Consider the following 72,089-nt stretch of genomic DNA (forward strand, 5'->3'; position numbering starts at 1 on the left):
TCTACAGTAACAGCACATTAATAAAACAGCAAAGAAAATGTAGACTCAATGTGCCATTTGCAAGAGTTTCTGAAAATGTGTCCCTGCTTATCCCCACAACAGAGCAAGACCTTCAAGTGCACGCAACTGAAGATGCAGTAACTGGCTATACAGAAGGGTAAGTTTCATTTTGCACCTCTTAAACAGAAAATCTGTATAAAAATGGATCAGATGCTGGTAATCCTTACTTTAACTGACAGGCTTTCAAATCATAAAAAGTGTCCAAAAGCAGGTTCAGGGTATCTGACAGTTTAAAGATACATTTTCTAGCCTTCCAAGTGGTTCAGTCAGCTAAGGTGCTCATTCCAGGTCCAGCCATGTCATTAGCCAACAATAACCACAACTGAGGAACACGTTGGCTTTGTTCAGCCAAGGTAGTGTTGTCTCACTGCTTCCAGGCTGAGATGACATCAGTGGAGAAGGACCCATCCTCCAACCAGTGTTCACTTCACCGTGGTGTACTGTGGGACTTGTAGTGTGAAAAGTAGTCTCTGCACATACAGTAGTAAGTATACTGGAGGACTGCAATTATTATCTCCAGTGTTCCTGCATGAGTGCCGAGGTTGTCACACTGTTAGGGGAAGCAGTGAAGTGTGGTAAGGAGCAGGGTTTGTAACCGGAAGGTTGCTGGATTGATTCCCCACTAGGGCACTTTTGCTCTACCCTTGGGTCAGGTACTTAACCCAGAATTGCCTTATTAAATATCCAGCTATATAAATGCCATAACATGTAAAATTTGTAACCAATGTAAGTCCCTCTGGATAAGAGCCTCTGCTCTCTTAATTTCCATAATGAGCAGAAAAAGATGGGGAAAAGCATAAAAAAAACAACAAAAAAAGATAAGATTATCTGCCTCACCTATTCCTTGCTTATGGACCGCTACTGGTTTGACCTGGTTGCAGAGGGCACCTAGAGATTGGTTCCTGTCTAAGGGGATGTGTCAAGAGAGCTTTTCTCTTTGCTGCTGGCAACTGCTTCTCTCTGTGTCTTTGTGCTGCCATTCATTATGTTTTATTCCATTTCTTTCTGATGGGTAATTGTGATCTGTTAACCCATCTCACCCCTTGGTTTCATCTATGTCGAATACTGTATATGTATGTATATGTATGTGTGTGTGTGTGTGTGTGTGTGTGTGTGTGTGTGCTCAAGTAAATGTATATGCATATGTGTGTATGTATTTTCTTTTCCAAGACGTGTCATACTCTGGTGTCATTTGGAGGCCAGCTATTTAAAGAAAAGCAAGCCTGTCTCATAAGTCACGCTCGAGAGAGAAGTCAGCGTAATTCCCCTCCTCTCTGCAGTTAAATAGGATCTTTCAGTCTGTGGCACGGTAAATCCTAATGCTTTGAAGTCTGCCAGCTTCACAGGGATAGGAAAATGAGCGGGCAGGAGAAAGGGGAAGATAAGGCGGGGGGGGGGGGGGGGGGGGGGGGGGTTGGGGCACTGTGTGGGCATCGTGGCCTGACTCTGCCCTCCATGCAAAGGCCTTTTGCTGCATCTTAAGGACTTGACGGACACCTGGCTGGGGCCACGGTGTGGAGCAGCAGTCAAGAGGAAGGATCGTAACCGGTAAGGTGGGGCATTGCAGTTGTACTTAACCCATACTGCTGCAGTAATTACTCAGGTCTGTAAATGGTTGATGTGTAAATTATTTAAGATATTCTGGAGAAGAGCATCTGCTAAGCAGCTAATATATCGGAGACACTTCAATTGCTGGTCTATACCAATAATAGACTTGCACGCAAGGGGGATTTATTCCTGCATTAAAAAATGCATTTAATGCAATGCAATAATCCAACGAGCAAGTGATTAATTAATATGTGTATTTATGCAACAACAGCGGTGGCAAATCCATTACTTTCAGTACTTTCTGGGCTATCAAAAACTCAATTATGGTAGCCCAGGACAATATCTGATAGCCCACAGATTTTTTTTTTAAATAGAATGAAGTTAAAGGATTACATTCAAAACAGGAAAACTGTAAAGGTTCAGTATTTTCAGATGCTCAAGAACTGCAAAAGGAAATGGGGCAACAACCAGCTTATAAGAAATAATAAGTAAGCAGCTGAGTTTTCGGTTTAGGATATGCCCACACATCCAGACACAGTCCCACACACATGATGTCTCAGCATTCGCTGCATGTAAAAATGAAGCTGGGTGAAAACCACAAGCCACAAATCCAAAAACAGACTGTAATGTAAAAACATAAAATTCTAAGCACTGATAGTCACCAAATATCTCATCTCTCCCAAGGGAATAACACTGTCTGCCTTTTCCAAGGTTCCATCAGTGGATACTCTGATGGCATTTTTAACCACCTGAGACTGTAGCATGGTGTGACTTGTGTCATTGGCCTGATCAAAAACACCTAGGAAAAATCACCTAGTATTTTGGTATGTTTCACAGCCTGGAAATGATTGCATCCCTAACAGAATATTTCCATCCACCCACTCCAAGTTTAAATTAGGCAGGCCAGGACATGATTTAAAAAGCGTTTTTTTACTTTTTCTCCCACAATCCTCTTATGAAACCGTGTCTGTGGTTTCTCTACTTACCTCTTGCAATCTGACACTAATTACTTGAATAAACATCTCTATGAGGAAAAATTCAATGACCACTTTGCAGTTCAAAGAGAAGACCAATATACAGTATAGCAAAACTGGCATGCAGAAAAAATAATGCTGCTTTGTTTTAAATAAAATTTGTCAGATTTATCTAATATTTGCTAATGTGTGTTCATTCTCTTTTAATTAATGCTTTAAGAAAGTGCATTTAAGATTTGAATCAGAAAGCTTGGAAGCAGTCAGTTCTGATTAAGTTGCACCCTTTGTATGAAAAGGCATGCATGAAAACTAGAAAGGGCATTCTGTTTTTATTACCCATTTTACTTCATCTTTTTAAAAACATACCAGTGTGTACACTGTGTTGATAATCTCTGATTATAAATGCAATGACCTTTGTCTGATTATAAACATTGCAGTACATCATTCAGACAAATACCAGTATTGCACTGTGCAAATACTGTTTCCCAAAAGAACATGAATGTGATGGTGTGGTACTTTAAAAAAATGAGCAAAGATTCACCAACAAATTCTTTCATCATGATAGTTTTCTTGAACCTCAGTTAAAAAAAAAAAACTTAAAGTACTGTTATTTCAGATGTAGCAACTAATTAAAAGAGATATGAATGAAACTTTAAAGTGCTGGAGGAATTTTCAAGTTTCATGCCAACACGCATACTTGATTTTGAAACATCAATATTCCCACCAGTTCAGACAACTGTGCATTCATCATCTTTCATAAATAAATCAATACGTACTGCTTTGAAGTCTCATTCAGTGTTTTTTTCTTCAACCAATAATTTCACAGATGACAGAGGGAGTTAAGGCTGTTGAACCATTAAGGATGAGGATGATGATTTGGCTAATGAGCATAGATACTGATGGTAGTTAAAACATTTTTTCATCTTGACCATAGCTTGAGAGAAATTATATGTAAAATGTAATGTGTGAGTCTATAGGCGATTTTATGCTTCAATGGCAAGCTGGTAGTAAAACAGCAAGTCCAGAATTTTCAAGAAAATATTGACTTTTTAAAAAAAAAACATTAGACTCTTAATTTGGCAACAGTTGGCAGTTGACAACAGTTTAACCTCCAAGTCAAAGTGGTATATATACAATTTTCAAAGACATGTTACTAGATATTTACTAACTGCTTATTATCTCCTGACTATTTTTTATTATAAACAAAGTATTTTTACATATTTTCTTTCACATCTACAGGGAACAACTTTATGCCAGACCACAGTGCGATGTACACATTTGCATTAAATAAGAGAGGCAATAACTCCTCCTTGAAGTATCAAAAAACTGGAAGTAGAAAATGATTGCATAAAAATAAATGAAAAGACACTTGAAGCTAAATGGAACCTTTCTCGCTCTTCTTCGTTTTCCTTGTTTACCCAGCAAAGGGCAAGGATCAGTTGTTAGCTATAGGCAGAACTATAACCTTGGCCTTTGTGCCAACTTTACATACCACATTTTTGACACTTCATGTACCGTACATGACCAGATTAGATAAATTCCCAGAATTCAGTGCGGCCCCAGGGATTATTACTCATCTGGTCGACCCCATTGACACATCGTGGAGAGAGCATCAGGAATGCCTCTTACATATCTTCCAGGTCAGAAGTCAAGCTGAAGGAGAAACAGGAATGCAGACAGATAATATTTGTGGTGACATAGATTAGCCATGACCAAGAAAAAAAATGTAACATCACCAACAGTACCAAATGTAACCAATTGCTTCATGGATGAGGGACTAAGTAAGAAAAGATCTGAATTACACAGCTACCTGGAAAATACAAGAACACATTGGCTGCTTGACTGATCTCTGAGTTTGGCAGGCCATAGTATAGATTTGCAGAAATTAACACTACCCCTCACAGTAGGCTAGTTACTTTATTTTTATAACCTACTTTCCAGCAGCATTTGAAACCATGCTCTGTTTTAGTCGTACATGGATATACACTGATGTGGGAGCCCATCGGTGAATTGATATTGGTCTCTTTGGTCTCTTCTATTGAATCCACACATTGTAAGCTCCAGGATGGTGTCAGTATGCAAAGGATTGTTTTTGGCTTAAAAGGTTAAATGGCCCACTTGTTGTTAAATATATAATTTCCATATTTGCATAATTTAGCAAATATTCCACCAGCTATCCATCATGTCAATTTGTTCTACCACAGGGAGCAACCGGAACTTGGATCCACACCTGCTGTCTGCTAGGTGTAGGATTTGTGCCCAGGTGTAACAGAGAAAGAGCATATGACCAGGTGGCGTAACAGGTGTAAATGTGAATGTCGGACTTAACGCTACAATGTAAAACAGAGCGTTAAAGCAGGTGCGTGCCCAGCCGGTGCGGTCGGCCACCGTGTCCTCCAACCCGAAGGATTTGAATAAGCTCGTGAAGGGATCTGATTCACTCACTTCCTCTTCCTGGCAAGCTTTGCGAGAACAGAAGGAGGCTGGTAGGCAGCATGTGGCTTTAAGCATTTGGAATAAACATTTATATTTCAGCAGAGATGCAGAGCAAAGAACAGAGACGGCATCCTATCAATTTGGTATGCGAATCGGAGCAGCATATTTAGATGCAGCAAATAATATATTCAGATCTTTTTTCTTCTGTTCTTCTGGTTTACATTAGCCTCTGAGATAAACAAAGGCAGTTGTCTAATGTCTAACATAGGCACTAAGGCATCTCTTCAGAAAGGGAAATAAAATAGTGCAAAATCACAACTCCGACTAAAATTGCTGGAATTGCCAGCGGGCAAATTAAACCCTGTTGTAGGATATGTACAGTCATTTGCACTGGGAAAAAGTAGCTGTTATTTCAAGGAGAATGGTACCATAGGCTCGTTTTCTGTTTTTAGTCAAGAGGGTGTCACAGCTGAGAGGAAATGGGTCATTTTAGCAGTGTCAGATATCCAACATCATGACTCGGCTTTGAGCTGCCCCATATTCTAATCAATGATGTGACGGCACACTTGCTGAGATTGCTGAGATTAACTGATGCGTGCAAATCCCACATTGCATCCACACCTCCCGATGCCATTGGGAACAAACATGCTGGCTGCCAGTGGTCCTACAGTGTTGCCTGTGTGCATTATTCATTTTTTTAGAATTAGCCTTTTATCTGTGGCGATACACTAAGCTTTCGTGTAGCCCAGTGATACAGCAGGGTATTCAGTGAAACCTCAGAGCCTTGAGGCAGGACTACGCCTGGGATTTCAACCAGCAACCTTCAGGTTACAAGTCTATCTCCCTAACCCTACGCCTCAGTGCAGTCAGGCAAATAATGGAAGGTTGGGTTGTAAGTGTATACATTTGGCCTCTCCCTCGCCCCGTCTTTATCACTTTTGGTTGCAAAGCTTATCCTGTCTGAGGTCTTGCCTTCATTCTAGGCAATGCCGTGAGACTCCATTTCGAGGGGATTAATTAGACATCTAAATTCCACTCATATATACATTTAATAGACTGCAAGCTTAGATGGAGGGCTGTATTAAATCCTTTAGAGAAAGCAGTCTCTGAATTGCTTTTAATTCAGGTTGGAAAAAAGAACAGAGATTGAGAAACCCAGACTGACAGCATCAGGCACCTCACTGTGAATCACTGAACCAGAAACACCCACGCCATTAAGAGAGTTTACACTTATTGATGACACTGACCAAGAAAATAAAGATGACTTGAGCAAAAGGTTTTTTTTTTTTGAAAAGCACACCTCATCAAGTACCGATTAGCACTTTTCTTGACGGGGACTTATCCAGGCCAATATAATTCCTTATAAGCACTATATACCAGCATTCAAAAACATTAATGGTCACCTTTTACAGCTGAGAAAGTTCATAAAGCATGCAAAGCCACATGATGCATCATGTTCTAAAAGTATATGTTGGTTATAAGGTCATTAATGTCATGGATCTTAATGAGTAGTTTGATTACAGTATAATATGTCATATATTGCACATCCTGCCTTTTCGCTTGCTGATGTAGACTCATCCACTTGTATTTATGTCACTGAGAATGACTGTAAGACTAATTAAGCTGGCTAGAAGCCCTTCAAACTTTGACAACTTTAATGTAAATTTCCTTTTAGCTCTGGGCCCTGAGACATGTAGTTTATGTATATATCTTCACCGGTTGTCAACTGATTTCAAAATTTCAAGCCAACATGACATAACCTGTCAGCCAAGAAAACTTAGCCCATGAGATTACATTTATTACATATTTATTCATTAATTTGTTTATTTTCTTTCTCCAAATAGGAAGTTGTCTGTTCAAGATTTAGAGATTTAGAGTGTCCTGGCCAGAAAACTGTACATATAGCTACACATACAATTTGCAATGGCACAGGACAATCAACAACAATTAAACAATGAACAGGACATGGCTAGATTAAAGGCAAACTCACAACAACCAGCTGGATTCTTACAACACACTGAACACAAAGGAAATCAGACTTTCTGTGCAGTAAAGAGTCCATCTTGCTGATGTATCTGCAAGTGCATGTTGTGATGTGATGTGATTTAAAAAGAAAAAATAAACATTACTCCAGCTTGCATTTAAATCCCATAAGTCAGTGACCGTGGCTGAAAAAGCCAAAGCTGGAGACCTGGTATTATATTATAGGAGCAAAGTCCAGTCTCAACCACGGAAACAGTCTATCCAGCCTTTCTTCTGGGCGGCAACATTAAATGAAGTCTGCCGCAACTCCCTTTACTCCCGATTTCCTCCTGTTTTCATGCTTCAACATCTGGACTATGTAGGAGCTAATTGGTCAGGTGAATGATGTTTTCCAAGTGGCTTCCGGGAAGTCAAGCTCTATTCTGGCAGCCATTTCCCTCTCCAGAAGCCAGTGTGTAGTAACAACATCACAAACTCCAGAGCAGTATGATGAAATATGCTCACTGCTCACTGAAATCAAAAGTTTCCATTAATAATTGTCACAGTACATTTGTTTCAGAAAAAAAATAACAATACTTAATATTTTACTTAAATAAGGTAACCTTCTCTACTCTAAGGTAACCCACTTTTTATGGACGCTTTCAAAAATTACATCAGATTCTCACTCTCATTTGAAAATAGCGACTATGCTGGAATGGGAAGCACAGTAATCTAAACCAACTGTGTAGCAATGGTTCACACAGGGCACAATGAGTTCCCGCCTGTTCCTGATACAGACACGTTGAGATTGTTTGAGCAATGTAAATGAGGGGCGAATGTTGAATTCGATTTCGACTTAAAATGTGAGGGAGGGAGATCTGCCGAGAGAGGGTACACAGCCCCACATGCGATGCTCTGAAATGGAAATAGCTTCTCATTTGCAAATTGAGATGTAGAAAAAATATTTCTGACAGTATAACCAGTTGCTTGTTTAAAAAAAAAAAAAAGAGGTCTAACGTTCTCAGAGGAACTGTAATAATCTCTCTCTGCCTGCTGGCAGCTTAAAGGGGGATTTAATAAATATGCAAACTAAAAGCCCACATAAATTGAAAAATTCAAACATCCGTTCCTCTTCTGACACCACATCTCAACGGGAAATTAACCCTTATTAACTGTGAAATTTTAAATAAGTTATTACTATTATTAAGTCTGCCACACACACTTAAACATCAACAGTACGCTATTTTATACATAAAAACAAGTCTTACAAAAGTAAAAGCACATCACTGAACAAAACATACAACTCATGCAATAAATCAACATTAAATTACAGGATTGTGTTCAGAGCATGATATTGTGATATTCAATACTGCTCTTCAGTAAAGCTTGTGGCAGATGAGGTCAGTACACTTTAAACGCATTTTGAACTGCAGTGGAGTCATTTCATTGCAGAGAAAGTCCACGTCCATGCAACAACACAAAGTATGTCCATGGCCAAGGCATCAAAAGCTAACAAGCCAGAATGCAGCTGGGCCATCAAGGCTAAATGGATGACCATTTTGCATACTTGCATCTGCATACTAAACAACCTGCCATTTTAGTATACTGTCCTACCTCTGATGATGGGAACAGTTACCAGAGTTTTAAACAAATGGAAACCTTGTGCAGAGGTCACTGGAAATTCTATATACTATTATATGTACCAGACTGTAGTATATACTAATACTACAGCATTGTATATTCCAAACCTGCACGTAGATGTAGGTCAGTATACTATATATATATATATATATATATTTTTTTTTTTTTTTTTATATGTATATATGAGAGAGAGAGATACCTGCAAGACTCTGATCACTGATCATCAGTCTTACATCCTGTTGGCATCTTTATACTAGCTGGCATGGGAGTGTTAAACCTTACGTTTTCCACACACATGCAGCCTGCTGAGTCATTGAAGAGTTTGAGCTGGAGCCTGTAGCCTCCCGTGTGAGAAGGATTATCCTGTCAGTCGGCTTGACCTGAGCAGCCCTTCACAGCCAGCAAGCCGTCCACACCATGGGCAGGAAAGCCCTTGGTTTTGAAGATTAACTCACTCCATCACAGCACCTTCAGAAGGCAAGCTGGCCAGTCGCAGAGCGCACGTTGTGGAAGATTAAGATTAAATGAATTGTTTCACATCCGGAACAGGTATCACATTACACAGAGGGAAGGTTCAAGAACAGGAATTCCCTTCTGGAGAGAGAAGCAGGTTCTCAATCACTCAACATTGTGAGATTTGTGTATCAAGGGCAACTTGCACACAGCACCTTGCATGCTTTGCACCTGCTGTTATCATTGTGTGCTCTTTCACTTCGCATGAATAAACTTGGTCTTCGTTATGAGAGCAGTCTCACCCCAGAGGTTTAACCTTGCTGCCCTCTGGTTGCAAGCCCAGTTCCATAACCTCAGATCCACACCCTTCCTGGAAGCATGCATAAGCACCTTAATGTTATGCCTTTGTTCTTTTGGTCACATACCTCAATTATGCAAAATGATAGTTCTGCATCAAACAGGTACCAAAAAGTTAACTCCTGTCTATGGGGAGTGACGTGTTGGGTCTAGCTATTCTGTACCAAATCGTGTTTTGCCATATTGTTTGCACAGGTCATGCCATCAATATTGTGTGACCACACGCCTCATCTACTTAAGAGCAGACACACAGAGACAGACATAAATATATAATCGGATATTTTCACCTTTGCGTCTCTCGTCTGGGTTTTAGTTCATGGCTGCTGGAAAGACTCTCACGGAAGCAAGCACAGGTGCCTTCTTTACCTTTCAAAGAAAGCCTGGATTTTTCTCCTCTCGGAAGGAGGGTGAAATAAAAAAAGATTGTCAAGTTGCAGATCTTAAAGTTTCTCAAGGTCTTGCTCTCATTATGACTCAGCTAGCTGGATGCTTGGGCTCACAGGAGTGCAGGAGTATAGCTGTTCTGTCACATTTGATATCCGAACCAATTGTGTGCAGTTAGTTCTGTTAGTCATATTATTATATTATGACCATTGCTCTTCTCTTTCAGACTGTGTGCTCTGTTAATGTAATTCATGGCAGGCCAATTTTAATCATATAGACCTCCAAACTATAAATAGAGGTTAAAAAGGTCCTTAATTTGGATTTGATGAATAGCGGGCAGCAGCTCTCCTCTGTGCGCTTTGAAGGTCAGTTATTTCCGTCAGGTTGCTGGCGTAAATTAGGTTCTTATTCTTTTTTTGTGCATCTGTCAAAAAAGAACCCAAAGGTTATTGAAATTTGATTAAAACCAAAAATATCTGGGATGTGTCCTTTAAGTTATGCTGTTCACAAACTTTGCAGGACTTTGTTGTAAGGGCTACAGTTATCTCTAGAAACAAATCTTCAGGCTAGTCAGCATCTGGCTTCAGTGGGTACAAGGCATATTTCCTTTTAGAATAAACAGTATCAGCACTTAAAGTGTAAATATCTTGAATTTCAACAGTGAAACCATCAAGCTCAGAATAAGCAAAGTGGTGGAGACAATTCTCTGAGGCAGTAAAACCAGGTGCATTTTTATGTATGGCAATAGAGCTAGAATGGGTCCTCGGGGCATCTTATACAAACAATCAGCACTATTCTAATTAATTGTCCATTACTTTGACGTGCTATACAATCCTAAACAACCAATGATTACTATTCACACAAAAGCAGTGAGATTTATTGTTTTATGTGCCTGCTGAGTTTGCGATCCGTGTGGCTAAAATCCAGAACAAATTCTTTGTCATTCAGGTAATCAGTAATGACATGGGAGCAGTTACACAGTGACTGGTATTATTGTTTAAACAGTTGCAAGCCTGAAGCAGAGGAGGAGGAAAAACCGCACCAGAAGAGGAAAGGAAAAATCAATACTATATTACCCCAATTAAACTTCCACTGCCATCCCATTACTTTCTTATAATTCCTGTGATAAGTTTATAATTGAGGTAATTTTTCATTTGTGTTTGTAACCCAGGGGGCAGTAATGCAATATGCAAATATTTCTGCATGCATTTGTCCTACGTTTAAACTTAAAAGGTGCCTCAGGCTATTCTTTCGGTACATAAACCCCAGGGAACATATTTGGTTGGACGTACCAAGCATTTATAAATGTATGCTGTAAGGGGCATGACATAATTTTAGATGAACTTACCAAGGACAGACTTATAAGTATGTAAAAATTAACTATTTTCATTATCATACACTTACTGATAACCATACATTTTTCACATTCAGACTGCCATGAAGGTAACTAAAAAATCAATTTTGACTGCATATTTTAAAAGGCTTCTATACAACAGTTTCTAGTATAATGACAAGCGTATCCAAATTGTTCATTTTCCAAATTTTAGTAACAGCCAAAGTGGAGCTAAAACATTGAGGAAATGTTTGATCTCTCTGTGTTCCAAGACAAGGTTGTAATTCATGACAACCACAGCGTTAAATGCCTTAATTAGTTTGCTCACTACAAGCTAAAGGGCAAAATAGGCACACAACATGGAAACTGTGGCAGAAAACCTAATTTTTCCTGAGCTTAATGTCAGTGAATTCTTTTTAGATTATTTCATCATGGGATAAACAAGATCCCACAATTAAATAAGAAAAATAAGATGTAGTTAAAGGGGGGCACTGTAGTAGTCAAAATCTATAATTCATGTACAACATGTATAAAATAAAATTTCAAATGTTTTGCAATATGCAGAGACGGTTACCCTGAAATGTGAATTCATCTTGAGGCCCGTTAAAAGAAAAAATGTTTCTCCTTACTGAATGACATCTATTTTGAGCAAATGGCATCACCTAATTACAGTAAGGGGACGAACCAGTTTGCTTACTCTGTCAGCACACTTCCAGTTAGCACAGGAAAGCAGTGTGTCTCAGAATATTAATGGTATTCATCATGGCAAAGCACAGACCCCCCCCAGTGACAACTACCTGAAAATGATTGTTCGGTATTCAACTATTAGATAACTGAAAATAATTTCCATATGACATAACCATGTAGGGTCATGTTTCAACTCTTCATTCTGATGCTGTAGTTTTCCCCTCCTAAAATAAGTGCCATGATGTACCAGCATATGACACTGAACGCCTTTCCCTGAATAATAATTTTGTGCCAGAATTTGTCTGAGAGATAAGGTTGGTCCATTAGATATAGATCTGCAACTAAGAGCACAAGAATGAGAAACTACACAAATGTAAGAATCTTTTCAAAAGCTTGTCTTCTCACACATTTCTCTCAAAGTCTGTCCCTGGAAATGACACTTCTTCTGCATTGAATCATATCCACAGCCGTTCTGTGACTCACTAACTGCATTGTCTCCATGGCAATGCTACGTTGAGATGGTTAAAATGGTAATTATAAAGTGCTGTTTTTTTTCCACCCAGCTTTTTGTAATCCGCAATTATACATTAGTCTCGTCTCACCACGGCAGCCTCCGCACTTATGTAGGGATGCAGATCATAGCAAATGCATTCCTCCAATACGCGTACATGCCAACTGTTACTATTTTTCATACTACAAGTCCCACTGTGCACCTGGCAGCAAAGGGCAAAACAAAGGATAGGGGAATCATCCTGACATCATCTGAGTGACTCATATGCGCCTGAATAAGTCGCAGGGCGATGAGGGGACCCTGTCTGACATACACACCCTTAACATGGTGGAAAGCAAGTTTATTCCACTGTGGGCTCCCACTGTTGGAGGAAATAAACATTTATGTTGTACATTACATTTACATTTATTCATTTGGCAGACGCTTTTATCCAAAGCGACTTACATAGGTTACAGTTCTTTACAATGTTATCCATTTATACAGCTGGATATTTACTGAGGCAACTGTGGGTTAAGTACCTTGCCCAAGGGTACAGCAGCAGTGTCGCAGCGGGGATTGAACCGGCAACCTTTCGGTTACAAGTCCTGCTCCTTAACCACTATGCTACACTGCCGCCCATTAAAAACAGAATGGCACTGAAGGCATGCATCCATGTTAGTCTGGTTTCAAATCTGATGGTTTTATGTCCAATCATGGACATAGACTCAGTAAAAGAATACAAACTGACAAACTCAGTTCAGTAAAATTTGAGAACTTTTACTCTCTCATGACCTTGGAGGCTACAGACTGAACCACCATTCACATTTGTCGGGAAGCACAGGTTTGTCTGAGGGGTGGGGGGTGGAGGGTGTTGTATTAAAACAATGTATCTCTATGAAAGTTGAGGCAGTTAAGACTTAAACAGTGTTTTTCTTGTTTTTCTTTTTTTTCCGGAAAGTGGTTATACTTGGCTCAGGGTTATCTGAGTGTACAGAAACACTACTTGAAAGTACTGAGCAATATTTAAGCAATTCTAGCTGTATGGAGTTTTAGCACCATATATTGCTAATGCAAATTCTCAAATGAGAATGTTACAGTCTACTGTATATGCTGTATATGCAGCCCAGTGAGTTTAAGACTTTAAAATATGTCTTTGCAATTGTTAAAGCTAAAAGCATTCGGAGTTGCCAGCTTATTAAGCTTAATGAAGGGTTGTATCTGAAGAACCTCTTAGAAAAAAAAACAGGGATTGAAAAAGAAACACAGAGCTGATAATCTGCTAACGAAACAGAATGTCTGTGGTGCCACTCTGCCTTGGTCGCCAGGGCAGGGCTTGATGCTGATTGATGATGTCACAAAGCCCAAACATATTCCACAGGCCATTCGCTTGTCAAGTGCAGAGGTTCCTGGCCTTGTGACATGTGACATCAGCCTGAAGCACAATCAGAGTGAAAATATCCTCTGTTAAGGCCAAACTGAAAATAAAATGTCATTCTTCCTTTACTGCGCTTTGCAGGGATAAAAGCCGGACCTGCCTTTTTGCGCCGCATGTCACTTGCTAACAGAGCAATTCAAGTTTATAGTCGCCAGGGTTCATCTGTGTCACAGAGAAATGGTCTTCCATCGCTGGTCTGCCCAATGGCGTTTAGACTGGGTGGAGGCTGGCCTCAAATATATGTTGTCACATCATTCATATGGCTCACACAAGACAATGAAAGGGCCACCACCCATGCTACATCCAATAGTAATCCATATGTCTCTTTTGAGAAAAGCCCTAGTAAATTAAACATTACATTGCATTCATTTAGCAGACACTCTTATTCAGAGCATCTCTCAGCACAATTAGAACAAAAGTGTATCCATTCAAGTTGAATGAGCAACAGTGTCAGACCAGGCTAACAACACTCCAAGACCATGCAGTGAGAGAGAATACTATTTAAGCCCTACCCTAAATTAACTTGACTGTTAATCTGACTAGACAAGGGAAGCCAAGTATACTACCATATATCAGTCACTAGATCACAGAATCCAAGCATTTTTAACATATTGATATAATACTAATCTCCCTGCCTGCCAGTGGATCGAGGGGGCCACGCAACATCCCGCCCATGCAGAATAAATTACAGAGCACAAATGATCACTGACGTGGGCTTTCCGGAAAGAGCTGGGTGTGCTTCAGAGATCGATAACCATCTCAGGCCTACTCCACACGTACACTGGTATTTTTTAAAACACAGCTTTTTCTATGCGTTTTGGCCTTTTGTCCACACGCAAACTGCGTTTTAGGTTACTGAAAACAGACCTTTTGCAAAACTACTTCCAGGGTGAAGATGCTCTGAAACTCTGTTTTCAGTGTTGACGTGTAGACAGGGAAAACGGAGCTTTTGGCTTGTAATGTCAGAGTGTGTGGTGTTATCTCCTTTGTTTACATGAGGCAATTTTGTGCAATGGCGGACGTAGCCAAAATAGTGCTGGTTTTAACCTTGCTAACAGGACTTTTTACATGTTTACACATAAATGTACAGTTACTCTCCCACTAGGAACAGAGATTTTTTTTTAAAACAGTGCTTGTGTGGATGGGATTTTTTTAAGAATAAAGGAGGAAAACCCCCGTTTTAAAAAATAACCCATGTACGAGTGGACTTGGCCTCAGGGTGACGCAGGCCCTTCTGACACCTCCTGTTTTATTTCTCCTACCTGGTAGGCCGGGTTTGGTCTGAAGTCGGGACCCTGTGTCAAAAACAAAGATAAACACAGGAACTGGAGAGTTATGGAGTGTTGTACAGTATCCATCTTCAGGAACAGCTCGCCTCCTGACACAGTTCACATTGCTGGGCACTGCAACACATCACAGATGGATACTATCGCATCTGTTTCCAACTGATTCAGCATATCTTGATGTGGATGTATTGGTAATCCTTTATTTTATAATGGGTTTATACTGGCAATTTCCCCCAAAAATTATTGGCTAGTGAAAATCCAGAGCAAATATGGGTCATGCTATGCTGCTATGGCCCTCTTTCTGGCAATGAAGCTGCTTTTCAGTGTCTCATCTACAACACTATATTAAACTGTTGCTATGATTATTATAAACTCCATATTGCAAATCAGTTGGAGAGACTGAATTGAACTCATACAACTCTGAAAAGGCCCTAGCCCCTTAGCTAAATACCATCACTTTATTTTTCCACTACCACTACAAAAAAAAAATGCAAAGCAATATGCTGTAAAACTGTAAAATTGCAAGGATTTACGACATACCATCTGCAGAGAAAAAAGGCTTCTAAGAATTATTAGCTAACACTGTGGTCTAAACTGTGTGCTTAGAGAACTAAATATAAAAGTTAGCCAAATTCAATTACCAAACAGGCTCTCAACGGCTCACTTCAAAGTCTGCATGAAAAATGGACTCTTATTATCTGCCAGGGTCACTTCTGGTTTTGGTTATTGTTACAATTATGCTGTCCTATCAAGAAATTTAAGTCCTCCTGTGGCTTTTCAAAGCTACAGACACCATCCTCGCTCAAGCACGTGCTTGCAGATAGAGCTCCTTCCCCTAGAAGCTCTGCTTCCGCACAGGGACCGCAGCGGTCGTCTAGTGGTCTGAGTCGCGTCACCTGCGACTCTCACCGGGGCCCCAGGGGGGATCCAGCCAGCCGCAGGGCGGCTCTGATTGTGTCTGCCTGACGATCGGAAAATGTGACAAGACATTTCAGGAGGTTTGAATGCAGAGCGAGACTGAGCGTGCTTTGTGGCAGGGTTTCTGAGAGTAAGGACACAGTGAAGGTGACAGCTGAGGGTGGGAGGGTGCTTCTGGTACATATATGTCAGTTTCACCCTGTTAAATGGGAAATCTGACTGAACTGGTGCCATTTTATGTGACTTTGAATATTAAAATTTTAAATGTTTATATGTTGTCTTTAATTGTTTTATAAATATTCACACTTAGAAAAATTACGTGAGATCTTAATTTTTTAATTACATAAATATATATTATATAAATACAATGATATAATGATATGCATTGTAAGTTGCCCTGGGTAAAGACAGCTATTAAATGACATAATTATACAGATGAAAACAACTTGTTTATCTCCAGCTATTAATTTTAAAAGTCTTGCTGCAGGATCCTCATGAATGTTCAGGAGGCGGTGGTGCATGCAGATGACCGCAAATTAAACTGCAGACTGCAATACAAAACAAATTCACTAATGTGCTTATAAGAATCTGACTTTTTCCACTGATATGGGCATCTACCAGGCCAAAGGGCAATGAAAGTGTCCAATATAAAAACAAAATGGCTGCTGGACCCTTGAGCAAAGGCAGCAGTGGTCAGTCAGAACGTGGCGATCAGTTGTTGCAACCGCAAGCACAGAGGACATTTTGAAAATGTTTTTCAAATGTAATGATCACAGAATTTTTTGAGCTGACAAAGGAGTTCCCATGTTCCGAAGTGGGGAGATTAAATGTGAAATCTTATTTACAGCACTAAAAAGACAGTGAGTTAAACTGTGACAAACATCCTCACCTTCCCATGGCTTTCCTCACTTGGCTCAATTTAAAACGGTTTAGATCTCTGTGCTTCCGGGAACCGTACACCAGAGAAAGGATAAGGATGTGATGTATAAATTGTTAAACTAGCGTTGCAGAGATCTGCTTAAATGTCAAACAGAAGAGCATCATTCCCAGCCTTTATTTCAACCAAATGACATTTACACATAAAACATATTCCAGTTCAGCATTGTTTTACTATATCTCAGTCAGTGTGGTGATACAACAATACAACACAGCACAATACAATAATGACTGTGTCCGAAACTGCAAACTAGCGTACTATGTAGGATGCTTATCCCAACCAGTAGGTTCATACCTGATAGTATGGATAGTGTAGTATGCTTGAAAGTACCTGCATGCCATACTAAAAACACCAAAATCAGAACCGTGCATTAGCTGCACACTATCCAGAAAGCGTTTCACATTTCCCGTCCTAGAATTCATTGCAAAACAAAAGGGACGGGGATTATGGAGATTTAAAAAATGGAAGAAAAAATGGCAGAAAATTTTAACAGTTCTGCATAGGTAGTATACAAGCAGCTAGTGAACAACCATTTGTATTTAACAAATATTGCATTGTTTATTGGTATGACGCCAAAATAAATCATTTGACTTAACTATCACATAACTTAACATGCTAGCTGTAGTATTTATTTTGACGGCAAAAAACTATACCTAATTAGGTAGCCTCTACTGTAGCTATTGGTAGAATTCATTTAGAATTCTAACAGAGAACATTCACAATTGATGCATAGTGTGTACTTGTGTACTAATTGATGAATACTAAAAGATTTAGTACAGAGTACCTACTATGCAGCCTATTAGTGTGCAATATGCTGGTGTGCAATTTGAGACACAGCCAATGTTTTTATAGTTCTGGTATATATAATGAAAGAAAATAATCCCTTTTTATGACTTTGAGGTGTCTTTTTAAATTTCATTCCTTTATTTATGATGTAAACTGATTACCTGAGATTATTTACTTATGTATATATGTCACAGTTAACTGCAAGACAATATATTTTATCATCCATGGACATGTCGTACATCAAGGGGCAGTGATCCTCCAGGCAGATGGATTTTTATATCTCTATATAAAAGGAGTAATGAATCTTTACAAGCACTGATTATTTCACAACATTATTATTACTATTGTTATTTTATGATAGTTGAATGCCTAATCAAGTGTGGATTTGAAGCTGAAGAGAAAAAAAATTTTAAATGCTGACAAAGTAAGCCTTTTTCTACAGACCTTATGCTATAAAAAGGATTCAGTTTAGTGTCAAATGAATTACAGTCAATGGTTTTACCAGTTAGAAGGTCTTTGCCTCATTTTCAAATTTCAGCAGTCTGGGCAGTCTAATCCTAAAAGTTTGTAAGGCAACTGCTGTAACTAATTAAATCAACACTTTCTTAGAGACACAGACAAATCCTATCAAGAAATAAAATCGCTGTCAGTATTTTATCACTAGAATGCATTGATTCACCTGTGTTCCTGAACTTTTACATATTCACAGAATGTTATTTAGAAATGAAACGTTGGGCCAGAAGGACAGATAAGCATTGCTACTTGGTAGGGCCAGGATCTTCCAGGCTTCATGGCATTGTGGGTAAATATTCTATTGACTGCAACCTCTTTTCAATCTAACTTTGAACAACTTTGAACTGTGATTTTCAGAAAGAATTATTTTTTATGTTTTTGTTCCCTCTCCCACACAGTTAGGGTAATCCACCACCAAGCTCATGATATTCTATATATATCGAAAAGAGGAACATTTACTCAAATAGTGTCACCAAAGCTAACAGCAAAGGGCATTGTAATTTAGAGGCCTAAACAATGGCAGGCATTTCATGGCTCTTGAGTCCCTCTGGTCACAATAGTCCAGAAAGACCAGAGCCGAGCCCTTTTAAGATGGCGCTTCCAGGCTGGTGGTAGAGACGAAAAGGCAGACACCTGCAGGAACTGGAGGAGAGTGAAGCGGCACACTCTCCACGGTAGTGACGAGGCATGGGAGCTGGGCCACTCCGGGGAAAGACAGCCCCGGCCCTCTGCCTCCATCCTGGTTCTAACTTCTTTTTATCCTTTACATTATATTACATTACATTAGCTTAGATTACATTCATTTAGCAGATGCTCTTATCCAGAGCAACCTCCAGCACAAAAGAACATAAGTGTATCCATTTAATTTGCATAAGCAACAGTGTCAGGCCAGGCTAACAGCACTCCCAGACCACTGAGTGTGAGCATAACACCACTCAAGCCCTACCACAAGTTAAGTTGCAGCCTGACTAGACAAGGAAAGCCAAGTACCATACATCACAGAATCTAAAACACATCGCAATGCTACACGTAAAATAAACACCAAGTAATACAAGTAGCAGGTTTTAGAGGGTGATGATTGAGGTGGAACGGAGATGCAGTCTGAAGAGGTGGGTCTTCAGTCTGCGTCAGAAGATGAGTGATTCCGCTGTTCTGACCCCCGTGGGGAGTTCATTCCACCACTGAGGGACCAGTACAGACAGGGATCACATGGAGTCTTCTTACATCATAGCAACAGTAATACTGATCAACTTGTTTGATAAAGTTGGTTAAGGGTAGCAGGCAAGCAGCCTGACCACCTTTAACAACATTTCAAGCAGCCAAATCTGTGTAATTTTGACTGACGCACAGACAACAGAATTTATTTACTTGTCCGACATCTGTACCCAGAAACAATGAACGTGATACTCTTCTTATTGTTTAACGTCGCTATATTGTTTATTCGGTCTGTTCAGGTCAAGGGAGCAACACCAGTGACTTCCTGAGGATTTAAATCTCTAACCCTCTCGTTGTAAACCTGGTTCCTGAGCTATGGTTTATTCAGAGAGCCAAACCCACACCCCTCAGGGTCAGGCGAGGGTCAGTGATGTGGCCGGGGGTATGGAATTGAGGCTCATCACTGAGATTGTGTGGGTTCAGATCTTCAGAGAGGCATAGCTGTTCCAGCCTTGATTGAAGCACTTAACTCTTACAGGCTCAGGAAACAACCTGCTGCATGAAATGGAAGGTGTCACAATTCAAGCTCTGATTGGTTCATCAGTGTCACATGACCCTGCTCTTCCCTGCCACATCCAGACAGAGACTGCATTGTGGTCATAATTATGCATAGGGAAAAAATATGAACACTCAGATCGTTAACCTTTAATCAAAGTTTGCAAGCAGCAGATTTAACTGCACACAGCCAGCAAATGGACAATGAGGACATTTTTTCAACTGATAATTTGTGGAAACAAATATCAGTCATGACTAGCTGTATCTCATGTTGTTCATTAGATGATTGAGCATTCAGTCATTTTCCTGTCCTGACTTAGATACAGCCAGCAGTTAAATCAAGACACTGCTATTCATTTCTTGATAATTCAGCTCATTTTCCTAGCAGACACCCTTCACGTAATTTAATTGCACATGTTGACATATCATCAGCAAATCAAGTTTCAAGTTGCAAGTGTAGTTCTTTAAGTGTTACACCTTACTGCTGCCCTATGCACACAGATTTGTTATCTTTTCTTGTGTATTACATTCAATGATCTTTCTGAAATAAAAGCCTTGTAAATGGTTGTTCTCAGAATGTTCATTTTTAAAATTTAAAATTGAAAAATGATTTAATGATTTTATTAATCTCCAAAGTAAATATACCTCTATAACTTACCTAATTACTCAATAATCAGTTACTAAAGACCAATGTGATACATAATTTCTTTCTCTGTGTTATTTGAAATGTGCTACAGCTAATTAAAAACCCCTAGGCAGTCTGTTCACTGTGACATTTTTCCCCCTAACTTTGAGTGACAAATCTAAGCAGGTGTGAGATTTTAATGATTCTTTTACACATCAGCATGTGTTTGGTGGACAGCAAATTTCACAACAAACACTTTGTAAGAATTAATAGCATGTAACATCTGCTTAAATTCAGATGTCAGTGTCACAGACAAAGCACCAGTGGGTACATTGAACTCACCTCCCTCAAACACAGACACACACGTGTGCACCCACACACATGACCTTGAATGTCATAAAATTTTTGTCCTATCACATGTGACCTATTCAGTGAGGAGCCTCAGTTCTGGAGGTGTTATGTAAGGACCAATGGCAGCTTCCTCCTCTGTTAATTTAGCATCTGTGGAAAAATCTATCTACTGACTCCAGTCTCACACATTGAGGGCAATTAGACAGTACGCCCTCTCTCAGCGCGGCAAGAAAACCCAGACGGCTCTTCTGAGCGAAGTGTGACGGCAGCGATTGCTCTGAGATCAGCGTGGCTTAAGCTCGTGCCACTGGAGAGACATGTCTTGCAGGGAAACGGGGATCAAGCAACTGAACCAACCAACCCGTACAGGATAAAAGGAAGACTCTGTCTACACAGACCATCCAAACTGTGCCTGCATGCATTTACATGTTTGTGTGTATGTGTGTGTGTGTGTGTGTGTGTGAGGGTGAGAAGGACAGCCCCACAGAGTAAGTGAGACAGAGAGTAGGAGAGCATTGGCTGGAGGGAGACAGAGTGAGCAAATGACGAAGAGAGCATTTCATTAGCGTCTTATCATTCTGTTTGTAGTCATATGAACACAAGCGTTGGCAACATAAGCGGGCATTTGCCATGTCAATAAAGTCAATTGAAATTAAAAAAAAAAAACTAAAATGGAACTGAGAACAAGTTAAGAGGGACAGAGGGAGAAAACTACTCAGAGAGAGAAAGTGCAGTAGAGCAACAGAGAAAGAGAGGCAGAGACGGAGACGGATGGAACGAGAGGAACAGATAGAAAAAGAGGGAAATCAAGACAAGGGAGAGAGACAGGGGAGTTAGAGACATGGAGAGAGTGTGTGAGAGCGCAATAGAGAGATAAAGGCAGAGAGAGAAGATACGGAATGAGTCAGAGACAGAGACATGCAAAACAAGAGCTGGAGATGGAATGAGTGGAAGAGAGAGAGAGGGCAAGGAGGACGAGTTTGCAGGAGAAAGATGGAGAGAAAGTCAAGTGTCAAACCCTGAGGGACAGCAGTGACCACTGAAGACTGTGTTAATAAAGGAGTTATTGTTTTTATTGCTATTATTATAAGCATAACTAATGACCATTGCTGTTTTCATTATTGATTTATTTCCTTCAAATGTTAATCAATATCTTAGGTAATTATTTATTTTAGCTGATGTATCTATCAGTTCTTGTGCTAAGCTGCTATTGTTGCTTTTTTCGTAACTGGTAACATGTAGCAGTAGTGTCTGTACAGACATTGTAAAGTGTTAGTTTTGGTTATTGTATTCCTGTGCTGTTGTACCATTGTCAGTCCTTTTTTAAAATTTGCTGCTGAAATGCATTTGCGACAAGTATGTACATGTTTGTCATGCAAACAAACCAAATTAAAATGGAAACTGAGACAGAGAGATGGAAAGAGACAAAGAGAGAAATGAAAAACCATCCAAGATGCAATTCAGTATCTTGGAATTCTGCCTGCTGTAAAATGAGTTGTTGATAGCATATTTTAATGTGACAGAAAGATATGACTGAAGATAATTTGTTCCCATGTTGTGTATACACCAGCTTATTGTACGCACATGAGTTTGTAAAACAAATTAGCTTGCCTGAATCAGGTCCCATGCTTTCTAATGAATGCTGCAGCTGATTTTGGCATGCTCTGTGGTATGACTGGATATTTGGCTAATTAAAGCATGAAAGCAAGTCTAACTTTCACTGTAAGGTGAATCAAATTTGCCCCTAATATTTGATTTCTTCACTTAGCTACACTGCCTGCATTCCAGTCTAAGATTTTTCATGACAATGAATGATGGCACACTTTAATGAACCATTTTTTTTGCCCCGTCTGCTTTTCCAGCAGAGGAAACTTAACGAGGCCTTGCAGGCAAACAGACAGAGTTTGAGTCATTCACAACTTCTGATGTCGTTATAAAGTAGACTTTTTTCCTGAAGACAACTGAAAGTAAGCCCCTCCTGCTGTGCTTTCAAATTAATGTGAGATCTGTGTAATTAGATAACTAGCCTGACACTCTATAGAGTTTAGCTCCACTGACCCTTGACTATTAACTCATTTTTTCCTCACCTCATAGCCCTATTACTTCATCATTTTATCCACATTCATCCATGAATTTAGCAATTGTGTTTGCACACAGACATACAGAAAGGCAGAAAAGACACCAGGGAAATCACAAATCATCCTTTTCAGCTTCTAGGGGCTGCAGGTAGAAATGTTGTCACATAGTGCCACTACTGGCCATGTTGTTCCCCAAAAAGTATAGCGAGAAGATTGCTTTGCTTGTCCCACACTGCCCTCAAGTGTCCACTCATAGTGATTTCAGTTTTAAAAAAATTATTCCAAAAGAGGATACCAGCACATGGAAATGACGTTTAACACCAATCTTAAGCATATTTTGGCTGTAACTAACTTGTCACGGAAGCTATAAGATCCCTCAGTCACTCACTCACCTAACACATGGCTCCTCTAGGAGGGGCTACACAGGTCATGTTAGTTACCACTAGAGAGCAAAAAGGCATCCATAAGGGTATTTGCACGGATGGAAGCAGTCTCAGACACTGAGCTGTGCATATTCTGTTCTTGCATGTAAATGTAGATGTAACTAACTGTAGATGTAAATAGTTCTAGATGTAACTAGGTCTTGCACTGCAAAATTATCAATCTATGATGAATTCAACATAAGGTTTCCTTATTCTCCCAGATCTTAGGCATCCTCATTGCTTCAGATATTTTAGCTGTAATGCAATAATGAACTGGTCTTTGATATATATTTATCTATAGTGACATACATTGATATAATTCCTGTCACCCTGGGAACTCAAAATGCTTACAGTTGGGGTGCAATTCACCACTGTGTAAAACCCACAAGTAAGACCTTCACCCTTGTTTCCACTGCTTAGTTAAAGTTTACCTGTGACTGATTAAAGAGATTATCAGGATCTAACCTTACAATTCTCTTTTAACATGAAGACCTATGTTTGTATGGGGCCTGAGATTCATGGCTCAGCTTTGGTAATAAATGTATGTATTCAGAGATTAACCTAATGTTGCTGCCTAGCAAACCACCCACAATATCTTTGTAAATATGCCATGACGACACTGTAATTATAGTTTAGTTACAGGATAAGCAACTCATGTGTTACCTTCAGTAACAAATCTGCCCTGAATGCTTCCTCAGTCAAACTTTAAAATCACCTCACATTTTATAAAGGTAAAAGGACTGTAAATAGTCTTGGTCAACTGCAGATGGGCAGTGTGTTACCTGTTGCTTCCAAACCTTTCACTCAACTTGGTCATGCAGTGAGACAAAAAATTTCCATGACAGACCATGTAACGTTCTGAAACCAAGCAGTGGTGAGCTGGTCCCGCTGAGTCACCTGATCCTACACACAAGCGTGGCCTGTACGAAGCACCTGGGTTGCAAATGTAGTCAAACCATTTGAATACCAAGCTGAATAAAGTTACACAAAGGGAGTGCATTTCCCCTCCACCTGACATGTATATCCAACCAAAAAGGGTCAAACATTAAGCCTCCAGAACTGGCTGACCACATGAGGTGAGGACTTTTCACAATGGTGTGTCACAGAACAAAGGACCATCAGGGATCATTTTGACTCAACACACTGCAAAGGCAAGTAAGATAAGTAAAGGCAGCTTGCATTTCGGCTGTCATTGGGGAAACTGTCTTTCGCTGTCGCTGTGTTGAATAGTATTGTGGTGTACTCAAGGTCTGATTGATTTCATATATGCATTGAATGACACAATTTGGCTCTAACATCATTTGGAGAAATAATTTTACATGTACATATGCATATATAGTCACTGCAGGCAAAAGCTGTTATCCTTGGAGTCTTACCGATCTATCAGACGATGTTGGTCGGCAAATAAGAACATACAGGTGGAACAGCAACATACCTGTCCTCTTTTTACTGGCATCAGTGCTACTATTAACTAGCCATTATAGACTGAGTTCTTGCTTGAGGTAACAGGGTAGACAGGGCAGGGTAAGCAGATAAATGGTAAGATCCATAAAAATTTCATCACAGTCATTATGAGCAAGCTTTGACCTCTTCCTCATTGGGTTTCATTTTTATTGACCATGTCATGATATCACAGCCGCTTTGCTAGAATTAATAATGAAACATGAGATGGATGAAATGTTGAGGGTCCGGCTGCTATAAATATAACTATTCCTTTACGGTTTTGCTACGAAAGGGTCATTTTAGCGTCTTCCACTGTTTAGATATTAGTGTTGTAATCATTAATCCTGTGAAATTTACTATCAAGATTGAGACAACTGTGCAGAGCTTTGTGCTGTACATCAGGCATGTAGACTCATTTTCAACATGTAGACACAATTAAGACACCATTTGTCCTTTATTGTAAAATGAGTAATTTGGAGATCTAAGTGGCAGTCAGCAAGGAAAATGTCATGTTGCTGCAAAGATTCAACACCTACTGTGGCACACAAACAGCTTTTGGTAGCCAGAGGGAGCAAAGAAAGAAATACCTGATGTTTTAACAAACACAGTTAAAACCACACCCATCCTATACTCCTGCTTTGTCCTGCTGGAAAGAGAAAATACACAAGCATATGTGAATTGAATAATGAAGAGCAAATCCACCTTGCAAAAAATATAGGTGGCATATCTTTGCAGCAGTATAGTCTTTAGTATAGTCTATAGTTCTTTGTGTAGTATAGTAACAGTGTAGCATAGTGTTTAAGGAGCAAGACTTAAAGAACTTAAAGTAACTGAAAGATGGCCAGTTCAATTCCCTACTTGGGCACTACTGCGGTACCCTTGGTCAAGGCACTTAACTCACAATCGCCTCAGTAAATATCCAGCTGTATAAAAAGGATAACATTGTAAAAAAAAAAAAAACTGTAACCGATATAAGTCTCTCTGGATAAGAGTGTCTGCTAAATGCCAATAATGTAACGTAATGTTATGCGTTTATATTCAATGACTCACACTCAAGCAATAGTATGAGAAGTTGGGAATTAGCAACACAGACATAGTCCATAGACATGACAAGGACTGTCACTGTGCAGAGTCCAAAATTCATTATGTGCTTGTCGACTCAAGCCACTTCCAAATGTCAAAGGGGAGCCTGAACGAGTCCGCTTAGCAACATAAAACTGTTGGACATATCTTGTGCAAAAATGTCAGAAATAAAGGCCAACATTCATCAGATATGCACGGAGGCCATGCACTTTGTTCCAGACCAGATTACTGCAGAAGGCTCCAGCCAAACAAATGCTCTTTCAGAATCCTCTGCATCCCAAACCTTATGAGGCTGAACTTTCGTTAAACTAGACAGATTTAGGAAGCATGTGTGTCCCTAAACTACAATCACAATTCCTAGTGTTTAAGGGAAGATGATGTTGCTATGAAATCATTTATGTCTGACCATTAAAGTGCAAGTATTCATGTCATCTTTTTGAAACCACTCACAAAGAGCTGTGGTGCCACACTCTTGCTAACATTAATTCCCAATGTATGCAGCTGCAAAAGTGGTTTTAGCCAAAACAAGCCTAAATAGATTATAAATTTATCTTAAATTAAGCCTAAATGTAGCCGAAATTAGACTTGGGTAAAAAAAAAACCCACGTTACATGTGTTTTAAAGATGTCCCTTTTTCTATTACCTGATTATGCCTCCATTTATTTTGTCTTTGTCACTGTGTACACCACAAGGTGGGATACCGCTGACCTTTTCCTGTCGCTTGGTATATTAAGATTTTCCATACGTGTTCCATACTATTTATTTCAATAAATAATGCGGCACAATAATCGTTTTATCGTAACTGAAAATAAAATTCGATTAATCACCCAGCCACAAATCACTGAAAGCAATCAGCAAGAGAGTCAATCTGGAAGAGTTATGGCCAATAATGACAAACCTTTTATTTATCGTTTATGTATGTCGTTTGAGATCATGAACCACAGCGCCATATATTGACAGAGATAGGTGTATTCATGCACAACGAAAAAGAGATGGACATGATTTGATTTGTTATCGTCATCATGAAATATATTGTCGTGCACGAAACTACATTTCCCAGCGGTTCAAGTGGGTTGGTCAAAATCACGTGTGACGGTACCACAGAAAACGACGCCGCCGTCCGTTGATGGCGTACCGGAACTGAGGTATACAGCTGGGAAGCTAAATTATTCAGTAAAGTAGTGTATAAGTAATGATATTTGTGTATGAATACACGTTGAAATAGCTAGTGTGTGATCATGCAATACCCAAATAAACTGCAATTTCACTGGTGTGGTAGTGACGGTTTTAAAGTAAGGCGATATGATACAGCAAATAGTCTAGTAGTTGCTAGCTAGTTAGCTACCTTGCTAACAACCAGTTTACGGTCAAGCTGTGGCTAGGCTGCTGGAACCAGAGACTGTTAAATGTGTTGAACTACGAACATAATGCCTTACCAGTTATGTTTGGACATCGACTGGTAAGGTGTTACCAGTTTCACGGAATTATCACTGATATATATCTGTGCACGTTTTTAGTGATATTAAAGTCGGAAAGCAAGATAATGTGTTCACGGGTACTAGTTTTGCTAACCTTTGCTGCAGAGAATTTGTCGCATTCGATTGCAGTCGGAAATAATATGATGGGTGTACTCGAGCCGTTATAGGTTGCTTTTTAGGCTTGTAAGCATTTATTATTGCTTATAATACTTCTTATTATTTTCTGCATGTTCCGCACAGATTAGCTATACGATGTTTGTATTAGACTATGTTGGTAGGTTAATAGCAGACTCAGTCTTTAAAACAGGCCTTTCTTATATGACATAAAAGTTAGATGAAAGATACTCCCGAGGTGCGTCTTAAGATCCAAAGGTTTATGTCGGACGGCTAAAGTCTTCACAAACGACACCACGTGACTGATACTTCCCTAAATAAGGGGAATTAGTTAAGAACTGAGTTTTAATGCGTATACATTATTATACTTATTACCTCATGGTAATCTACTTGTAGCAAAAATCAGTTTGTCAGTACAAAACTGTAACCAGGCTATATGACAAACTGATGTTTTGGTGTCATAGTTGAATCTGAACCTGAACCTGATACACGTGCAATTACGGTTAATTTGAAGTGTGACAAAGACTGCCAGCAAAACCAGTACATGTGAAATCATACATAATTGCTGCCAAAGCAAAATAAATTCTAAGTTAACTGGCAGTTACTAGGGCTTTGTTTTCGAGACATGATCTCGGGGTTTGGCGGGGGACACCAAACGTGTGTAGAATAACGAAATGATTTTCAGGTTAATGGTGTCACCTAACATGATAAACTTAAAGTGTCGCCACAGCAGGTATCGTACTGCTTGAACCCATTTACTATCACGTGAACCTAGGGTTATAGGGAAAAGGAAAACGTTTCCATTTTCTGCTCTTTGCCCCATGTCTGTTTGGTTGAAGGCTGATTATGTAATCTGCCTTACAGATAAACAATTTGTGTAACGCAAGGCTAGTGAGAAATCGCTCTCTGCCGCTGAACAACGGGTTGCAGCAAGCAAACTGCGACGGGTTGAGGTGAGGGCGGTGCATTGGGTAGCCTAAGGCTCATGCTGGCATTGGGGAACCGCTGTCTTAATCATCCGTGTGGACGCTCAAAGTCACTAAGTGAATGCAGACTCCTTTAAATTATTGATGGTAATCGAGCACATACTGTAAGTAATCATGTCTAAATTTGCACAGTAACCCGTATTTCTTTTCCAACAGGCAGGATCTTTTTGACCCGGCAGAGTTCAGATGAAAATGGAGACGGAAAGTACCTAAAGTTAAGATATCTGCCAGTCGACTGTTATTTACAGTGATGGGTGGCACGAAAACCCTCTCTGCCCCCGTTAAGGACGGACGTAAACACACCTAATGCATAGAGAATGGCAAGGTTCCGACGGAAAACTTGCATTACGCTGACAGGATTAACACTCTTCATATTCGTCATTACTCTTATTTTGAAATCTTTGAGGCCGGAAGGTTCGGGGTTTGGAAGTCCGTTTGGTCTCGGGCTTTTCCCGCACCTCAACAGAGTGGAGCAGAGCGCCGTTCAACCGCAAATTGGAGAAGACACGTCTGCTGCCAAAGCAGCCCGGACCGTCGCGAAAAAAATGCCTGACGAAAGTGCAATTGAATCGGAAGCAGCGCTTGACGATTTCCCTGCCCCAAACTACAACCTGCATGCGTTTTATTACACATGGTACGGCAACCCGCAGTTTGACGGCAAGTACATCCACTGGGACCACCCGGTTTTGCCACACTGGGACCCTAAAGTGGCGGTCGGATATCCAAAAGGAAGTCACAGCCCTCCAGAAGACATCGGTGCCAACTTCTACCCCGCCCTGGGGACGTACAGCTCTCGTGACCCCTCTGTTGTAGAGGCCCACATGCAGCAGCTCCGGGCAGCAGCTATCGGTGAGGCAGCGAAAGATTTTTTTTTCCATCTTTCTGCATAGTCTAAAGGGTGATACCAAACCCTTCTGTTTTGGTGTTTATCCTGAACTTTAACGTGTTCAGAGAAGTGGTCCTTTTTTCCATCTTCTCTGTCATCATCGTACGTACAATGTTGCGTAATCTCAGAGAGTAACACTTGATTGGATTAGGGTAAAGAGAGTTAATTGACAATTGATCGGGTGTTGCAACACAAAAGTTTGTCAGTATATTCCAAGGTGGGCCACTGCTGTTCTACCACTGAGGAAGGTACCTTACCGGAACTGCACTAGTGTGCGATTTGATGGGACAGTTTAGGAGATCTGAAGGCTAAAGTGTCAGATTTAAGCAGGAGTCTGAGGAGATGGACAATAGCAAAGGATCAGTGAAGTTCACTGACATATTTTAGAACAGGAAATTCATTGTGTTCCTTTAGGCTCAAGCCATTTCTAAATGCCAAATGAGATCCAGGCACAGTCCATTGACCAGTGTAAAACAGAGGGACATATTTCTGACTGAGAAGTTTCAGAAATAAAGGCTGACATTCATCACATATACAGAGAGTTCGTGCACTTAATTTCAGTCCAGATTACCAGAGAAGACTCTGGCCAAAGAAACGCAGTTTCACAGCCCGCTCCCCCCTAGACAAAGTGAGGCTGAAATTTTGTAAAACTGAACTGCAGTCACAGTTCCTAGTGTCTTGGTATGATGATGTTGCAGTGAAATATTCTGCAGCATGCATTAAATTTGCAGATGCATTAAACATTTTGAGTTCTGGTGTCATCTCTTTTAAACCTGTGAAAACTATAAGGAGCTATTCTGCCGTCCTGCTGTCAAGATAACCTCAAAGGTGACTGCATTTTTTTTTTTTACCCTTAGAGAAGTGCATATTTCCCAGACCCTTTTTTGAAGCCAGTTTCTTATGACATTAACGGACTTTAATTTTTGCGGCTCAAGGGGTGAAGTGTCACAATTGTAAATACCACAGTCTGAGACAGTGATCTCCTGAATGCCAGTGTGCCTGTGCTTTATCAGTTCAGCCGTCTGCTACATCCGTTTTTGGTGCAAGCTGCATTGTGGTGCCTTTCACTTATCAGTCACCTCTTGCTGCAGCACACCTGAGCACGAGTGACTGGCATGACTCCCTGTACAGAAGTAGTATTACTTTTGCACTGTACCGTAGGTGTTCTAGCGCTGTCTTGGTACCCGCCTGGCATGAAGGATGACAACGGAGAACCCACAGACGACATTGTGCCTCTCATTCTCGATGTGGCTCAGAAATACCAACTGAAGGTGCGTGCGGATGCAGGAGAGTAATATTCAGTGGAATATCTTTGGATGTTATTCGTGTCAGGCTCACCGCTTGCCTTAAAACCAGCTGGGTCAAATGCCAGCAATGGCTGGGAGCCCACAGCAGTGGAGCACATTGGCTTCATTCCACCCGGGGTAGCACAGCCCTGTTCCCTTGTCCCTCCTTGTATCCCCCACTCCCAGGCACCCTGCAATTTCTCATATGCCTGCAGGTTGCTTGCATGACACAGGAGAATAGCGCCTATCCTCCTGCGAGCGCTACAGTGAGCACACCCACATCACTGTGAAGTGCTGTACAACTTAGTGCAACTTAGCATTGGAAAAAAAAATAGCTGCTGGCTATGTGAAAGTGTATTACAGTGTCAGTAGTACAGCATCAGAGGTTATCGTGGTGAGACACAACATGCGTAACTGCCAATTTCAGGCCAGGGTTGCACAAAGCGGGGAAAAGCATGAAAAAATAGTGAAATATCAGCATTAGCAGTGGCACTTTCCAGCCTTGGCAATGAGCTGAACTCACTGACATGTGCAAGGCACTGTAAAATGTGTGTACAGACAGTGGTGACACTTTCACTTTGCTAACACATATGCCCATAAATTTACTCTTTTCTTGGTGTAATTGGTCAGTTTACCTTGCTATTAAAACTAGATCCTGCAAAGCTCTCTATATGTCTATTCTTTCAAATGATTCCATATTGACAATAAATAATAATAAAAGTAATGGACTGCATATATGTAAGGCCAAGGGTCTCAAGAGTTTACAGTGAGGAGGAGGGTGACTCACCTCACCCACTTGTCAGCACAGAACACGCACCACTCATCAGCTGAGGTGGAGAGGGAATTGCCAATTAAACAGGGGGATTATTAGCTGTCCACACTGAAAAAGCCTGATTGGGAATTTATTTAGTACACCAAGCAAACCTCCTCTTTTTATAATTGCCATGGGATCTTAAATTACCACACATCTGTGCATTAATTATGTATTAATCATACGTTGACACACTGATTGGCTGATTGACTGTTGAATGTTTTATTTTCCTTCAGTAGCCATTAATTCTGATGTTGTCTTTCATAGGTGGCATTCCATATTGAACCTTATAAAGGAAGGGATGACCTCAGCATGTGCAACAACATCAAGTACATTGTGGAGAAGTGAGTGTTATGATTCAATTACCTCATAGTCACCTTTTAACCAATCACAGTCGGCTTTAAGCCATCCCCATCCTGATTGAGGCTAAAAGCCTGAGGTAGCTCATCATTTATTGATGTATTTTCATGTTTGTTTTTTGATGGACCCAGAATATGTTATTTACTTATATGGCTAGCTTGAATTTTACATTTACCCTGTTATATCTTTTGGAATAACAGAGCAATTGAAGATGGAGATAAGCCCCTCCAATGTGCTTTCACATTTTTTTTGCTGAAATGTTTTTAATATCGAAACTGAAGAAGTTAATGACCAAAAGCTAGATTTGAGTAAGCACATATCCACAATTAGTGGACCCCTGGTTTTATTTCAGGTAGAAATGGCTGAAAAAACCAAACTACATATATCACCCATGAAACCATTACAAGCCATTAGAAAAGGCTTGTAACTATAGACTTAGTTGGAATGTCTATAGTTTCATTAACTGAGTAAGCAAACAAGTTTGATCCCACTAGCAAGCTAATTTGTAGGTGCATATTTTTTAAAGCCTTATACTTATCAATAGTATTAAAATTGTCCCATCCCTAGCATACTGTACATTTATTCATGTAGCTAATGTAGCGCCTGTTTTCACAGTTATGGAGACCATCCTGCCTTCTTTAGATACAAAACCAGCAGTGGGAAGTTGCTTCCACTGTTCTACGTGTACGATTCCTACCTGTTGAGTCCGGATAAGTGGGCCAACCTTCTGAAGGATGGTGGCCGTCACAGCGTCAGGAACACCCCCTTTGATGGACTCTTTGTGGGCCTGCTGGTGGAAGAAAAACACAAGAGTGACATCCTTGCTGCTGGCTTTGACGGGGTCTACACCTACTTTGCCACCAACGGGTTCTCCTACGGTTCCTCCCACAACAACTGGAAGTCCATAAAGGGCTTCTGCGACAGCAACAACCTGATGTTCATACCGAGTGTCGGGCCAGGCTACATGGACACCAGCATCAGGCCCTGGAACTTCCAGAATACGCGGAACCGCATCAATGGCAAGTACTACGAGACCGCGTTCGGCGCCGCCCTGGACGCACGGGCAGATGTCGTCTCGATAACGTCTTTCAATGAGTGGCACGAGGGCACCCAGATTGAGAAGGCCATCCCAAAAACGGCAGGCCAGACCACCTACCAGGACTACCTGCCTCACAAGTCTGACATCTACTTAGAAATCACTCGCAGGTGGGCAGAGAAGTTGGTGAAAGAGCGGGAGAAGTGGCTGGTTTAAGCTGAGTGCAGAGTTGGGGAAACTTGAACTGTTAGTAAGAATATGTTTTTTTTTTTTTTTAAACTGATTTCAAGGAAAGAACCTGATAGTATGAAACCTGACACCACACTGTACAGTACAGTATGGACTGTATTTGGAATAAAGCAGGTGCCAGGATGGAAGGCCAGGATGGAAGATGGAAGAGCTGAGAATCTGATACTAATTTGTGATTTCAAGAAGCATTGCATACAATTGTGCAATGCTAGGCTATACTAATTTTTTCTTTCATGAAAATGTCTCAGGAATATTTAATTCCTCAACATTCACTCTAAGTTGGAATTGGGGTGTAGGGTTACCACCTAGATAACTGCCATTTCTTGTTTAAGGGATTTTTTTGCCACTGGGTTATGCATTATTTCCAGAACTGAGTACTTTATGGGTCCATTTTAACTAAGGTCTTTTCAGTCTGAACGCAGTGTATTTTTCCTTAATTTTAAGCAAGGGTATTGAAGTTTATCAGTAAGGAGTCATATTTTGTGCAAGACTTCAAAATGTGATACTTGTTTAAAATAAGTATGCAATATTATGGATAAATTGCCTTACTGTTTGATAGAATAGAGGGCTGTATAGAACCACTGCAAGGAGCATGGCATCACAGTAGTCACAGCCATATCTCATGGCGTTTCATTCCATAAAACCGTGTCCCTTTGGTCCAAGTGTTCCTGCATGAACACTGCTAACTACCACTACCAGTAGCTGCTGAGCCTTTTTATGCAGGTGTTTTCCTTCTCTTTAATGTTTTTAAGCAATAGTAATGGATTGCATGTATATCAGATTGCATTGCATTGGTATGGTGTGCCTCACCTCAGCCATCACAAGCATGCAGCACCAATCTGGAACAGTCTCCACAACGTCAGCTCAGTGGAGAGAGAGAGATTTACCTTTTTTAGCCAGGTAAACTGAGGGATGGATAATGTCCAGACTGGGAGTTGGTCAGGACTCAGAGGAAGCTCCTGCTCTTTGCATTAAATGTCAAAAGATCTTGACCACAGTGAATCAGGACCATGGTTTAACATTTCATCCAAAGGACAGGTTTTCCCTTGTGGATCGGTTCTGTATTTTACTTCAGGTGGAATATTCAACAGCCTCAAATCTGCCATAGCATTGCCAGTAAACTTGCTGTAAGAGTTAAGTGCACGCCAGTTTTACCATTATTCACGCTACTGACATGACTGCACTGCAGAAATGATGTCCAAAAATGTACATTTCTAGAAAATTAATTCCTAATATACCCAAGTAACATAATGATTCCTCGTGAAACTGGATGCATGAATAAAAAAAAAACAAATCTCTCATTTGTTGGCAAAAATAATAATAAAAACACGCATACAGGATATGTTCAGAAAAATATATGTACATATATAAAATATAAGTACAATGCATGTTTCTCAACATGAGGGAAATGTGTGTTTCTACTATATTTAGTCTTGTGTTTATATAAATGTTGAAATGAAAAGGGGGGGAGATTAATTCAAATAAAGTTTGTTCATTTCAGTACTTTTTCCTTATGTGACCAAGCATGCTTTAATGTGTCATTCGCAGGTCACGCAACACTCAAAGTTTCAGTTCACCACTTTACTGAAGTTGTTACTATAGGATTTTACTATAGGAGTAGATGATCTGTAAACGGGGGAAGGGAAGGGAGAAGAAATTAACACTGACAGTCACTGTAAAGATGTCCACGAGAGCCATGAGTTAAAGGCATTCTTGCATCAAAGGCAAGAGTTATATTAAAAAGCTTTTTGTTTGCCTTGCTTTTCCATATGGGAAGCTAAAAATGAAAAACAAAATACAGGTACTAACATCCCTGTGTTTTGACTACATTAACCTCTCTCTCATTCCGCCTGACTTGCAATGCTTATGCTCAGTCAGAGTCCATCTCTGCAATACGCTTGTATTAAAAATGAACCACTTTTTAAGCACAGTGTGTTGTGCTTCTGTTTTCCCACTGTTGCTCTAAATGTGAGCAGCCTTTTGTTTATTAATAAACTGTGCAAACTCATCCACTCCCTTGTGGTTGTCTGCTTTTGAAAGTAGCATTCCGAAAGCTGCTACTGGTAAAAAAATCAGGCTTTTTTTGTATGCAGGTGCACTTGGGCATTGTGCTTACTTTAGGCTTGTGCACATAATGAAAACTGCAGTACTGTGCATGACTGAAAAAATTCATCCTCCTGCTCCTCTACATTTTAAATTGCATTTGCTAAGCAGACGTCCCCATCCTGATCAACTTGTATAGCTTACAGTTTTTACATGTGAGTTGTCTATTAAGCCTGGATGTTTAACCTTGCCAATTTCAGATGAATTTACCACTTCACAATGCCAGGTGTAGCAGGTGTATTACAAAAAATTGTGTTTTAATGGTGTTTTATGTCACCTCAGTTGGGGATTGGGGGGGGGGGGGGGGGGACAAATTAAGAGTGAGGAAAAAAGGATGATTCACCTCCATGGAATAGTGTTAATGAAAGTAGAAAATGAAGGAGGACAGGAAAAGAATGCAGGAGGTTCAATTTCATTTAGTTTCTTTCCAACATTTTAGGCAGTAGAAATAAGATAAAAATCAGCCTATAGACCATCATATTTCATAAACAGCCATTTATGACACCTAATGTCAATCTGTAAATGACTGATAAATATACTTCTTCTATTTATGTCCTCCCAAGCTTCTTTTCTACTTTAGTTTCTCGAGTCTGGGTGCATTTCATCCAGTGAGGGTTTGCTCTATGCTGAGACATAAATAATGTATGAGGCTGTGATAAATTTAAACTGGTTGTTTTGTACACAAATCATGGGTAAAAATCCAGGTAAAAACAACAGCAAGGTGCAACCAGAGCTGAAAGGAAGCATGTAATTCAACCATGAATTGTATATGTGAACACATCAGCCAGGAATGAAAAAAAGATGTCAGAAAAAGACAGGGCTGTTCCAGACCACTGAAAGTGTTCATTAAAGCTTTAGTGACCTCTTTTCGCCTCATTGCAAATGTTAATTGAAGTGGAGGACCACATGGTTTGCAAAGTACAAACCCATCTTATTTAAAAGTGCACTAAGGGTATTTCAGGAACATCCCAATGGTTTATCTTTTATATTATTGGTTTATATTTATATACTGATAGGAAGTTGAAATCATTATGCTGATTTCCCTTAAGCAATTAAATAAGAATAAGAAAGTGAATCCCAATTAAAAATTTTAGGAAGCACACATCGAGTTGTTGTCCCTTAACGAAGAACCATTTAGTTCAATGCGGTGTGGACACACATTACAAAAATATTCAGACGCAATAGAAAGCAGATAGAGTTTAACTGATTTCAATGACCCTCGCAACTGGTTCACGGATACAAGTTAACATAAAGTAATATGCTAAAGGAGTTAATGCTGACATCATTTTGATAAGAAATACTGGTAATGGCAGACTTACACTTTAAGTAGCTTTTTTTTATTCAGTTTTTTATGAACAATGACTAAATACCACAGCCACCCCCACCCACGCACAGTCTGGGAGTCTATAAAACAGATGTGAAGACCGATAGTTGGAAATAAACTTACATAATTTGAGATAAAATGAACTAAAGACACATTTGTTCAATGATATTTTGTTGATGTTCCTTTGAAATTCAAACTTAAATTTTGGAATTTAAATTTTTGAAATTTAAATTCTGTTATTTATAAATGGTAATAGTAATAATAATAGCATTAATATAACAAGCATGGATAGCATCACGCTTTTTTGTGATGCTATCCATGCATCAAGAGCTTTGCAACAAGAATGACTGCGGACAGATTACATAACTGAAGACATAAGGACAAGAGATGCAAAAGACATTAGTAAACACACAGATTGGTCTGTAATTTAAAGATACAAATCTAGCTAAATCACTCAAAAAAGAAGTGATAACTCAGTGATAGAGTACATATGTAAATTATCTGGCATTCGCGCGATCGCTTTTTTTAACATGTTGTGCTCGTACTTTTCATGGCCAAAATTACAATTACAGTCCCGTGTATAATTATAGCCCCAAGTGCATTTCCTTGTGGCTGCATATTGTTGTTCATCTTAATCTCAATCTGTAAAGTTTGAAGACATTACATGTCTAAGGCCATGTGCATATCCTCAGCACTGTTTTCAGGTGTAGTCTTGGTGTAATTAGCATGCACCTACTTTGTTGCTCTGAGTACTGAAAAGACAGCAACAAGGCCCACTAAGTCAATGCCACCTCCACAGCAACCTCCACTGTGTAACGTAAAGGGAAGACATTTTTTCCCCAAAGACACGAGATGTGTTAGAAATTCAGCCACATCCTATTGTTCAGGTCTACTGGAACATCTCCAAAGAAGTTACAGAATACCAATAGCACTCACAGAAGCCTCAAAAGAAAGTTCATCATTAGTTAACGGCAAAGCTCCTGAACACTGTGTGTGAGCATGCCTCAAAGGCTGGTAGTGAAGAATATACTGTATTTGAGGCATCTGCATAGCAGGAGGTCAGATCAGAATTCCGGAGGCCTGTCACTGCATAGTCAATTATTGGTGTGCTTTGAGAAGTGGATGGTGTTCGCAGCTTTGAGTATTTCTATAGAACCAAAACAGGAAGATAAGAAAGAAGTCACATCGTGTATGCATGTGACATAAATCCCTTATGCTCCAGAAGGAAAAACCTACATATGAGAATGTATCTAACAATATATCAGAGTTGACTGCATCACCTGTGTAGCGTGCATATGTTGACTCTCCCTGCGGGCACAGGAATAAAGTTTTGCTCCTCTGAATCAGAACAACTGCTCCGCCTGAATTATTTCTTCAACAAATTGGCATCAGGATCAGGATCCCAATAGGGCAACAAGGTAAGGCTGTTTTAATTTCTGCACCTTGCCTTTGTCTCTGATGGGACAAGCAAAGTTATCTGAAGACTTAAGTTTCCTCCACTCAAAGGAAAAATATAGCCGGCTAAAATAAATAAAGGGGAAGGGGATTCCCTGGGAGCAGGAGGGAGCGGGTTATCTGGTCAGGGACGAGGACTGTACGCACACCAGCCTGGTACAGCACGACATCGACAACGGTGATGTGTGTCCCATCCGCCTCTGCCCCTGTCATCTACCCTTCGCCAAGTGGGCTGCGGCGGAGCAAAAGGTCAAGAAGATGGCAGAGGCGAGCATCATCAAGCCCTCCAGTAGCCCCTGGGCAGCTCCAGCCGTCCTGGACCAGAAGAAGAACAGCACCGGGTGTACCGCCTCCTCAACGGAACCACTACGTCCTCGTGGCCATGGACTACTTCACCAAGTGGCCTGAGGTGTATGCGTTTCCGGACCAGAGTGCTGCCACCACCTGGTCAGTGAGATGTTCATGCCGGTTCGGTGCTCCCGAGGAGCTACACAGCATCCAAGGGCGGAACTTCGAGGCTGAAGTGTTTATTATGTTCGTTGAGGTCTGCCGGTGGCTGGGCATTAAGAAAAACTGGACCACGCCACTACATCCCCAGAGCGATGGGCTGGTTGAGCATTTCAACCGCAACCTGGCCACCCAGCTCGCCATCCTGACCAGCCGCCGACAGCGGAACTGGGACCTACACCTGTGGGTGTACCAAACGGCAGTTCAGGAGTCCACCAGATGCACCCCTCGCAGCCCTCATGTTTGGATGTGAGCTCCAAACCCCCATGGACTTGGTGTTCGGGCCACCCCCCGAGCCAGAGGTGATGGGTGAGCCTGGCCTGGTCTCCCTCCACAACCTCCAGGAACGGCTCCGGGAGGTATACGAACTGACCAGACAGGCTGTCTCCAGCGCCGGGACAGAAGCAGGCTTACGACTCACACTGCAGGGGGGAGGACTTTGCCCCTGGGGCACAAGTGTGGGTGTACAGCCCTGAACGGAGGAAGGGTCTTTCCCCCAAGCTGATGAGCCAGTGGGTCGGACCTTGCACTGTGCTGGAGAAACTGTCAGACGTTGTGTACAGGGTATGGCTGGTCAGCCAGAATCAAGTGGTGGTGCTCCACTGTGACCGGCTCGCACCCTACCGACCCCTGGCTCCGTCTGAGGGGGAGTCAGGGCCCCAGGGTCAGCCTTTGGCTCCCGTTGCATCGCCGAAGGCCACCGAGGAACCTCCACAGCGGGCTCAGCGACAGCGTCGGCTCCCCCAACACCTCCGGGACTTTGTCGTGGGCGCATGGGTTGCTGGGGACAGCTAACCACCCAGGTGGGGGCTGTGTAGCATGTTGGGTGTGGTGGGCGGAGTTTTCCAAGCATGCCTTGCAACAGTGGACTGTGTGTGCTGTTTTACCCACCATGAGCCGTGACCTTATTCCCCTTTTATGTAGTTCCCTCCTACCCTGTCAATGTCTGTCTGTGTTTCTTGTGTGCTGTTGCTTAATAAAAGGCAGGTCAGCCAAATTGAGCACCTTGCAGCGCCATCATTTCCAAAAAGAGACCCAGCTCGCCTCATAACACTTGATAGGTTTGCTTTAGAATAGTGTTTATCTGAGGTAATGTACAAAATGTATTATTACATTACATTACAAAATGTTATAGTGAATTTTGTTTGTTTTACTCATACAGTGCATATCTAACAGCAAATGTGCTATAGCATATAGTAGAAATGGAGGAATAACATTAATAAATTCTGTGTAGTGTTAAAGGTCTTATAAAAAAAGGATTATTTCTCATGATGGTCTCACACCAAAAGAAAATACCATACCAGCTGACATTATATCTGTATGTAGGTCACCTTGTGCCCGGTAGCAATAAAGCACACAAGACCATTAGACGTGTTATTTGGTCGCTGCCCTGGACTGGCAAGAAATATATCTTGAATCAGATGAGAGATTCCATTTATGTTCGTGGCTATGCATCAAATTTTTACCAATATTACGAAAAAGCAACTAATCAACCCACTCCACGGGCAGAGCTTCATACAATGGAACCGATGAGGTGTAATAATGATATGCAGCCATCACCGGTGCAGTGCTAAAATTCAAGGATGTAATTAGGGGGGGCGAAAAGATGAAAACACCTTAATGATATTTTCGTAATTAAGACTTTAGAATCATATTGAAAAAAACAGGCCGGAATGCATGATATTGCTCACATACAGTAGGCTACATAAATGTACGCATCTAAAATTGTAAATAAGAAACGATGAGCAGAAGCAAAATAAATAATATTTGAAAGGATTGTATAAACTTAAACAATATATACACTGCAATACGTCACAGCCGTCTGCAGAAGACGTTATAAATAACAACGGCCGAGACTTTTGCTTTTATCTGCGCAGTCTTGAATCTCGCTTTTGTAACAACTGATTTTTCAGTTTGATACAAGCATGTTTTCTCAATGTTGTTAATATGTATTATTTATTTAGTTTTTTTTAATCCTCTGGATCTCTCTTTTTAACCAGCAATGCCCTTGCAACAAAGCGTGGATATTTCGTTAACTACACGATTAGAATTTGTAAGCGTAGATGGATTCAAGTTTATATCTCACCCTCTCAAAGATCTTAGATCTATTTGTTTCACTGTAAAGGGAAAACACAGCAGAAGGATAAGTCAAACCAGAATGTTCATACAACGAGTCCATGAATCTTCAAATGTTTGCAAAAATCCAAATGCGTGATTTTAATGCTAGGTAGCACTCAGCGAACATCTTCCTTCTGACATCGTTGTATTTAGATTATTTAGCCTATAGACGATAATTTATGATATTTGTTGCTCATCTACTTATTTGTTTTCACGTGTGTCTATCATATACTATAATGCTGAATGCAAGTCTAACAGAACCCAATCTGAGAAGTTTTCAAAAGTAAGTTAGTAAGTAAATTCAAAAGCGCGAGCAGTAACTGCGTGCATGTTGAGAATTTTTTTGTTGACCCGACTGCTTATTTAACCATTACAAGGTGCTTAAAAACTAGCAAGCACCGCCCTTGATTTTTCAACGTGAGTGAGAGTCCAAAAGGACCAATGCTAACCAAACCCACTAATCTCTTACTGGTCAAATGTACAGCAAGAGGAGTGTACTCATGTCCTGAATTCGTAAAATGTACAATACTGCCACGCGTTACTGTCGCTTCACACACATGATAGTGCCCAACAAGAAGGCGAGCCAAGTAGCCTGAATTAGCCCTTGCTGCCTGGCAAGGTATGTGCCTAGCTCGCAGCTGGCATGCCACAACTGAAAACTATGCAGAAGTTACAGACGACGTGAAATACAACAAAACATGGGCCTATGTAAATTCACTGGCAATTATTTGTCTGAAACAATAACTAGTTAAAGCGAATGTAGCCTCATATCTGTAAGGTAAGATAGACGAGAGAGCTTTATTTGTCATTGTTCAGGACAACGAAATTACAGTCTATTGCTAACATTACACAGCCAGTTAGCTAAGCTATGCTGGCTAGCCATATTAATTAGTGTTTTGCCAGTTCGTTCCACTTGTGAATAACATAGCAATCAGAACTTTGCTTGCTAACAATGACCGAGATGGTAAGCAGGCGTTAGCGTCCAAGGTAAGGATTGCCAGTTATTGATTTCTTAGTTGTAAATTTCTCTTAAAGAGGCTTTCAAGGGCTGATTACAAAACGCAAACATGTCACTTACTCACCTGAGCAGCGCCTTTCTTCTCGAACAATTCCGTCATAGGATTCCACTGGCGGTCGATAGCGAGTATGGCGAGGGAGTCTCAAAGTTTTAAACCTCCCGCCTCCCCCTTCCCCTGACTGCTCGCCGAATCACCAGCGCTCTCGGTGATGTCAGAAAATATTCTCGATGAATATTTGATGAATAATTCATAAACCTGCCTTGGCCATCCTACGAAAAAAATCTGCCCTTAATATATGCTGTTAGAAAAAAAATGGGCATGCGCAGACAGAGCAGCACCAGCAGTCACTTGTCTCAGCAAACAATTCTGTAAGATTTTGCTGCAGGATAATATTATGTTATATTCAGTATTGGCTTAAATGTACGCTGCATCCGATTGGTATTAGTTATACCATATTTGTTATGTAGGAAAATTGTGTGAGGCAGCAGAAAGCCGGTACACCTGGTGTTACACAGGTCTGGAGAATCCACCACCGCAATACAGTAATATGTTGCTTTTTCAGCAACACTCATAGTAATAGCCTAATGCTGACATTAACAAAATAGCAGAGTTATTCATGATGTTTATATTTAATCGAATGGCTTTGTCCATTACAGTGACTTAGGCTACTGTAATCTACACTAGGGACAACAAAGATACTGTGTACCCTATGTATAAGGAATCGCATGCCATTTGCTCGCTTAGGCATCTGCTGAGTCGGGTAGACTATGCTTCACAGACGTGGATCCCTTCCTCGTGCTTTTTAAGAAAAAAAAAAAAAACATTTATCAAATTCACTCCGAAATAATATCTGCTCAGGTTTAGATTCCTGCGTCTTGATAGTCTACACCTTCCTCTGGAACAGCTGCCCGCTTTGTCATGACAGTGGAGACAGCGCTGTGGGGCGAGGGAGGGAATTATTCCACATCGCGGAGCACCCTGCACGCGGAGCAGTGATGCCTTGGTTCACATCACTTCGTTACAATTAGTCACCATCTGCCCGCGTTTGTGAATTCAGTTTAATGCATTTCTGTGCTGTCTGGCTGAAATCATTACGACTGCATTTCTTCCTCGACGGCCACTGCAGAGGGGACTAGCTATGGGTTCGGGATCCACCGAATCCCGGCCAGATGCTTGCGAGAATAGCCACCACAGAAAGCATTTTCTCACAGCCAAGATTTGTGTGGTATTCGGACTAGGATGGCTGTATAAATCACGGGGAAACGACTAAAGCCAACATTATGGCAATAAGTGGATCTATTTTAGCGAATGGCATTCCGTCCTGAGAACGGTGAGTAACCAGATGCAATGTTATGGTAGTAGCCTACACAGAGGCAGTGCTCGTAATGTTCTACCTGCATTCGGTCAAATCTTTAAAAACGTGGTTTATCGTCGGCAAATCAGTGTGAATTTTAGTAATCACTTCTACAGCGAGTGTGCTTCGCTGATCGTTATTTATTGGTATTACAGACTCTCAACATATCTATATGTATATCGACTCATTTATGTGTGACTAGATATTTTTAACCTATCACATTCTTTTCGGTTTAGGTTTGTTCTCTGTAGACTATTGAACAGAAGCCAAATATTATGTGATTATTTACGGTGTCATCAAAAATGACACAACCCAAAATGAAATAATCTTGCATCACTATCAATATCATCACATTCGATGACGCTAGTTTCGCTGTTACCACAGTACAAAAATGACCTTCATTGTTACCGCTGGGAATTATGATACATTTGCTGATGCCCTCCTACTGCCAGCCACCTCGACCTCCGGCACAGGTATCATAAGTCAACATTTTAGCAATATGAACGACAAAGAGGAAATCGTACATTTAATTACATTTTAATTAAAATTCTGCTCGTTATGCGTGGGTTGTGCATGTAATATAGAACCGCAATTAACATTAAATGAAGCCATCTGGAATTGCGTCAAGGCTGTTTTTATACAGACGCACGCGCGCGTGTGTGCATGCAGCCTACCGAAATTAATCTGATGCTAAACGATTGTGAAGGACGGTCGGCAAATCAAAAGGCAGTGTCCTGCAAAATGCAGCAGCATTTTAACTGGTTAGATTGTGGTAAACAACACGTGGACTGTGGAAGCGAGTTGGCTACGTTCGAGCGGTAGCCTGCCGATCTGCTGTTTTCCCCCGTTGTCCTGTTCTCAGACAGTAACATTCTAGCTTCTTCTCAGCGCTAGCCCCTGCGCTGTGCATCACAAATCAGTCTGACGAAAATGAACAACCGTGATGTTGAGTATTTGTGTGCTGCTGATGTGCATTTTATTTCCAGTCTGCATTCTCACTGCTGAATGACAGTCTTCAGTTGTCCTCCCGACACAAGTACTCCTGCAGGATCGATATTATTATTTGTCCGCAAGCGCAACCTCGCCGGATCTTAAATCAGTATGTGCAACCATGCACGTCCTAATTAAGCGGTCATACCGGCTCATTACTCCACATTATAATTCATTTTGTACTGGACAAATCATTTGAGCCTTTTGAACTTTTGAACAAAATGTGTTAATTTCGACGGGTTTTCACTTCACACGCACAAAAAGGTATACAACTTTAAAGTAACTTTGTAATAGGGTATTTTTCCAATTTGATTCACATATGGTCAAGGGCCACAAAATTTTAAGGGTCATGCTTGTGGAATAGAGATTTTCAAGAGTCCACCCGAGACCTGAGAAGTGATACGAGTCAGAACCTGTCATCTCACCAAGAACTGTGACCCATTGCATATGCTGGACCGGTTCAGGTATCCACAACATTAGTATAGATGTGATGCCCTGGTTGACAGGGGTCGCATTACAAATATGATTTCAAACCTAACATGTTACAACATTAAATATTACTTTTGGTCAAAACTACATTCCACTACTGATTGTGCATGTGTGGACCCAAATAGCTGCAATTGTTATTTTATATTTTCTCTGAAAGACAACGATATGAAAACAACTGGACACATGAGTTTGTGTGAAAATGATAGTAACATTGTTAGAATGTTGACTAAAGGTGACAGGATTCAATGGATGGATTGAGCATCGCTGAAAACAAACTAAATTATTCTCAGATTGGTTTTGTTGGTCCCTTTAGAATTGCTTATGTTGAATTTTCTGTGCATTCCAGAATGTCAAAAATGTCAGTAACACAACTATTGACATTTTTTAAATCTCAATAAATATCAAATTTGTTGGTTGAGGATTATATTTTTTGTTCTAGCAGGTTGTCACACACGCCATTGTCATACTCTGTCTTAATAAACCTACTGGAAGACGTATGGATGAATTTGATTAGCAACTCATTGCGTAAAGAGGACATATTCACAAGGATGTGGATGACTTTTCCTGTGTTAACTTACAAGATTAACCTATTTGGATCAGATAAACTGAGGGTTTAGCGAGCAACCTGAGCATAACTCTAACATGCCATGGCATTGCATACTGTGTGTTTAGATATTAGGATTCATTTCATTCACACAATCAGGATTAGGGAGGTGTTTTAGGACCCAATTCAGTCTCACCACAGTGTACTTTGACCTTAATTCTGGTGCTTTTGAAAGTGGATCACTGTGAGCATTTTTTTTTTTTGTTTAGATTCAGTAGTCCCTAGTGTTATGCTGTTCATTCAATAATCTTATGAAACGTGATATGAATTGGATTAATCTTAATGGATTTGCCATTGATTGAATGAATTTCACTAAACTCATGAAACCAGAAGTAGTGCATTAGTGTTGTGAGCCACTGTGTCCATTTTAAATGTTTTCTCAGCACCGTCCCACTTTTTCTGCCCCTTTATGAATTCCACAGAGTCACAGCAGCCGTGTGTAATTCCTGCATCAGACGTACCTTTATATCTCTTCAGACACAAATGCACGTCCAAATCTCTATTCAGGTATTGGATCACTAAAGGAGTTATATATGTATATGCTATCATGCCGCAGTTGATTTAGAGAAAAATGAAAAATGCAAGTAAGCGGAAACGCTGTAGAGAGCATTTAATCAAATGGAACCTGACATGAACAACTGACAGGCATAGCGATTATTAAACCGGTGCATCTTTATCCACAGTATACGGGAGGGAACTAGCGCAGTTACTTAGCGCTAAATGAATTCATTCGAAAATAAGAAAAAATGGAGCCGGGAAACGGGAGAATGGAGAGAGGGGGAGATACTGCATGTCTGGAAACAAGAACTCGTATAGCGAAGAAGCGGAGTGAAAATAAGAGCGAGAAAACCGGATCTCAAACAGCGCAGGAGAATAAGAGCTTTGAAACCAAAACACGCACAGCGACGTGGAGTTAATGGAGCGAGCTGCGCGATGAAGTAATAGCAGAGAGACGGCGAGGCCGAGCTGAGCATTTGAATCCTTTATTAGGTGAAGAGGAGACATGGGATTGGAAGGCAGGCTGAGAGAGGAGATTAATTACAGTGCTCATGTTTAAAAAATGACATGAGACTTTTTCGTAGAATGCGTTGTTTGGCAAGGCCAGACTTCTCCGATATTAGGCCTGGGCTACTGGGAAAGAAGTATCAAGAGAAACAAATCGTTCGTTTTCATGAATCTTCCTCAGTTAAAAATGCTGTTTTTTCTGATAGTCAAGACATAAATTCTTGCATAATACATAATTATAATTATAAACCTATAATTTTATTTCTTAAAAATCCAGATTAATGAGATGTACTGTTTTTCACTCATCTAATTTGCTTGGTTGCTCTGTGAGGAAAATAAAATCCAGGTCAAGTGTTTTGTTGGACATACCTGGCACTGATGCATTAGTCATGGTCATCGGTAGGGCGAACTGAGTATCTTTCCTGAGGTTCATTTTCAAACATTAAATATTAAGTCCCGATTCCACGAACACGTCAAAGGATAATTGTAAGGTAAACCGTTGATAATTTATTGTAGATCAGTCTTGTGTGGCATTTAAATCAATGAATTAATTTTATGTATTATTATTATTATTAGTAATAATTTCTAAAATAATTTTAGGCTTAAGGACACACGGAGAGGTCACTCACTCAGTGGTTTACAAAAAATTAACAAAACAAAAAGTAGTGACTCTAACGATGTCTTTTGAATATAGCCACAGAAAGTTATGTCACTACGTGACAATTTCATTGTTACACTTAGAAACAGAAGGCCATGAAATGTATAATTAGTAATGTAGAGGGTGTTTCAAATTATGGTTCTTGAGTATACTGGTTTATGTTTCCAATAACTCTAAACGTCTAATAAGACGTAAATAATTTTGAAAAACGATGATGATTTTCACAGTGCTCTGCTCAGTAATACTGTTATTGCCTATCATGTGAGACTGAGGCACAGCTCAGGGACTATTAAAAATTACACTTTGTGAAAATTTATATGCAGCTAGGCTATACTTGAATTCTATAGGCTATAGGTATTGACATACTGGATTTGTCAGTATCAAATGATACCACTGTTACATCAAAATGGATATGCTAACTTACACCTAGGCACTGTGTTAGGGTTTTTGTGTGGACAGAGCGATCACATCTGGATATGTCCATTAGGTCTGGACTGGTCAATTTCCTTCACATGTCCACAGCAGTCTTTCTAGAATTTTGGCCCAAATGGCTTTCTGTAGTAATACAGATTAAAAAAAGATACACCTTTAAAAAAGCATTTCCACAGGAATAGATTAGACTTGGAGGAAAGGGATGCTGTGGAAAAGTAAAGTGCATGTGTAGCACAGTTTAGGCTGCAAATACCCTCCACAGAAAGTGGCATCGCCCTAGAGCCAGGTGAAGAGTATGAGTGTTGCTTCTCCCTGGGGGACCTTGGTCTTAAACTCAGCACATTCATTGAGTTGTCTGTGCTGTGGATGGCAAGGGTTGTGATTCAAAACCCTTACGAATGTAACTGATGAATAAACTTAGAAAGGACATCAGGCATTCAGTCTATGGGCCTTTGAGCTTTGAGTGGAAAAAGAAAGTATTATTTTTTCCAGTTTTCCAAATCACATCATTTAGAGTGGTCTATGAAGTCAAGAGCTTGTTATGTAAGAATTGAAAAAAAAAAATGTAATTCTCGCTTAAATTTGTCATTCAGGATAAATTACCACAGTGTTTAGACTCAAGGCTCCCCTGTTTTCTTTAAATCCTGGCATCCTTGCTGTAGATAAGAGCTGGCACACATTGTCTCTGTCAGCATCTTGTAGGTTTTGGCGGTTGGGGGGGGGGGGTGCTTTGGTTCATGAACGTCAGTGCTGTGTTCAGGGGGAAGGTGTCAGCAGATGGCTCAGTGAAGCCCGGCATATGTGTTTGCATTGCCTGTTTGTTTGCAACAGGAGCGGACCCTCGAAATAGCACTTGGGAGTGAGCGAAATTTAATTAAATTAAGTAACAACTGGCAACTGTCAACCAATTAAAATATAAACACAGGTAAATTCTCCTCAGCTAATCATCTAAAATCGAAAGGAGATTAGCTGTTAGCTCAATGGACCGGTGAGCTCAATTTTAACAACAGAAGTATAACAGCTTGCGAGCAAGGAGGCCAAATTTACAGATTTGCAGGTTTGCTGAGATGTGTTTCTGTCGAGAGGCAATTATTTCCATTCCACAGTGAAATGATTAAAATAGGCAGACATTAGACTCTATAATTTAAGTACAGTCAACTCCCTATAATTGCATATTATGTAATTTCATATACAGGTTATTTACTTATTATGCAGCCAATCCTATTTTTATCACACTCACAAATCTGAGTACCAAAAAAGTTGCATCATATTTGTAGTATTTTTGCTTAGATAAACACAATGATAAAATTTAAAGCCTGTACAGCCAATGACTTCACATTTCTAAACATATTTAGATCTTTTAAATTTGCTTATAAACATCCAAACCAAAGAGCATCTATTGTCAAATTACTTTTACTGATTACCTTCACCTTTATATAAAGAACATGCCAGTGAAGTCATTATCCAAATATTCATTTGTGTATATATCCAGAAACACCTTATTAACATCTTACTACAAATTATGAGTCACTATTTAATGTCACTGCATTTGAAAGTCATGCTGTTGTTATAGTCATTTGAAAATCAATGAAATCAATAGTGTTCTATGCAAAGCATGCAGAAAATATGTAGGCACTGTATATTGAGCTGACATTTAAGGTAAGAAAATGATTTGACAAGAGTAAATCTTTCCCCAGCCCCCGATGAGAGGGATAACACCTGCTCTCCAGGCAGTAAAAGGGATTATTGAGTTGTAGTGATCCATAACCTGGAGGGCAATGACCAGTCCAAGTTCAGTTGAACATGCGTCCAGCACAGTATTATAGGTTGAATTTAAAAGGCCGGTAGGATAGAGCAAACAGGGCTACTCTTTACTGCTGCATTGACATTCACTCTCCACCATGTACAAATTTAGCATCAGTCGTTGCCCTAGAGATTACTGAGTGTCACTGCTGCTGAGCTTGCAGGTCTTAATCCAGTCAGAGGAGTTGGGAGTGGGGGTGGGGGGTGGGGGGTGGGGGGGACGTATCTCTGCCAGCCACTTTTCCCATCAAGTGAATTTGATTTATTGCTCTTATCAAATAAACCTGCTGCATCCCCTGGGTGCTCCCAATTGGCTCAGTTGGCAAGGTGCTTGTGCATGCCTAGCCATACAGATCTTGTTCGAACCCATGTCATTCACTGCCTTTGACCAGGGACCCAAACTGACTTAGCTCTTCTGGGGTAGGGATGGGTAGTTCACCTAGGGCCTCCTTAGTTCATTGCCATCAGGTGCTCTGTGAATTGTCAGGTGTCTGCAAGTTACTTAGATACATTACATTACTGGAGTAGCACCTATCCTCCAGTTTGTACCCACGTCACTGCGGTCCACTGTTTTCAGGAGAAAAATGTCAAACAGGATTTGAAAGAGAACCCCCGGGAAAGTTTTTAGTCAGACTTACCCTTGTATACACCATCAGTTGCCCTGATGAGGCTGGTTTTTTAAATGCTCGGTATGTGCGAACCGAACGCTTTCTCTGGGTTTGATTCTCTAAAAGAGCAGTGCTGGGAGTCAGAGTGCATTTGCTGGATTTGGATTAGCACATCAGATTGCAAGAAACTTCCCTGCCAGTATTCTGCGGTTTGGTACTGCGTGCTTCTTCTTGATTCTAGAACTATCTGTGACACACACATGTCAGTGTGGTAAGTTTGGTGAAGTACAGTAAAACCGATTCTTCTCTCACTTTAAGAGAAGGGAATACATCACGATTTGCAGTGGGACCCCTTGAGAAGACTGGTGAATCCAAAATCAATTCATTCTTATCAAATGCGCTGGGAAATGGTGGCTCATGCTTCAGCGAACCTCATTTATTTTTTATAAATCTAACAGCCTTTCTTTGGGTTTCACCTCAGGTAAATCGTTGGAGGAGAGGGATGGCCTTATCCTTGCATAAGCAACGTGAGCTTGGCGGTTTTTTCTACTTCTAAATTCTAATACTGCCTAGATCTCGTCGCCAATTGCCATTTTCACGTAAGTATCAAAGAACAGGCAGGTGGTCCCACACCTATTTGTGCCAATTTGTTTTCAAATTGTTTGTCTTGATTTAACATGATTTGCATCACAATGCATCTGTCCTCAATGAAATGACATAAATATTAAAACTCACTGAAAATTCAGAAGTATGAACAGGACAGAAACACAGAACAGAAATACAGGCTTTGGTTTGTGTCAAAATACATTTTTCAGAAACTGTTGCTCATTTTGGAGATTTGATTCAAAGCAGGCAAAATAATACGCGCCTTGTGCATTCCTCATGAGTATTTACCTTGACTTTTGGATAAACAAAATATTAAAATGCATATACAATTACCTATATGTGGTTATTACTGCTGAACATTCACAGAGTTTGATGATGTATGTTTGGGTCAGCTATTTGTTGGTGTCATTTCAAATGGATCTCAATGTTCATTGTAGATAACTGCTGCAGTGTTCAGCAATGTCAAACTCAAAAGTCAATTCATTGTAATTTCATTCCTTTTTTATTAAATATATATATTGTACCGTGCCTCTATTAGCAGAATTTTTATGAAATGTTTCTATTTTCAGCTAATGCTTCTAAATTATGAAATGCCCCACCTCTTCTGTGCACCCACCCTAACCTCATCTGACCAAATTCACTAGGACATATTGTTTTTTGTTTTTTGCACAACATTTCATGTTGTTTTGTTAAATGTGCTTTGCATATGCACATAGGAAGTTGCTCTGGATAAGAGCGTCTGCCAAATTTGCCAAAATGCAAATGTAAATGTAATGAGATAAAAGATCCTTGAACAAAGGAACTTACAGGAACTAAAATGTGCCTACATGACACTAAATGATCTGCAGATCATGCACTTACCACTTACCACTCACAACTGACATAGTATTTCATTATTTACTATGTGCATAAAATTTGTGAGTGTGGACAGGTTGATTTATTGGATTTTTCTGTTGTTCTGTTTCACTTTAAAGGAAAAAGCATGTCATCTGCGTCTTTCCACGGAATCCTAAGACCTCTTTTGATTGCCACCTTCCTGCTGGGCTGCTGTGTGACTCTTTTTCTGATGTACTTCAAACCGTCCAGCAGCTGGCTGTCGGGTCCGGTGGAGTCGGCCACGTCAGCACTGAAGGTGAAAAACCTCTTCGCCAAAAATGAGCAAAACCTGACCATCGTGCTGGTCTGGCTCTGGCCCTTCGGCCAAACCTACGACCTGAGTGTCTGCAGCTCCCTGTTCAACATCGAGGGCTGTCATGTGACGGCCGACAGGAGCCTGTACAACCGGTCGGACGGCGTCATCATCCACCACCGCGACATCAGCAGCAACCTGTCCAACCTGCCGCCCCCGCAACGGCCATCCTTCCAGAAGTGGGTCTGGATGAACCTGGAGTCGCCTTCTCACTCTGCGCAGCTGCCCGGCCTGGAGAACCTGTTCAACTTGACGCTGAATTACAGGCAGGACGCGGACATCATAGTGCCTTACGGGTCCATCGTTGCCACCCAGGAGGAGGAGGACTTTGTGGTGCCGAGCAAGAGCAAGCTGATCTGCTGGATCGTCAGCAACTGGAACCCTGAACACATCAGAGTCAAGTACTACAACGAGCTCTACAAGCACGTCGAGATCCACGCCTACGGCCAGGCCTTCGGTGAGTACGTCAATGACCAGAACTTCTTCCCCATCATAGCCAGCTGCAAGTTCTACCTGTCCTTCGAGAACTCCATCCACAAGGACTACATCACAGAGAAGCTGTACAATCCGCTGGCCGTGGGCTCGGTACCCATCGTCCTCGGGCCCTCGAGGCAGAACTACGAGAACTTTGTTCCTGGTGACGCCTTTATTCACGTGGACGATTTCCTCTCCCCAAAAGAGCTGGCCGACTACATCCTGTTCCTGGACAAGAATGAGGAGATGTACCTACGGTACTTTCACTGGCGTAAGCACTTTACCGTGAAGAAATCATACTTCTGGGCAGAGCACACTTGCCTCGCATGTGACTACATCCGAAGGCACAAGGAGTACAAAGTCTTTAATAACCTTGACAAATGGTTCTGGGGTTAAAAGAAAAGAACATTTATTTTTGAAATGCTGGTTTGCTATTTGCGGTGAGGGACAGGATCTACTTTGAAAGGAGAGTCCACTGGTTAATCATGTAACTCTTGCACCTGTCGAAACTATGACACTGACTCTTACTGTTAAGTTTTATTTTGGCAAATGGCTTCCTCAGCACTAGTTTTTCCAAGTTGAAAGGTGTCCTCTGATTGGAACTTGCCATGCAAAGCACTTGACATCACCTGCAATACTTCTGATTTAATGTGTACAGTTACAAAACTGTGGACGATCTCCACGATGTTGGTTTGATGTATCTGCTGACACTAATCACTGGTGGTGTTGGAGGTCCTCTGTTAAATCTAACCGCAGTGTGCTTTGTCCTTCAATTTTAGTCTTGGATTTAAGCAAAGGTTACATTTTTCTTTTCCTTGCACATTTTATAATTACAACAGCCATAAGAGCCAAACATACATAGTGGTGTATGAAAAAGAAAAAAGTGACGTTTGCCTACATGTCCTGCTCAAGGTTTAAGACAAAGTGCATGGTAGGTGCAATAGAGGTCAAATATTCTCTTTAATTTCATAGGTAATGTGCAATGCGTACAACAGTAAATTCACAGAGGAGCCCGGCACGTCAATCACCTGTCATTGACACCTGTACACTGATTTGTGGTTAATATTAATGTGAGCACAGACAAACAACATTTCAACCAAACTGGTGGCACTGAAACCTTCAGGACCCATATACTGTATATAAGGACATGTTAATTTTTTAATCATTACTTTTATATCATTAATTGATATTTACCAGTCCTAATAAATGTGGAATTAGCTGGACTGTACGTTTTAAGCGACCAGGACAATGTTGTCTTTGATTACATGAAATCTTAACGATAGTAGGCAGCACTTGGCTTTCTTGAAAAACTTTAATCTTGAAAACTCAACATTCCTCAGTGTCTGTGTTGTATTGTGTCATGTATAACTGTGTAAGAATAGGTCTGTGTAACAAACATCGTGTGGTACTAAATCTGGCATCTCAAATGATATTGTTTAATCTTATTTTCTGACAACAGCTAATGCCATTTATTGGACACAATGTTATATTTTGAATAACAAAAGGAGTCAAAAAGGAATTGTTATATATATATTTCAAAAGAAGAATCGATAAAAATCAAACAGATATGTCTATGCAGTCTTTGTGAAGGACTTTGAAAAAGTGGTTAACTGCTACATTTACTGTGAACATATGTGTGTGTTTAATGGAGAAAAAAATATCTGGATAAATGTTGTAGGGGTGAGCTGAATGTGAGCCAAATTTCATCCAGTCAACAAGGTGAAAGGTGAAATCTTGCAGTCTTAAATAATCAATCCATGGAATTATTGTGCCCCTCCCTCATGCTGCTGTATTTCATGCAGTTCTATTGTAGAGCATTTCGCTTATTGTACAGCTGGCTTTCAGAGTTTCACACATTTGGTCTGTGGTCTTGGGGTGGGGGGCTATTTTATCAAAACTGTTTACCTTGCATTTTGAGCTGATGTTGTGGAGCAGGGAAACTTGGCCCTGGTCCTGGAGGTCCTCATGGCTCGTCTCCACTGGCTAATGAACCACTCGACTCATTGAATCAGGATTTCGAAAGACCCAATTTACATTACATTAACTGAGCACATGCTCATGCTCTTATCCAGAGCATCTTCCAGCAGAGGAGAACATAAGTGTATCCATTCAAGTTACATGAGCAACCGCGTCAGGCCAAGCTAACAGCACTCCCAGACCAGTGAGTGTGAGCACAACATCATTCAAGCACAACCACGAGATAAGTTGTGCTAACCTGAAACTAGAAAACTAGGAAAGTCAAGTACATATGCTAGCTTATATCACACAGTCGTTAGATCACAGCATCCATAACACATCATGATACTACAACTAAAATACCTGTAAGTAGCAGCTAAGCAGCAATTAAGCATCCTTCTGCAGCCCCGAGAGCTTGTAGTTTAAAAAGTGCCAGAAAATGCTCTCTGCAGTTTCTGTGATGCAGATACTCTCTGTAATGTAGTCCTTTCTCATGGTAGGGTGAGAAATGGGGGTAACAAACGTAGGAGCCAGGCCATTAAGGACTGAATCCTGAATGGTCATTCAGTGATCCCTGCAATCTTATTACTGTATAGCAGGAACCCCCGTGAAATACAAACAGAAATATCAGAAGGGTTTTTGTTTCAATAACCTGCAATGCTGCTGAGACATATGAGGGACAGATACTAGTTTCATGTTTGCGTATGGGAGACCAGTGAAAAACTCGCTGATGTTGAGGTGAACGGTCGCAGAGCCGAAAAAGCTTAACAAAGTATTCTGTGCGCAGCATTTGTGTTGTTACTTTGGGGAGTGCCCGGTTGTTTCCGAGCCACTCCTGCAGCCGAAGTGTCTGTTTGGGTTGAGCGAAAGGACTACGTCAGTCCCTGGAGTTGTGTTGTCGCCCATTTTGAAAAGCTTTCACTGACAGCAGCAGTGTGGCGACGCTCTAAAACTCTGTCCAACCTATGCAATCAGATCATCAAAGGTGTTGAGGCCCTCGAAAGACTTACACAATGGTGCAGGCCTTTAGACTTCAGACAAGTATGACACATAACATGTGCACATAACATGTGTATGCCCTGCTCATTTTTCCTCTCCCATTGACTGTAAAATATACCATGTGCATAGGCTTTTAAACCTTTAACAAGTAATAATTACAGGATGAGGTGTAGTGGCATAGATGAATCCCGAGCTAATTTAAATCTTACTTGTGTTCTGTTTATCTGCCCACTGCCAGCTTTCCAGTCTTAATTTCCATTTATGACTCAATTTCAGCTTAATTTGGATATTCTAAATTGTATTTTGATAACAATATGAAGATAAAACTAGAGCAAATGAGAAACGTTTTTTTTTTTTTTTTCCAATTTGGCAGTAGTCTGTAGATTTCATTCTGCCTGCAGAAACCTCATCCTTTATAACCATTAGGAATCTTAACCAGAGATATATAGATATTTATTTATACAATGCTATGAATTTTTGAGAGAATATTTATTATTTGATATAAAAAGCTGTGAACAAGAGGCTGTGAAGCAGCTAGGATTTGCACCGTTAATTAGAGCTAACTGTGTAATTACAAGGTGGGAAAATTTCACTGGCAGTTAAAACTGACACAAGTGTTCTTCATGATGTGTGTAGTGCCAGATTCACAGATTGTTCAGTTGTGTTCTGTCAGCCCTTGAGAAAATATCATGTCAATGAGGTTACACATGTCTGACCTGCTGTTAATGCTAGTGTTCACACTGGTTCTGTTTTATTTTTTCATTATATTGGTTAAATATTGGCATTGAAGGGTTTTATTGGGAGCAATATTATTATTGGGAGTGCATCACATAATGTGTCCTTTATGCATAAGGATCACATGGAAAGTAATGCCCCACTTTTATTTCCTCAGCCATAATGTATTGCAGAAGAGTGCTGCGCTGGCCCAGATTCAGTCTGAACACTGTACTTTTTGTCCTTAGGTTAAAATGAGATAGTTGAGCGGGAATTCTCTCAATAAGGTCATAGGTTCAGCCATCAATGAAATTAAAGAAAATGGTAAGAGTTGAAAACAAATCCAGACTTGCTGAAACATCCCTTTGAAAGTCATGAAGAAGCACAGTGTGGTTAGATGGAATCAGGACTTTACCCATAGAATCAGCAGATAATAATAATAAAAAATAATTGTATTCCCTCTTTCACACAATGAAATTGCTGGCCAAAGTTCTAATTTCAATTTTTCACATGCACATTATATCAACTAAAGTTAAAATTTGCAACACTGATGGTTTCCGGGTAATATATAGACATTTATTTTATAATAATAAATAATCATTTTAACACCCAAAGAAATGACAAGTCCTAAACATTTGGGCCACTTTCACAATTATGCCTCACTGTGTAAGAATGTGGAATGCTCTTCAGATATGCCATGTATACTATAGTAGTACTTTCAGCTTATCATAGACTGTGAATTTCCCTGTTTCTGATCAAAACAATCTCAGCATACCACCCAAGTAATTAAAAAATGCAATCCAGAACACTCTGACAAAGCAGTTTATTTTTACTGTAATCTCTGTGAATAACTTGTTGTAAAAATATTAGTACATACCTGTATGCTGGTTTAATGAAGACCAAAGCAAAGATGGAATATTCTATTTTAGATGAGGTAAACAATGTAATTATTAACAAACTCATAGACTTAAACAGATAATAATAAAAAAGGTAAAATGTGAAATTTCCTATAAGGTTTCTCGCTAATTAGGTGAGCGTGACGTTCAGACGTTGCGCCGTGCTTACAGCGGCTGTCATGTTGTGGCACTGTGAGAACAAACTGAGCAGAAAGTCTAAAGGAAAAAAAAAACAAAAATGCCGTGTTTGGAGATAATGGAGGCGGCTCAAAGCTGCTCTTTTAGCGGGGACATGAAAGGGAGCTTCACAGCAATCATCCCAGTGAGGGACGAAGTAAGACAGCGTTGTAAGAAGGACACTTTCTTCAAGTGGAGCAACCTTTATGAAAAAGAATAAGGGCCGGATTTTTGGATTACGCCTAATCCCGTTGACACTATCAAATTCCCGTGTCCATTACAGCGTCGCACCAGGGTTACAGTGCTTTGTCCTGTCTCAGAATGTCCTCCTCTTTGTCGTGCTGCCTGTGTCCGACTGTGCTATTGTGTGTTGGTGAATTGTCGTCATAGAAGCTCTTAAAATATGAAACTCCCAATTATGTTTCCGTTCCGCTCAGAAAACGCACGCTATGTATCAGACAGAGGGAGTTTGTGGAGTCTGGTAACGTAATACATTTTACAGGTTGATTTTTTTTCTCTTTTTTTTTTCCTTTTTTTTACTAACTCTGTCTCTGTCTCTTCTCTCTCTCCCTTTCAAGCTTTCTTTCTCTCTCAGTTGAATTCAGAAAGCTGGCATGATATACAAATATTACAAAAATACGACTACAAATATTGCCAAATCTTAAAATGAATAATGAGGAATATCCTCATAATAAGAACAATAACATTAAGTGATTTTAATTGCTCACTAATATGTCATATTCACTCTCTTTGTCTCTCTGAGATCAGAATTAAAAGTCTTTTTCTTCCTCTCTCATTCTGTGAGATCAAAATTGCAGACTTCTCTGTCACCTCTTTTGCTAAAATGTCATCATTGCTTTTTTCATTTTTTTTCAATCCATTTATTATTTAAAGTGATAGTGGAGTTGTGGTCCCACATTTCCTCTTCTGTTTTACATAAAATCATACTTGATTATGCACGCCAACGTTGATCATGCAATGCCCACCAAGTTACCCCTTTCCCATTACTTTTGAGGCTTAGCCCTCTTGAACTTTGAAAGTTAAAAGAGTAACTTTCAGAGTCATATAAAATACAATCACACTGGCATCTAGAAGGGAAGTAATTAATTTAGCAGTGTTGAGCAGTGTGAACATTTACAAATAGATTAATTTCTTGAAGTATGATTCCATATGTAGAGCTTTATCACTAATCATGGCAAACAGGTAGAGAATATTGACAGCAAGCCTTATGCAGCCTAATCTTTTTAAAAAGCAGTCACAATAGGATGAATTTCGTAAGTGTTATTATGGGAAAATACTTCTTATTCAGTCTTACAATTGGCTCTTTAATGTAGGCCTCTTCAGCAAATAGGGGTGTAGAATAAGGACTTTGTTGATGCTTTCTCTCGCTGTATAATCAGTTTGTGCACATTTTGTTGTTTTAAGGGTTTGCTGTAATCAACTGGGAAAAAATTGTAGCATCAATTATACATTTCTTGATTGCCAAATCATTGTGTTTTGCCAAATATTGTGATTGAGTACAACATGTCTGTTTTTGTCAATAAAGTGACAGAATTATGGAGCTTTTGTTTTCTTTTTTCCACGAATATATGTGCACACTAGATGCCTTCCTTTTAGTTACACTGTGAAAGGCAGATATAAATATTCTAATAGTGGGTGATTTGATTATTTAAAGGCATAAATCTGAACAGCATTACTTTTGGTGAGAATAATTAGTTCCTATCCAAACCAACATTTGTAAACAGAAGTCCTTTCTGGATGGAAGACCAAGACTGGAAATCTAATGTAATTGTAATTGGTTATAAAGGGTTATGGCAGACAGAAAATCAGAAGAGTAGCTAGAAGCAGAGAATGTGGTTGGGGCATGGTATTTAAACATCTAATGCAACAGGAAGAGTTGTATGTGTACAAATTTATATACAGCATGTATACACATTATACACAGATTTGGACTCCATGGAGAGAGCAGGTGTGGTTTCGCAATTTCTCATCCTCCCTGACATCATGCATAAAACTCTTATTTAGAAATTGTCACAAACTTTGATGTTTTTGTGGTTGATACCAGGTACCCATTTCACAGCTAATTTTCACATTTGATATTTGCACTAGTGTTTAATTAAATGGAAATCTTTTTTACACATTTGTCTATTTTCCTCCATTGATAAGCAATGTTTCAGCCATTGCCAACAAAATGAAAAAAAAGGTTATGAACAGTTATGTGACTGCCATCAAGCTGGGTTCCAAGCTGCCATATATTGAAACAATATGGCTCCCAAGCTGGTTTTCAAGCTATCACCCATTAAACCAATATCACAAGACAATGCAATGACATGATGTGACTTTAGTGTAGGCAAGTAATACATGTTTCTTTCTTATCCTGTTGGTGAGGAGTCGTTATTTTGGCCCAATATTTTGGAAATAGTGGACTGCATAATTGTCAGGAAGATATTTTAAACTAGGACAATAAATTCCAAGCTGACTCTTTATTAGTGAAGAATTCAGCATGATATTACAGGGAAGCAGGTCTGCTGGTGTCTTTGGCTTGAACTCTTGAGTCCAGTTGTTCAGGCTAAGCACATCATCACGGCTGTAGGGCAGCAATCATCCCTTTGGACAGCTTTGGACCTTCAGGGGCAGAAGGAGCCGGTTCTGACTGAGGGGCAAAGACAGCAGAACCCTGGATCCAACCAGGGGAAGGATCAAAACCAGGTAAATGACCCTTTAACACTACCTTTAATGCCTGGAAAGGCAGAGAGAGGAGAGGAGGAAGATGCAAAAAGAAGATGCAATGGCAAGGAGAGGTTAGTAGTCCTTACTGTTTATATACATCATTTGCTGGTTTGAATTGGCTTAGGGAGAGCAGGCATGGATGAAGGAATCTGCTGGCGTCCTGAACTTCAGTTATTAAACTTGCAGGAATGAAATGAAACACTTGTGTTGATTTTGGACAAATGGTTTTAGAGGGTCAGGTGGGGGTTGACACCACCACTACTGAGAACATATCCTGAGGAAAGAGCTGTTCTGTTAGCACATCATCATGCATTTCTACCGTATTTAGAGCTAATTTCTCAGAAGATCTATGCTTACAACATCAGTCCCTTGTTGGTAAACAGTTACGATTTTTAATTTATGCCTCTTTCTTTTTCCCCTGTAACCCTGTATATTAAACAGTGATTTCAGCAGTTTGTGGCTTTGTTCTGTCTGCAGACAAAGGCCTGTAGAATGGGTGCCACTGAAAGTGCCCAGCTTTGCTGTGTCTCTCCTTTTTTTGTCTGTTGCTTTCCCTCCCCAGGGACAGTCCTTGAACATGACGGCGAGAGGCTGTCCCAGATTGTGCCTCCTGCATTGTAACCCGAGTGCTTCTGCAAGACAGTGAAATTGCCATGGAAGATGCACTGTGTAACGAGTCTCCCTGGTGAACTTTTGACCCCAGCACTGTTGTCCCAGGTAATTATTGCCTGAGGGCACCTGTCCAGCAGATTTGAGCCTCCACTTTTTATCAGCCCCAGCCAAGCTGAAAAGAGAGGGGACTTTATGTTTTCATTTTTGGGTGAAAATTTCTTAAAATTCTTCCTTTTGGGCTTTCGCTTTTAAACCAAGGCTTCATTTCACTTCTCATATCTAATGTATATGTCTAATGTGTTATTTGAAAGACAAGAAATACTTCTATGCCTTTTTTTGAAAGGCAAGAAATGCTTTCTTTCTATTGCTTCTTTCTTGTTTCTATTGCTACTGACTATTGCTTTAAAATGGACTATAACCAACTGGGTTACCTGTACCTGAAACCAGATAAAAGGAATTATGTGTGCTTTTAAATTTCTGGGGTTTGTTCTGTGGTAAAAAAGTTACTGACACCACATTGAGCCACTAGGTGGTGAAGTCAAGTGGCCTTATTGAGGTGATTTCTGTTTCACCTATGGAAACTTTTAAATAAGTCTTCAGATCTGTGACCAACAGTATAATTTCAGGCACAAATTGCCACAGTGCAACTAAGTTGCAGAAAAAAACCATGTTGGATTAATTTTAATATGTTGTGTTGTAAAATTAAATTTAATACAAACAGTTATAGAACAACACGCTTTGCATTCCAGGTAGCATTTAAAGAGGAACTAATGCAACATTAGACTAAAATAAATGTGCTGTGTGATGAATCTCATTCGCCTGTAATAAATTTGTCAACATTTGGCTGTTCTTCCCATTTGTTATTTTAATATTACATAATTTTATTTTAACAATAAAATTAATTCTTAATACTAAGAGAAGCAGCAAATAGTGGAAGAGAAATTAGATCTCTAAATGAGAGGTCACAGGTTTAAATCTGTAGGAGGTACAACTGTTGTTACTGAGCTTTCAATTCGACAAGCTTCAGTAAATACCTAACTGTATAAATGGATGATATATAAATGCAGTCAAGTGAGTTGACAATCCACGCTCCTTTCTGCGTTTCTGAAATATCTGTGTCCATTCCATATCAGCCTCTCTGTTTAATCATAAAAGGAGAGCTGGACTAGCCCTGCATGTGATTTAGCTGCTGGAGTGGCCATCTGCCACACTAAGCTTGCAACAATCTGAGAAATTGCATTACTAATATCACAGATGTCATGCTATTTTAAGGTAGTCATTGCTTTCAAATTTTCAAATGCATCCTCTACATTGTTGTAATAGATGCTGAGCCATATGAGTCAGCGATCTGATTTAAGCATCATGAAATGATTGATAAATCCCTCCATATTGCAGTCAAAAAATAAATAAATTAAAAAAAACAAGCAAACAAAAAATATATATATGCACACATGTATGTATAGCCATATGTGTATACAGTATATATGGTTGCTTTTGTGTGTGTGTATGCTGTTATTTTCCATATAAAAATAGGGAATTCTGAATAGGGCAATGCCATTTTTTCTTTTTCCATTTATTTATTTATTTAAAGATGTCATTTCAAATCTTTCTGCATTGTCCCTTACATCCACCCCCCCCCAACGCCATTCCCAGTTAAAAGATTACATAACATCTTTTGGCCATCAGGTGGCAGTAAGCGGTGCTTGCCCTCAAACCCTTTTATTTTTTTAAAGGTGTTGCAGTTATTGGTTGCTGTGAACCCAGTACCTTGGCAGAGTTAGAGAGCAGATGGACCAGTCCACCAGGGGGCTAGGGTGCTCAGAACACTTATTCGGCAGCACCGTTCTGACCATGACTCCAACCTCCCACCGCCCACCCCCAGGAAATGAGGGCTTCTTTATACCCACTTTAGGCACTAGACACTCGATTGCTCACAGTCCATTTCACTTTGCCATCTTCGCATTGTATTTTTCTAATCGTGTAACAATGTTGTCATCGTTTCTGTGATATATTCTGCGAATCAAAATCGTGTAAGCATGTCACCTTGTTACCACACTGCCAAAAATTGTCCCTCAACCATAAATATGACCAATAATAGGCTTATTCATACTATTTTCTGTTATTGTTATTTTGGAAAATAAAATAAAAATATCAGAAAAACGAGGATAAAGAAGGATATTTCTTGTTGAGCAGTGAGCCCATCTAGAAGTGGGAAGGTACCTAGGTATCTAATCAATCAGTTTTTGAAACTATTTGAAAATTAACTCCAGGATACCCACATCCTGTCATTGACCTTGCTGGAGTCATTTGTAAATGACTGGAATGGCCAACAAAGCACTTTCCCTGGCTTTAAGTTACAGCGACCCATTTTTAGGTACCTATAGATATTTATAATTCATTTTGGATTTGCTTCAAGGAGTTGGGAGCTTGTTCATACATTACAGAATATAATCGCACCGACTGGTAATTCATCTCTAACTGACATGTACATCTGCAATGACGTGCACAGGTTGCCAACAGAATTACACAATTTTACTTAGAAAGGCAACGCGCCAAAATGTTCTAATCTTTCAGCCTTGTCTTTATAAAAGAAAAAAAAGTGCAGATCTTTTATGAGCATAGCCTTTAAAAGCAACCCTGTGTGCTCATTATTCAAATGTCACTAGCACTTTGTAGTTCACACGCTAATGGAAACCTAATCGGCGGCTTGAGTTGCGTTAACTCCTGCAAAGTGCTTGGATAGAACCAATCCTTAGTTCACCCCCAGTTGACTCCATTTTGAGGGTATCTGTCAATCCCCATCTCCATGTTTTTTTGAATGCTGCCATTACTGAAAAAGTTCATTTCAATATTTTTAAAACTTGAAAATCGATGATGTCTGTCCTATTTAACATCTCTGCATTTTCAAACGTTAATAATAACAATGGATTTATTTCTTTCTTCCCTTGACCTCTATTTAAGCAGGAAGATTCTAGAGATTAAAATCTCTTTTACAAGAGGAGTCCTGGCCAAGAAAGCAATGAACTGATAACATGCAATGGAAATACCTAGCACAAACATTTGCGTTTATGTCATACCTTTCAGGGATATCCGAGCGCTTTCTAGTGAAAGAGAAAAAGCTCACCTTGTCCATGATATAGGTATCACCTTACCCATCCCGCACATACAAGCCAATGCTGCCTTTTGTGACATTTCACTGGCCGCTGAACTTCGAAACTCAGCTGTTATCATGTGCCTAATATGTCAAATCACATCTTTTCCTTGCCAGCAGCATACAGTCCGGTGGTATAAATAGCAAACTAAAAGCGAGCTAAATACCCTGCAAAATGATTGACGACACCCAAGGGACACTGTTATGATAGTAACTGCTAGATGGCCCATCTGTTGTTGGTTACTGTCTTGATACTCTGGCATTTAGAGCTAGTTATCCTCTTGTACACACGGAGAGAGCCCTGGACGTGATCCCAGTCCCCCAAGATTGTCGTTTGTGGAGAAGCATGCCCAGCTGATATTGTCCTGCTCTGGGTTTGAACTTTCGTCACTGGCGTCTCCAACTTTTGGACCAGTAGGGGCAGTCCCAAGCCCATAAAGTGGACCTCCTTCATTCCTTTCATAAATTCGTTTTGGTTTCATTCCAGTCGTCCTTTCGTGTTAATTCTAAAAGACGAAAATGTCAAAATTAGTCCACATATATACAAAATACACTCAAACATTTTTCTGCATTAGTTTCTGTCTATATAGGCGACTACATTAGTATAGGTAGAAAAAGCTGCTTTTTTCAGCAGTGTTTGGCATTTCGCTGTTTACTCTAATGACAATAGTTATAAGGCTGGATTGCTCCATTACTCCCCAGACTGTGAGTCACTACATTCTCTGTCATGGGATCTGTCCCAGATGCTGGGGGCATTTTTATGGGAATAGCTTATTTCTGGGTTTGTGTATTACAGTTTGCATAATTTTGGTGTCACTCAAACCAGCACAAAGTTCTGTCTAAGGCTAGAGCCGTGTTCTCATTTGCATTTAGCATTTAGCAAAGGGAGCCTTAACTGATCTCTTGTCTTTGTTCTCTGTGACATATGTGAATGATATTCAATGTTTGCTTTCTAGAGAAAGCAGAGCGTTGTTATTTGGTGCAAAAGGTGGGTTATAGTTTGGTCTTGGTTGCACTGATTCTCCGTAATGTAGGGACACCAATTCAAAAATCATGCAAACCATCAGGCATCAGATGTGCTACCTGTGAGGTCAGAGGCTACTTCAAATGCAGCTAAAAGTGAAAAGCCTGACTAAAACGATGGTCAGACCAGATCATCATTTTCAGTTCATGAGTTATTAAACACTTGCATTTTCAATGCACAGGGTGTTTTTTGTAAAGCTATACTTTAAACTTCCTATAAAAGTGCACATTTTTTGAAGCTGAAATGTACAGGTGTGGGTTACTATGGCAACACCAGGCCAAGCAGATGTGCCTTGTTGCGGGTGGAAGGGTTGGTGCAAAGGTTGGAAGGATGCAAGCTAGCTACCGCAAGACACAAGGACATCTCTTGCTGTCTCCAACTAAAGATCCATATCGATGCACCCTCTCACTCCAGCAAGTTTCAATCCACTCGTTCTCTCACGAGAAGGTCATTCAGACATTTGGCACAGAGACAGGCCCCTGTCACCCTGCTCTGGGAGGGCCCCCGCTCTTTTGGCAGCAGAGCGGGAGCGTACATTTCACAAACACCTCCAGCGTCCCAGCTGGAGTTTAGGGTTCTGCAGGATCACAGCGTTTGCCATTGTGGTCCTCCCCCCCCCAGCCTCAGTCTCAGAGGTCCTCAGGAGACTATCCCGTTCCAGTTGAGTGCTCTGCTGCAGAAATCGGCCTTCCCTTCAGATGTGATGAAAAAGCTGGTCCACCGTAGCAGATGAACAGATTTTGTGTGTGTGCGTGTGTATGAGTGTACGCATTGGTAGGAGGGTTGCGTGGGCGTGCCGATGACCTCAGGAGCCACTCGATCCGGCCCTGGCGGTGCCACTTATCCTGTCAGCGCCATGCCAGGCAGCTGTCGGCTCAGCGCCGCGGACGCTCCGCGATGTCGAGGGAAGTGGCCGCACTCTCGTTTTCCCCCTGCTTGAGGGAGCGATGAGCCCGGCGACATGGATTCCTTCGACCACAACGGGCTCCGGTGTCAAAACCAACAAACGCCTTCCGACGCTCTGAATATCCCTTCTCGGATTGCACGCGGAGGGCGAGCGAGCCCAAACATGGGATTTTGCCCCAATAAGAAATATGCACTATGCTCAATCAATGGATCCCACTCCCCATCCCCCCCACCCCCAATCTGAAATTAAACCTGTAGTGTGTTCCTGATTTGATAATAAAAAGGCTAATAACCACACCAGATGTTAACAGTTAAAAGTAACTACAATGAAGTTTAATGAAAGGAATGACTGATCGCACCTGAAAAGAGTGGAGGACCGGAACATTTTGCATTGCAGCTAGCTCTCCTGTCCCATTTTTAGAGTTTCATGGAACAGCTCTGATGCGCCTAGCAACCAGCAGTGTTTTAACGTCTGTTTACGTCCGGGGGTGGGGGTACAGATTTAGCAGGGCCTCTCTTGGATTAAACCTTGCTACCCGACATTGCATTCCCTCTGATCAGAAAGCACAGGTCCTGGATCAGTTAAAGCTGGCAACTCGGCACAGTGTTCCTCCTTATCAGAGCGCACAGGTCCTGAATCAGTTAAACCTGGCAACTCGGCATAATGTTCCTCCTTATCAGAGCACACACAGGACCTGGATCAGTTGAACCTGCTCACCCGACACAAAGCATTCCTCCTTATCAGAGTGCACAGGTCCTGGATCTGATAAACCTGGCAACCCAGCATTACATTCCACCACTCAGAGCTCACAGGTCTTGGATCACTGCAAACACAGCAAATGGCACTTGGTGCAGTGTGGTTACAGTTGGGGGGGCTTGTCAATGTGCTTGAAACAGAGTCTGATTTTCCATACAGGAGACCCATTCAAGGGGGGATTATATTCCATAGATCACCATGAAAGGAAAAGTTTGTGAATACTGGTGAATGCTGTTTTATACCATACCAATACTTAAGCCTTTGTGCAAATACAAGACTATCTGCTGAGGAAGATTCAAATTTGACACAAAAGAACAACCCCACATTTTGTATTAAAAATGCTGCGATGCAAATCTTGTTATACAGTAGCCTGGTAAATATGTTTATTAAAGTAACAAAGAAATAAACAAGTAGTTAACATGCATATTCAATTAATAATGTAATAAACAAGCCATCAGCATGTATAGGCATGCAAGTCTGCAATAAACAAGTGATTTGTATGTGTATTCAGCGAATAAGGAAATAATGCAATAAACAAGTATGACCTGAGAATAAATAGTGCTGCCTGACATTAATACTCCAAACTGTGAATCGCAACCACCGCCAAAGGCACTGGGCCTCCTGTGTCCTATTTGAATGCTTCACCTTCTATGATACCATCTGTGGCCCACATCCACGCAAAGGCTGCTGGGAATCCAGCAATAGCATCTCTCACTGTTCCTCCCTGCAGATAGGCACCACCCGAGGGGACCTGTAGCTATATCTGTTATAAGAGCCTACAGCTCAATGCCTTACATTATTGTCTTTATTTGCCTTGAGCATTTCCATCTTTCAGGAGAAACCTTTGATATCTGCGAAGAAAATATTCAATACTGAATGCTATCAATGTTTAATTGCATGTGAAGTAGACCGTACAGGAACATTATCGTTATTTATTTATTTGACAGACTCTCTTTTCCACTCTGGCTTTCAAGTCCATCATGGCAAGATGGTGCACATCTTAAGAGCTCAGAGAACAAGGGCTCTGGGTGCAGTGCAGCAAGTAGCACACGAGTGATGAAGTGTCAGGCTGAAAAAACACCACAGGCATGTTTACGCTTCTAGAATAGTATTTAGAAATGATTATGAATGAGCATTGCATTATGTCTGCATGAGTATGTTGGCATGCATGTGCATGTGTGTATGTGAGTGCGTGTGTGTGTGCGTACGTGTACGCGTATGCGTGTGAATATGTGTGTGTGTGTGTGTGTGTGTGTGTGTGTGCACTTTATGAGGGATTAAACCAGTGGCCTGGTGGTCCTCCCGGGCTATTTTTATAAGAAGATTGCTTTCTGATCCTTCTGAAAAATGATATGAGCAGATGGCCTAAGATTTGGCAGTAATTAGTTGGAAGCTCTACAAAAGAATATCAAGCAATGGGACGCAGAAGTGGACCTCAACAATACGTTTCTTACCACTGTCCTTTGTTGAAAAATTCAAGTAAGAAATAATAGCTTTAATCCATCTCGTTTTCTCTGAGGATTTTGGATGGTTAGGAGTATAAAGTGCTGTAAAAGGCTACTGCAATGAATGATCCATCATAAAAATACTATTAAAGACTGCGGCCCAGATTCTGTCTAACCACAATTTAATCTGAGTAAGTGCTGTCCTTTATATACTTACAAGGCAGAAAGAGCCCAACAATCAATAAAATTGAGCAAAATTGTTGGCTAGGTATCAGAAAAATGTTACTCTTATTGAAAATTGTCAATCAACGTTAAGGAAAATGGCGCTGCAGTTAAGACTGAATCTGGACCGACACTGTAATAATTATTGTAAGGGCTGATGTATGAGAATGCATTGTGGAATGATAATAGAAAGAAGAAGAGCTTCATGTGTACTTCATACATAAAATAGGTTGTATTATTGGTGGGGAAATATAGGTCTGTACATAGTACAAAAAAGATAGTACCACTACAGTGTCTCTATCCCTCAGCTAAACATATGCTTTGTGATGATTTTCATTTATCGATGTACTGATACCTGTAACAGCAGCGTTAGTAGCGTTCGTTTTGACTACTATTCTCTGCAGCATGGCAATATTACCCCCTATCTCAAGGCTCTCTCAGCTGTCCCCAGAGCGCTGTGGGCAGAGGCCAGCAGCGGGGCAATCTCTGAGCCTGTGGTGGCTGGCATCGCAATCAGAGGAGGACCGGTACCTCTAATTGAGTTAGGGCCCGATTACCATACACAGACAGTCAGCCATACACACACACTGCATAGCATTCCATTTTAAACAGCACCCGGGATGGCTCTATGGGAAACACAAAAACTCAGGGAAAGTAGCTGGTTGCACTATGTATTTACTATTCATCCTCATGAGGGTTATTTATTTGGTATGGGCTAAGGGTGCTTAAAATGGACAACTAAATATTCTCTGTACAGTGTTTGTCCTATTTTTGCTATTTTTTTTGTGGAGGATTTATTTTTGTTGGTGATTATTGTTTTCTGTTGGTGAGAATAGCTTTGGATCAGAATCAAACTTCGTGGAATTCTGCTGATTCCAGGAAGGTCACACATTTCAGAAAACAGGGCGGCATTTTTCCATACCAGCAGGGATGGTGACAGATTCAACGCTGTTCGCTGGTCATTATCAGTTCCACTCCTGTAATCACCTTACAAGTCTAAAGATCTGTTATAGTGATGGATGCTGGAGATGTGATTTTGTGGTCCATGGTTCAGTTTATCATTCGGTGTTTGTTTCAGCTGCTCCAAATATTAATATGAATTATATTCATGGGTGTAGTATTTTACATGGAAACCAGGCCACGTTGCTGATGTTGGTATGAATTGACCGCACCTGACCGCAAGTGGTCCAAGTCAATATCAGACTTCAATGTGTGTATTCCCAAAGGTCAGCAGTGTGCCCCCCCCCCCCCACCCCCCAAGAAACCACGGTTTGCTGAGATGGCCGTGACGGATCATCGACTTCCAACTGCATTATTACCGTTGTTACGTTGCTGTTCTTATGCCACTGCTGCCGTCCTGATACCACCGGAGCCCACCGGCCGGAGCCCAGCATGAGAGCGTGCGTGTCTCCCTTAAACCGCTCCCTTAAATGGTGCAGAAATGTGCCCCGCAGCATTGGTTCCTGTCCCCGGAGATTAGGGCTAATAAGGGGGATAGTATTTATAGATGGGCACTCCCGTGCATCCTCCTTAATCCCAGCTCGCCATCCTGGTTTCCATCTCCCCACGCTACACTCTGACCCTCCAACTGGGGGACGCTGTGAGGAGCTCAACATTTCAGGTAGTCTTTTTTTTCTTTTTTCTTTCTCTTATCTTTAACTTGCAGGGAACTTTTTTAGACAGTGGTAAATGCTAAGAGATTGTCTGAATGTCCTCTTTTGCCGGGAGGAAAAAGCTTTGGAATGAGCATTTGAATTAGATATCTTTGCTGTATGAGATTAGTGTTTGTTTATTGATCTGTTGGTGTTGGTGTCATTTGATGCAAATACGCGAATTCGCTGTTTATCGCTTTAATTCAGCCTGCACAGAACTGTGTCTTCCACACCAAACAGATGGAAGCAGATGCACTCTTTGACTCTGTGTGAGACATAAAGACATTGCAGCTGTCCATCTCTTTGATGCTATGATTACTCTCTATGAACACTGAGATGAGCTGAGCTGAGATCAGTGATTAATAGATTAGTATGCGCTGTATGATTCGTTTTTACTGTTATGAGTAACTTTAATCTGAAATCTTGGCATGCTTCTCCTCCACTGAAGTGATCAGTATGTAATCTCAAAACAGCTGTGGGGATTCGTTTTACAGTTATGTCTCAATTTATTCAATTTATTATTTAATAAATACTGTCAGGCGGTCAACAACTGTCAATAAGTATTCTTCAAGTTACGAATACATCGGGATTTCATTTTTATCCTTGCAAACAAGACTTCTTTCTGTGTTTTCCTGTGTTTTCCTTGCAGCTACTTCATCTAAATTGCATGTGATGACCCTCAAAAAAGTGTACTTAATAGCTATGAATGAAAAAAAAACAGCCCTGTAAAGGCTAGTTTCCATCACTGCTTGACAGCCTACCTGACTAGATGATCACCTCTTGCAAATTTGCCATTTACTCTCTAGAGGGTTAAGGGTGCAGTAATCTGTCTATAATTGCATATCAGATAATGTTTACTTTAATTGTTTGTCAGATTGCTTTGTATGCAGATGACCCCCTTTTAATCCCACAGATTTTATTTACTCTTTTTACATGCATATTCTGGTTAAGTGCATAACATCAAACAGTCCGGGCATATGCAATTATCAGGAGCAGACAGCAGTTGTAGCCATTGAACAATGCATTTTTTTTTTTTTTTTTTTTTCAAGCTGCAGGCTTGGAGCAAAGATGTCGGCCGAGCGTTTTGACTGCCATTACTGCAAGGACTCCTTACTGGGAAAGAAGTACATCCTAAAAGAGGACACTCAGTACTGCCCCAGGTGCTATGAGAACCTGTTTGCAAACTGCTGCGAGCATTGCTCTACGCCCATTGGATGCAACTCCAAGGTAGGAAGGGGAACAAGCAATGAGTCTGTCATCCTGGCCTGGGACTGGTGGCAATGGTGCAGGTCATAATAGGGTAATATTGCATGGTAATCAGTGTTTATGTCTAAATGTAATTACTTCAGCGAATATTTCTGACAATTTCATACACCGATTTGTAAAGACATTGTGGTGATTTTCAAAGGATTCTGTATTCAGGAACCTGGATCTGTTCTTGCTTGGCGTGGTCTCAGAATTTGCAATCACCATCAATGGAACTCCAGCTTGTAACTGGATGACTTTGACATCTATTCAAATGGCCTGAGAGAATCACCTCCAATAGGAAAGGATATACGATGACGTTCTATTCTTAGTATTTGTGGAGAATCTCATCTTGGGCCTCTGCAGTCCAATGCAGGGATCAAACCCGCAACATTTGCCACAGTGCAGCGCAGCTTCCAAAAAAAATCATTTTGCACTTTAGCATTTTGCATTTTGCATTTCGCACACTGTATCGCAGTCTTAGGCGCTGAGGTAATGCGGATGACCGCAGTGCTTGAGACTGCAAAGCAGATGGGCGTCCCCAGGAGCTGTTAGCACGGTTCCTGGGGGGCTCCCATCTGTTTGACAGTCTCAGGCGCTGAGTTCATCCACGTTATATGCAGCTGCGGCTAAGCTTATCATACCTCTATGCTGGCCGGTGACATCCTTCTAGTGTGAATTATTTCTAGCCATAGTTCAAACACCAGTGTGCACCATGCCACACAGAAGCTTTGTGGTTAGACTGAATAAGGCCCTCATTTTGGATTGCATTGTTCATTTGCACAGTAGATTCTCTTTTCCAGGTGAATTCCTGGGTATTTCCTGGAGGGGATCTTAATTAAGGGAACAACTGCTGTCTTCTGCATGGGAATCAAACCTGTCACCTTCTGATTACATGCCCACTTCCCTAACCCAATATGTTAACAGGGCGCATGATTAATGCTATCCCCGTGGGGGGGAAAAAAATCAAAGACATCTGACTGTTCTGCATGGCATTAACCTATTAAATAAATAAGCTTAAGATACTGTATGTGTTACATACAGCACTGTTCTGTTTCCACACTGCAGGATCTGTCCTATAAGGACCGCCACTGGCACGAGGAGTGCTTCAAGTGTGCAAAGTGCAGCCGCTCACTGGTGGAGAAGCCCTTTGCAGCCAAGGATGACCTCTTGCTGTGCACGGAGTGCTACTCCAACGAGTACTCCTCCAAGTGCACCACCTGCAAGAAGACCGTCATGCCAGGTGAGCCACCTCTCAGCCAATCACACATCTGTCTACTCTCTGATCTGGGATGCAGTCAACTACACAAACATTAAAGCTGAACTGTATTTTCCTTTTACAAACACTGTGGAAACTAGCCAGCTGACTGGGGGGTGGAGGTGAAATAATGATCCAAATTCCTTTGCAAACAGTGGGGAACTCACTTTGGACAAGCTAGTATTGCGTGCAACTACAGTGAGTGTGCCTAAATAAATTTATATCGCGATATGCAATATATGGGCCATCATTTTTCTTTAGTTTTAAGAAACTCCATGACAAGCTCCAAGGGAAGGCAGTTTAATAAAACAATTAAACTAAACACGTTCTACCATTCTCTCTTGCCAACCATGTGGCACAGCTTATTGTAGCTGAGGGAAGCAGTTGAGTTGAAGCGTTTTTGTCCATTTCAGGCTCACGCAAAATGGAGTACAAGGGGAACAGCTGGCATGAGACCTGCTTCATGTGTCACCGCTGCCAGCAGCCAAT

The 72,089-nt window shown here is 40.6% G+C and overlaps 3 protein-coding genes across 7 annotated transcripts in view; all 3 read left to right on the forward strand.

The window, feature by feature from the left end:
- The first annotated feature begins 27,013 nt into the window (after positions 1-27,013).
- On the forward strand, positions 27,014-33,268 carry manea (mannosidase, endo-alpha). Of its 5 annotated transcripts, XM_036542488.1 has the most exons (6): positions 27,229-27,371; positions 28,369-28,457; positions 28,647-29,339; positions 30,538-30,647; positions 31,741-31,817; positions 32,449-33,268. In XM_036542488.1, exons 3-6 carry the CDS (start codon positions 28,808-28,810, stop codon positions 33,083-33,085), a joined length of 1,356 nt encoding a protein of 451 aa, XP_036398381.1. In that variant the 5' UTR covers positions 27,229-27,371; positions 28,369-28,457; positions 28,647-28,807; the 3' UTR covers positions 33,086-33,268. The 5 variants fall into 5 exon arrangements, with proteins under 5 accessions (XP_036398382.1, XP_036398385.1, XP_036398381.1 ...); XM_036542489.1 differs by lacking the exons at positions 27,229-27,371; positions 28,369-28,457 and adding an exon at positions 27,014-27,057; XM_036542492.1 differs by lacking the exons at positions 27,229-27,371; positions 28,369-28,457 and adding an exon at positions 27,069-27,204.
- A 9,102-nt stretch (positions 33,269-42,370) lies between these two features.
- Positions 42,371-55,179, forward strand: fut9a (fucosyltransferase 9a). The gene is made up of 3 exons (XM_036542654.1): positions 42,371-42,974; positions 50,069-50,186; positions 51,168-55,179. Exon 3 carries the CDS (start codon positions 51,176-51,178, stop codon positions 52,250-52,252), a length of 1,077 nt encoding a protein of 358 aa, XP_036398547.1. The 5' UTR covers positions 42,371-42,974; positions 50,069-50,186; positions 51,168-51,175; the 3' UTR covers positions 52,253-55,179.
- A 14,986-nt stretch (positions 55,180-70,165) lies between these two features.
- The window catches only part of fhl5 (four and a half LIM domains 5), a 4,182-nt gene continuing 2,258 nt past the window's right edge, over positions 70,166-72,089 (forward strand). Inside the window, exons 1-3 of the mRNA XM_036542143.1 lie at positions 70,166-70,324; positions 71,411-71,585; positions 72,014-72,089. The exon at positions 72,014-72,089 is cut by the window's right edge and continues 94 nt beyond it. Of these exons, the coding sequence (XP_036398036.1) occupies positions 70,166-70,324; positions 71,411-71,585; positions 72,014-72,089 (410 nt within the window). The remainder of the gene's footprint in view (positions 70,325-71,410; positions 71,586-72,013) is intronic.

Source organism: Megalops cyprinoides, chromosome 12, assembly GCF_013368585.1.
Source record: "Megalops cyprinoides isolate fMegCyp1 chromosome 12, fMegCyp1.pri, whole genome shotgun sequence".
NCBI lineage: Eukaryota > Metazoa > Chordata > Actinopteri > Elopiformes > Megalopidae > Megalops > Megalops cyprinoides.

Excerpts from the sequence above, each read along its gene's own strand:
- manea (XM_036542489.1), top strand. The coding sequence starts at position 28,808 with ATGGCAAGGTTCCGACGGAAAACTTGCATTACGCTGACAGGATTAACA. Across the intron at positions 29,340-30,537 it reads GCTCCGGGCAGCAGCTATCG|GTGTTCTAGCGCTGTCTTGG; the intron begins GTGAGGCAGCGA and ends ACTGTACCGTAG. Across the intron at positions 30,648-31,740 it reads CTCAGAAATACCAACTGAAG|GTGGCATTCCATATTGAACC; the intron begins GTGCGTGCGGAT and ends TGTCTTTCATAG.
- fut9a (XM_036542654.1), top strand. The coding sequence starts at position 51,176 with ATGTCATCTGCGTCTTTCCACGGAATCCTAAGACCTCTTTTGATTGCC.